General features: G+C 37.4%; 6 protein-coding genes across 8 annotated transcripts; 2 read left to right on the forward strand and 4 right to left on the reverse strand.

Moving 5' to 3' along the window:
* Window positions 1–309: 309 nt before the first annotated feature.
* slc1a3b (solute carrier family 1 member 3b) lies at window positions 310–9,171 on the reverse strand (the record flags this gene model as incomplete). The annotated part of the gene is made up of 9 exons (XM_079805394.1): window positions 310–520; window positions 1,000–1,134; window positions 1,234–1,428; window positions 1,506–1,739; window positions 3,600–3,871; window positions 5,171–5,213; window positions 5,306–5,510; window positions 8,606–8,743; window positions 8,991–9,171. 9 exons carry the CDS (start codon window positions 9,169–9,171, stop codon window positions 310–312), a joined length of 1,614 nt encoding a protein of 537 aa, XP_079661520.1.
* Window positions 9,172–21,266: 12,095 nt separating this feature from the next.
* On the reverse strand, window positions 21,267–46,410 carry rsf1b.1 (remodeling and spacing factor 1b, tandem duplicate 1). The gene is made up of 16 exons (XM_079805390.1): window positions 46,184–46,410; window positions 44,772–44,863; window positions 44,470–44,562; window positions 44,137–44,342; window positions 43,818–43,966; window positions 38,335–41,066; window positions 33,134–33,418; window positions 32,950–33,054; window positions 32,785–32,864; window positions 32,534–32,588; window positions 28,377–28,486; window positions 28,197–28,264; window positions 27,873–28,080; window positions 27,547–27,788; window positions 26,678–26,857; window positions 21,267–24,051 (listed from the first exon to the last, which is right to left on the reverse strand). Exons 1-16 carry the CDS (start codon window positions 46,335–46,337, stop codon window positions 23,480–23,482), a joined length of 5,331 nt encoding a protein of 1,776 aa, XP_079661516.1. The 5' UTR covers window positions 46,338–46,410; the 3' UTR covers window positions 21,267–23,479.
* Window positions 46,411–54,312: 7,902 nt separating this feature from the next.
* Window positions 54,313–57,719, forward strand: ucp3 (uncoupling protein 3). Of its 3 annotated transcripts, none has more exons than XM_079804638.1 (8): window positions 54,313–54,755; window positions 54,915–55,051; window positions 55,159–55,361; window positions 55,706–55,913; window positions 56,017–56,214; window positions 56,783–56,884; window positions 56,961–57,141; window positions 57,243–57,719. In XM_079804638.1, the coding sequence occupies exons 3-8, from the start codon at window positions 55,236–55,238 to the stop codon at window positions 57,355–57,357; spliced, it is 930 nt and encodes a 309-aa protein (XP_079660764.1). In that variant the 5' UTR covers window positions 54,313–54,755; window positions 54,915–55,051; window positions 55,159–55,235; the 3' UTR covers window positions 57,358–57,719. The 3 variants fall into 3 exon arrangements, with proteins under 3 accessions (XP_079660764.1, XP_079660765.1, XP_079660766.1); XM_079804639.1 differs by having other exon boundaries at window positions 54,574–54,770; XM_079804640.1 differs by lacking the exon at window positions 54,915–55,051 and having other exon boundaries at window positions 54,619–54,755.
* A 1,366-nt stretch (window positions 57,720–59,085) lies between these two features.
* Window positions 59,086–63,455, forward strand: ucp2 (uncoupling protein 2). The gene is made up of 8 exons (XM_079804641.1): window positions 59,086–59,248; window positions 59,361–59,495; window positions 60,159–60,390; window positions 60,752–60,965; window positions 61,083–61,277; window positions 62,722–62,823; window positions 62,904–63,084; window positions 63,168–63,455. Exons 3-8 carry the CDS (start codon window positions 60,265–60,267, stop codon window positions 63,280–63,282), a joined length of 933 nt encoding a protein of 310 aa, XP_079660767.1. The 5' UTR covers window positions 59,086–59,248; window positions 59,361–59,495; window positions 60,159–60,264; the 3' UTR covers window positions 63,283–63,455.
* A 48-nt stretch (window positions 63,456–63,503) lies between these two features.
* Window positions 63,504–67,003, reverse strand: dnajb13 (DnaJ heat shock protein family (Hsp40) member B13; the record flags this gene model as incomplete). Its single annotated transcript, XM_079804015.1, has 8 exons — window positions 63,504–63,675; window positions 63,802–63,878; window positions 64,142–64,255; window positions 64,335–64,448; window positions 64,512–64,669; window positions 64,832–64,993; window positions 66,705–66,808; window positions 66,936–67,003. 8 exons carry the CDS (start codon window positions 67,001–67,003, stop codon window positions 63,504–63,506), a joined length of 969 nt encoding a protein of 322 aa, XP_079660141.1.
* A 308-nt stretch (window positions 67,004–67,311) lies between these two features.
* Window positions 67,312–71,303, reverse strand: mrpl48 (mitochondrial ribosomal protein L48). Its single transcript, XM_079804642.1, has 8 exons — window positions 71,164–71,303; window positions 70,950–71,002; window positions 70,672–70,703; window positions 68,417–68,499; window positions 68,166–68,335; window positions 67,877–67,979; window positions 67,659–67,748; window positions 67,312–67,495 (listed from the first exon to the last, which is right to left on the reverse strand). The coding sequence occupies exons 1-8, from the start codon at window positions 71,182–71,184 to the stop codon at window positions 67,418–67,420; spliced, it is 630 nt and encodes a 209-aa protein (XP_079660768.1). The 5' UTR covers window positions 71,185–71,303; the 3' UTR covers window positions 67,312–67,417.
* Between the last annotated feature and the right edge of the window lie 450 nt (window positions 71,304–71,753).

A 71,753-nucleotide genomic window follows, 5' to 3' on the forward strand; every position in this document is an offset into this window, starting at 1 on the left:
GGAAGAACATTTCTACATAACTTTACCTAAATGTTAGCCAAAATTCTGACAACGTTCCCTGTTAGCTGGGATTGTTAGTAATTGTATGAAGTCAAGTGTAGTGTCCAAATATTTTTTGTTTTGCTTAAATAGCATGCTTGTACAATACTTCTTTAAAATAAATGCATTTAGTTTGATATTTTCTAATATAATGCAATTCAATTCTTACATTTGTAAGTGCATCTTAAGTGTTCATATATTTTTGGGGGGCCACTGTACATATCACAAACACACAAAAAAATCCTTGGTTGGGCGTTGAATATGCAGCCTCTACATCTTTGTCTCGCTGTCTGGTGATTTCTCGTTCTCATAGTCGTTCTCCTGAGGGATCATCTGATAAGGTTTCTTCACTTCGTTCTCCTCCAGCACAGAGCTCCCCAATTCCACATCACCGCTCTGAAGCTCATCTTTGGACAGAAACTCTATAATTCCAGCTCCTATAGAATCTCCCAGGACGTTAGTCGTTGTGCGCAGTCGATCCCTGTAAGTGCGACAGAAAAGTGAGTAAACCACGAAATGAGGAATCCATTTATTTATCTGTATATTTCACCCAGAGGCAGTAAAATACCAGCGATACTTGATTAGTTGTCAAAAAAGTTTCCTACTTTCAGCTTAGTTTTCATCCTAGTTTAAAAAGAGTCTCTTTTAGCTGTGTAACTTGTGGGAAAGGGGATCTATCTGGAATGATTAATTTGGCCAACCTAATTACGTTTCTATGTTAAAACCAATTGAATTACGTGAAATGCATGAAAAAAAATGGAGCAAGTCTCGTGGGAACATTTCAAAGTGTGTCACCTGGGTTGATAGTGGAAAAAAAAAGAAGGGAGTCCCAAATATGAGGGAAGATAAAGCACCAAATGCAGTCATTTTATAGCAAAATATTTTGAAATACCTTAATTAATATATTTTTTTGCATTGTTATTCCCTTTTTAAATCACGATTCTTTAAACGGTCACTCACAGAAACCAATCAACTGCGATGATGAGGGTGATGTCATCGGTTGGGAGTCCGACAGAGGTCAGCACAATCACCATTGTGACCAGACCAGCCTGGGGGATTCCGGCCGCCCCGATACTTGCCGCAGTGGCTGTGATGCTGTATCATTAAAGAGAAAATCAATCATATTTAGAAACTTGTGATGCATGTATCAATCCGTTTTTCTTAATGAATTATTTATATTTTAAAATAACCCACCTAATGGTTATGATCTGCCCAAAGTTCATGTCCATGTTGTTAACCTGGGCGATAAAGATGGCTGCCAGGGCTTCATACAGTGCTGTTCCATCCATGTTGATCGTGGCTCCAACGGGCAGCACGAATCGCGTCACGCGTTTGTCGACTTTGTTGTTCTCCTCCAGGCATTTGAAGGTAACCGGAAGAGTGGCAGAGCTGGGGGATGAAAAACGTAAAAGTTAAACGATAGCACAATATTTCTGATTTCAGCAGCTTGACGTTGTCGGTCCTACCTGGAAGAGGTACCGAGAGCCGTGATGAGAGCCTGGAGCAAACCCGTGATGAAGATGAATGGGTTTTTCCGCGTGATGACGAAGTACAAAGTCGGTAGGATGATAATGCCGTGTATCATGAGGCCGATTATCACTGTAATCGTATACATGCCAAGTTGACCGCCCATCTCAGTGATGTCATCCATCTCCACGATTTTTCCAGCAATCAGAAAGAGGATACCAATAGGTGCATACCTGGGAACAGGATATGCCGTTTAAAGACACGGTGCACTCATTTATCTCCATTTCATTCTAAGTTTCGGATTTGTTATTTCTGTTTTATTTTAAACTAAACTAGCAAACTATAATGGTGGAAAGAAAACGGATTAAGGGATCAGGGACAGATCTGCATCCAGAAGCATCACTTATTAATAAGGTTTCCTAAAATGTCAATGAGTTACACATGCAGATAAAAAGGAGGTCATTAAAAAGGGTCAGACAAAATGAGAGCACAGGGCACATTTCTGTCCAGACAAAGAGGAAATTCATCTAATTACAGTAAGGTGAAAGTTATTATGAGGCATTTCTGTGATGAATTATGATGGATGTCTTATTGTAAGTTACTTACATGACAAGCCAGAAAGTTACTCTTGAGGTTGATTTTTGTTAGGCCTCCTATTAAGCTACACTTTCCAATACATTACTACTCCAATAAACAAATGGGTACCAATATATTCTAATAAATATTTATTATGTATTTGAAATTATAATAGTTAATATGGCTCATGCTCACCAAGGCCCATTTTTTAATCAATAAAACTTTAATAAAAATGTGAAATAGTATTACAAGTTTTCTACTTCAAAATTTAATTTATTCCTTTGAAAGCAAAACTGAATTTTCAATATAATTTCTCCAGACTTCAGTGTCACATGATCCTTCAGAAATCATTCTAATATGCTGATTTGCTGCTCAAGAAACATTTCTTATTATGATCAATGTTCAAAGCAGTTGTGCTGCTTAATATTTTTAATATCTTTGATGAATACACTTATTTAAAATAAAAATCTTTTGTAAAAAAATGTTACTGTCACTTTTGATCAATTTAATGTTTTTGCTAAATAAAAGTATTAATTAAAGAAAGAATAATTATCTTTAATCTTAACTTATAATCTTTAACTTATTTTACACTGTTAAAGAGTTGGATTCTCATGCTAAACATGGCCAAAATGTCAAAAAACGAGTTTGACGTATGACGGAGTATTTCTGTTCCAAATATATTTCTTCAGGGTTCGTATAAGTTTCGGAAACGTTTGGCCCTGTATAACGTCATAAAGGGCGGAATTCCTTTTATGGGCACTTCTCTTGGACCAGACTCCCAGCCAGAGCGGGAGCAAGAGCGCGCCCATCAACGAGCTTCGTTCGGAGGGAAAGATAACCATGTTCAGCTTCCCAAATAACCCAGCGTTAAGGAAACAGTGGATGCAGTTTGTTTTTCCAGAGCAACGGAGTTCTGCAAGTGTGTTTGTTTGTTCCCGGTCATAAGTCGAAACCGCAGGCGGTGAGTGGAACTGCATCAAATGTCTGTGTTTCATTGGCAATTGGCGCGTAAGTGCATATAATGACAACAACACGAACATATAGTGAAACAAAAGTTATCCAGGGATAATGCCAAGATGTATTGTGTGTTTGTGTTTGTGTGTGCTCGTGACTCTTTAGCTCCGCCCACTGCACGCCTCCACAAGTTCGGCTGTTTTCGGAAAACGTCGGTACAGCGTATTTGTCTTTTATAAATATAATAAAACTAAAGACTCTTCGGAGATATGAAGGATGCAATACTACTCTATAGGTACTCAAGATTAACATGAGACTGTGTGTGTTATGTACCCTTTAAAGAGATAAAAATGTGATGAAAAAATTAGCATGGCAGAATTCTAAGTTAAATCTAATGTAAAAAAACACTTGATAAAATGTTATACTCCCTCTTGAGGTTTAACTCATATGTTACAAATGAGGAACGAATATTGGAAAACCCGGCCTATTAACAGTTTTTGAATGAGTTTACTTATTAAGCAGTTTTTTTTTTTCCTCAAAAGTTTGTGTCTGGGATAACTCACCACATAATAATAGCAACAAGTCGCATGATGGCTTCGTTGAGGGAGTCGAAGAAGTCTCTGACAGCCTGTCCCTGTTCCTTCATATTCCCAATGATCAAGCCAAAGCACATTGAAAACACCACCAGCCCGAGGGCGTTAACCCCGTTGGTGGAGCCTGGGAGAGGAATCACTTCCTCTTGGGAAATCTCCTGGGTGGCGTTAGTTAGGTTGAATATCGAATCGTTCACGAGCATCTTCACCTTAATGATCCTCTTGCCATATTGGGTCTTGAACTACAGGAGGTAAAAGAGAAGAACTAGTTTTAAAAATCAGCAAGAATCAATCCGATTTAAGAATTTCATATGACAAAATCCTGTGCATATTATTTTGATTTAGGTATTTGAATTGTTAGAAACTTTCCACAGCCATGATTGAGTTTTTTTTTTTAAAGATCTGGTTGACTACAGGGTGTCCCTGTGGAGTGTGACCGGACAGACTGTAAGCCACTGTCAGGCTCTTCAGTGTCATTGTCTGGCAATTTCTGTCCCATTATATCCGACTGTGGCAAAGTCGGTTCAAGCACAGCTATGGGTCGAAATCAAGCCAGACTCTCAAAATGCTAAATGGAAAATGACTATTCCTTACATGCCAAGTTAGCTTGGGCCAGCAGTAAGAAAAATTAAACATGGTCAGACTTGTAAGCAGTATTGGTACGATTATAAATTCAAGGCCTCCCAGATAAAAAACTTTTTGATCCAAGAGTGATAAATTATTACTTTCTGTCCTTTGAGATGTCATCATGCCTCATCAAGTCTAATGATGAATTGATTTCCTGCTGAACAGGGAAACATATTAGAACTTTGCCTCAAACCGTCTCCTGAACATCTTAAACCCCACAATATTATACATCTATAGAGTCTATCTATATGAATATGAGAATTATACATTTTTGGCAATACGCCTAATTGGCAATAAAGTGGTTAATAATTACGAAAAAAACGTATAATAACCCAATAAAAAGCTTTTTATTTTTGGTCCTGTCAGCTATTATACATCACACAATATATTTTTTTCACCCATCAAAAATATGTTTCACATTCGTTGATGAGTAACTTTGATTTTTTTTTTTTTTTTTTTCAAGATTTCAAAATTTAGTTACATTAAAATATTTTATTTCTATTTATATAATTTATATAAATTATTTATAAATATAATTTAGATAATTATTTTTATAAAATATAAAATTGATTTTATATTCTTCCTAGAAACAACATTGTGTGACAGTGTAATCGATATGGAGCAACATTTTTATTGCAGTTATCATATTTTATATTTTTATTTTGATGTTATTGTATATTTATTATATATCTCTTAAGTATTCACTTAAATTAAATTTTAAATGTAATTTGAACACTTATGATTTTTTTTTGTGATAAAGGTAATTTTATGCAAGAAAACATTTTTTGTAAAACTATTGCTCATTTTATAATCATGCAAATAGCTAATATTTCAAAATTGTTTATAATCATTGTATATGTTAAAACAGAAATGAGGAATGTGGACTGATAGGATGAAGGGAAATACATTCTTACCTGTTGAGTGCAGGCTTGAACCAGATTAGGTGGAAACATGTTTCTGCAAAAAGTAATTTAGCATATGTGTTGAATAAAATAATTGGTTAAAATCCATATTTTGGAGTAACTGATTGGCTACACCTGTCCCATTACCTAATGAGGTCCAGGAAAGCATCAGCTGGGCTGACCTTCTCAATCTTCTGCTGTTTGGTGAATTCTTCTCTTGAGCCTTTGCCCGGGTGGATAATCAGAACCATAATGATGCCGATAAACACTGCGATGAAAGTGGTGGTCATATAGTATATGACTGCACGCATGCCCATCTTTCCAGAGGCACGACTGTCCAGTGCTGCCATGCCTAGACAGAATGAATTCGAATTTAACATTTTCTTATATGAAACCAAATAACATTTCAATAAATACATGGTTTCCTGTAGCTACCATCCCTCCTGAAAAAATCAGGTCTAGTACCAAAATTTTGATTTGAAAAAAATCAACCAGAATTTGTACAGACATGTAGAATGGTGGTGGTGAATAATGAAAAATTCATGTTTTAATCTTAATTTAGCTGAATCCACTTTTGCTAGTTTAACAACGGGAAAAATGGTCAGTGCGCCCGGCGCATGGTCTAAAAGGGTTGTCCCTATTCTCTTGAGTAATGGGGTGTTTTGGGCATAATGTGCAATAAACCAACCAGAGTCTCATCTCTCATTCCCTTTAAAAGCCAGTTGCGCTTGCGCTAAGGCGGAGTCGCTATTACATGGCGGAATTTGCAAGCAAAAAAACTGACCACTTCTCCAGAGAGGAATACTTTTATTTTTAATGTTTAATAATGTTTGTGTGCAGCTGCGTCCCTGTGTGTGTAATAAGCAGAGTGTAAGCACGTTGTGGACCTGCCTATATTACTAACAAAAAAAATATTGCGCAGTCGTTTTCAGTTGCCTCAAAATAGCAACGCGCCAACAATGCGCTTGAACACACCTCGTTTTCAGACCAGCACACCCATGGGCGCTCAAATGGGAGCAAATGCATTTGCTATTTAAACAACGTGGCGCTGGACGTAAAAATGATAACTGCGTTGGGCTGAAACTAGCAAAAAACCCGCCTGGTGCCACATTGTGCTGGGTGTATGATAGGGCCCTAAGGATTAATTGAAATCTTTGTAGAAGCCAGTTTACTTAGATCAAAACAACTTGAGCCAAAACAAATTAAGTTTAAAATGTTGTCCTTTCTGCAGTCCTGATCCCCAGACCAGAATGAGAAAGCAGCCATTGTTTAGTCCTCTCATCCTCCTGGGGGCCCAAACTCCAGGGCCTTTTAAGTTTAGCCTCTCAGTTCACAATTTCCTCTGTTCACACTCTGTCTCTCTTGACCATACTTCTCTCACTCTTAAATGGCATTCGCTCATCTCTCTCTGTCTCGGACAGGCCTGGGAAATTCCTCCACCTGCCTGTGTTTCAGCAATCATGCACCCCTCTCTATGTCTCCAGGGCAACAGCAAACAGTCTCCCAATGCACTTGTATCAAACTAAAGAAATGACTCATGTTGTGCAGTTACAAGTGACTAAATAAAACGGCACCCTCTTACACCCAGATGTGGCACAATTACCAAATAAAAGAATACCCTAAATAATAATATTATTCATAATAATTGAATCATTTAATAATAATAATAATAATAATAATAATAATAATAATAATAATAATTGAATGATAATAATAATAATAATAATTATTATTATTATTATTATTATTATTATTATTAGAAGTAGTAGTAGTATTCAAACATTTTATCATTATTATTTCAAATAAATTATCAAATTATTATTATTATTAATTTTTTATTATTATTTAAATTAAAGTACATAAATTATTATTATTATTATTATTATTATTATTATTATTATTATTATTATTATTATATTTATTATATATATTTATTATTATTATATTATTATGTTCGAAACTTGTCATTGCAACCTCTGCCTCAATCTTACTGCCACTTTTAATAGAAGCACAAAGAGGTCACTGTCTACAAACCAAAAAAATAGAGTCCAGCATAATGCCATGTTTCAGCTGTAACATCTCTTCCCATTCCTAAAAGGTGCCAATTTTGATGGTTTGACAAGAGATATACTTAATCATCTGCAACAATAGCAAACTTTTTTCTTGTTATATAAGCTTTCCTCCGGTTTCACAGACAAGGCTTAAGTCTATCCCATAATAAAATGCATGTTTGAGCTGTTTTAACTGAAAGCAACTTGCACTGACTTATCTTAAAATATATCAATGTCATTTTTTTGTCTCCAGGTGCACACCAGTAATGTTTTTTTCTAAGGCACGTTTATAAAAGCTACTTGCATATCCTAATTGAACTAAGGCCTAATCCTGGCTTAACTTAAGCCCTGTTTGTGAAACCAGGCCTTAACATTTTTTCTGTCACTAATTCTCTTACATATACAGTGACTTGAATTCCATGGCCCTTTAACTACTGAGCTGCTTTTTTTCTATGTTGGCATTAATTGGACACTAACTTCCTTCCTTTCCATGCCTCTTTTCATCCCTTTTCTCTTTCACATCCTATAGAATTACTTCAAAAGTCCACCCACTCCCACAATTCCGAATACACATAGTTCTCACATTCTCATTCTATTAATGTACTCGCTTTACTATATCCTCTCTTTCCTGATTTGCCCTTTTCCTTCACCAGGTCTGTCAGTAAAATTCACAGGGCCTGGGACATTTTTATGGGTGGGTCCTATCAGCTCAGACCCAATGAGAAGCTACTGAGGATCATACTTAGGACCGTCCCATTTTTACTTGTATACTGAACTTAAACTTAAAGGGATAGTTCACTCAAATATTAAAATTATCCCCTATGATTTACTCACCCTCAAGCCATCCTATGTGTATATGACATTCTTCTTTCATAATGCTAATCCAAGCATTATAATGGCAGTGAATGGCAGCCCAAAATTTGAATCCCGAAAAGTGCATCCATCCATTATAAAAGTAATCCACACGGCTCCGGGGGGTTAATAAAGGCCTTCTGAGGTGAATTGATGGGTTTGTGTAAGAAAAATATTTAAAACTTTATAAAGTAAAATATCAAGCTGCCGGCAGACCTCCGGAATATTAGATATTTTACTCTATAACATGTGGATATTTTTCTTACACAAATGCATCGATTTTATAATGGATGGATGCACTTTTTGGGCTTCAAATTTTGGGCTGCCATTCACTGCCATTATACTGCTTGGATTAGCCAGGACATTTTTTTATATAACTCTGATTGTATTCGTCTGAAAGAAGAATGTCATATACACGTAGTATGGCTTGAGGGTGAGTAAATCATGGGGTAATTTTCAGTTTATATTGTCGCTGAAACATTTGATTTAAAACCTGTTGCATGTCTGGCTGGAAAAAAAAATCTAAAGAATAAAAAAATCATACCTGTAATCAAACTTGAGATTAGAAGGGGAAGCACTAGCATCTGCAGCATACGCATCAATAGTTCACCAGGAAAGGAGAAATACTTCACTTCCCTGTATGACATCTTATATGGCCTCAGAGCAAATCCCAGCGTGATACCTGAATAAGGAATATAAAAACATTTCAGATGCACAGATCTGTCAAAAAACTATATCTGTCAGTCATCTATTGTCAAAGGTATTCTAAAATTGACAGCAAACTGGTGGCATGGTATGGTGGTTAAAGATCTGAAGTGGTTGTCCTTGTGCAAGAAACTATAACTTCAGGTTAGATGGCTTCTTTAGATGGTTAGAACAAACGTTCATGCTTTGAATGAATGTAATTTCAATAAACCAGGTGCACTGACCAAAGACCACGGCTCCAACGGTGAACAGCACAAAAGCATTTCTTCTCAGAAAGCTCTTCACGTCATCTTTACTGATGTCTTCGACTTTCTTCCTTGCCTTTAGGGAACGCAGTTGAATTCTCTCACGGAACTGCTGCACGCGACTGCGCGACCGTGGCTTCTCCCCAGTGGTTTTGGTCATGCTGGCAGTGTCACTCAACACACTGAGATCAAGCTAGCTGGGCTGAACCGGTGACCCAAAAGAGACCCTACACTAAAAAGAAGAGAGAATGAACTCCAGGAACCAAACTCCAGGACACCCGCTGTTCTAAATCCCAAATCCTCAAGTCAAAATGGGAAAGAATACATTTAAATATATGATATGCACCTCATTTTCATGTAGGCTAAATGAAAACCTTCTATATATATATATATATATATATATATATATATATATATATATATATATATATATATATATATATATATATAATTGCATGTATATACACTGCATTTGTACACTGCGTTACGCAATATTACATTTCAAGTAAATGAAAGGTTTTTTTATCTTAGAGATAAAAAAAATTATTCATAAGACCTCGATCCTTAGTTATCTTATAGCTTGCAGCTGTTCATCAATTCACGGTGAACCACATGAATATCTCTGTGCATTTAAATGACACAGAATATATATGTCAATTTCCATTAAATATATTAGCCAAAGATAACTTATTGTCTAATTATTTTCCAGGCAAATGCTGCTCAGGGCATAAAATCCTCCATAGCTACAAGTAGCTGAGAGGAGAAGAACAGCTGCTTACCTGCTTCCAGTGAGCTCTTGTGCTGAGAGATGCCCTGAGTGAGCCAGTCTGTGCTGGGAATTTAATAACCTTCCACCAGTATGAAGTTCCTGATACTCAGGATCTCAAAAGGGGGAGGAGCCTGCTAACTTCAAATAGGAGATGCTCAAGACACTTTAAAGGGGTGGTGGTACATGATGGAATGGCAGGAGGGGCCGTTGCTTGTTTCTCACATGAAACATACGGAAAGAAAAAAATCTATTTCAAAAGCAAATCAACATCACTCCAATGCTAATTTGAAGCAAATGCTGTCTGCTTTCCAGGCTTACCTTTAAAAGACACATGAGGTGAATGTGTAATTTGGACCAAACACTTCCATAGTTCTAAAACCCAAGTTCTGTTTCTGTGACATTCAACTCTAAGCAATCAAAACTCACATTGTGTTTCACTTTTCATCCTGAGAGAGGATTTCAATGGTTGTGAACGAATACGGTAAATCAGTTAGAAGTGGAAGAATAAACACCGCCCACCGCAGCCCTTGACACTCGGCAGGTCTTTGAGCTATTCAGATGACACTCGTGATGGGACTTCCTGCGGGTGAGAGTTGTTTCACACACTCACCTCTCCCACAGGCCTGACACACAGAACTTCCCTCAGTGTGAACCATTCCCGTCCTGTTGGCTGACGTCACCCTGTGTAATTTACATATTCAGTTATTTAACCCAATTAAAGGTTTTATTAGTCGTGCACACAAAAAGCAGGTGACAAATTATTTTTGATTTTATTTTATTTTCTTATTTTAATTTATTTTATCTCAAATTGCAACAAATATAAAATTGGTCGACAAACATAATCCTTTTGGACCCATTTTATTTTATTATTAACTATATTTTAATATAATTAAAAACTTAAATTTATTCTTATGGTGGCAAAGTATTTTTAGCTGCCATTACTAATAATTTCTTATTATTTAAATTTCAGTGTTGAAAATTAATATTATCGATGAAACCTGAAACATTGTGTTCAGGATTTTTTTATGAATATAGTTAAGAACAGCATTTTTTTAAACTATAATTTTGTCATATTATACATGTTACATTAATTGAATGCATCCTTTTCATGCATAATGCATCCATAAAAGTATTAATTTCTTTCTTTTTTTAATCTTAGCTTTCTTAACGGTTGCAATGTTGAGTATTTTAGCAGAAATCGGAATGTTGTTTCGGCCAATCAGCATCCAGGGGTGCAACTATCCATTTTATAATGGCATTTTTATTTGACCGCTCAATGATCCAGAGGCAAATTAAGGTTTTACATGTTGCGTTCAGAGGAGTGCATGCGAATGATGTTATGATGTAGGTCTCTGTCTTTCTCAGAATGAGTTTGTCCTCTTCATTGGGCTCTTGGAATGTCTCTGCTTTTGTCTGGCCTGTGAGAATAATCATAAACAGTGCTCGCCTTGAATGTGTAATTTGGACCAAACACTTCCAGACTAGTAACCCCCCTCTTCCTGATCACCCTCCCGTTCTCTCTCTCTTCCCAGCAGACAAAAGAGATGAAGCACAAAAGAAGCTTTCAGTCTTTCTGCTTACAGTTCTGAGGGAGAGTATTTGAAGACTCGTAGTTTTTGGGTAAGCAGGGCAGTTGGGTGAGTGCACTGGGTTCTTAGAACTTGTTGAGTCTGAGAGTTTGGATGGAGTAAAATAGAGCCACAGCGTCTAAAGTTCACAGTCCATATGAAACATCTTAACTTGCTCAAAACATCTGATATCACTTGTTTCATGCACATTTCCTCTTGACCATCAGTAGCCTAACTTTAAAGGACAAGACTAAAGGCCCGTTCACACACCAAGGACGACAATTATAAACAATAATGATAAAGATATAGTTCTAAAACTCATTCTAGAGTCCACACACCACCACAACTATAACAATAATGGCACAGAGAAACAATGCCTCATCTAGCGGCTGTTTATGTTAATCATCCGCCATATTGGAACGGTCAAAGCGGGCACGTGAACAATCGAGACTGTTGCTGCATACAGGTAGGTTTTTGAGCTCGTGAGTTATGACTTCAAACCACGAGTCACGACTTTGTAGCGTTCCAGGCAAAGTCACGCCAAACAGCCTGAGCACTATATTGTGGTAGCTAGATGTAAACTAAGCATGGCGGACTGTATGGGGCTTATGCTAATTTACAATCATTTCTATCGCCAAAGCTGCTTACTCCTTGCTTGTTTGAGGGAAACGGAGGAGAAAAACGGCGCATAAGGCAAGAGAAGCTGTTATACCTTTTATTTTACGTTATTTGTATATTCCCACCGCATCCGTTGGGCCTGCCATTGTTGTTTTGCGGGCTATGTGACGTCAGAGCTCGTAACTGGGAGTACATCGATCTAGTATGAGTTCACGGGTGGGAAGTCACGGGTTTGACTGCCGTTCCAGTGCACATTCACGGGTAGACGGTTGGAAAAACACAGGTTACGGGTTGCCTGGAACGCAGCATGTATGTCTGTCTGCAACTGCGCATGGATATCTATATCTGCAATAGACTGCAGCAGATGATTTTGATAAACTTAACACGATACAACAAGCCGAGTACATTAAACGTGACATTAAAATGTTACAATAGTATACAAATCTGTAATATTAAGATAGTAATATTAATTAATAAGTAATAAGTTTAAGTAATATTAAAATACATTAGTGTTGTAGTACTCAAGACCGGACTTAAGACCATTTTTGACGGTCTTGGTCTTGTCTCGGTCTCGACCACAATTGTACTCTTTGTACTATTTGTATTCTCAGACTAAGAGGACCATGGATTTTGTTTCAAGAACGGTCAAGACCACAACTGCTGGGATATTACTAAATTGCCAGTGCATTGCCTTATTTATTTAATAACATCATTAATGGAACTGGATGTAAAACTTACTGCTTCAGATGCAATCAATAACATTTCTAATTTGATTTATTTATTTATTGTGCCGATTCAAAAATTAATTAGGGATTGTGTCAAAAAATGTCACCAAAAATGAATACAAATGCTCACAAAATTCAAAATATAATTGAAAAAAGTTATTGTATGAGATCTGGATTTATAGCATGTGATCACAAGGGCAAGAGAGCTGTTTTCACAAATTTGAGCATGACTGCAAACATGATATTGCTTTAACAAACATTCTATACATTTTTTAAAAACATTATCCAACATTTATGCATTTGTAATTTACCAATTCAGATGCATCTTCTGTATCACCTCTGTAGCGCAAAGATGAATTTTGTTGTTAATGATTTAATTTGATTGGTAACAGCATAGTGTCTTATTCTAATTATATTTATTATAAGTCATTTATTATAAGTCATTTCTCAGGTGGTAATGTGGATCTCTATGAATTTAAGGAGTGCTGGTCTGGTCTTGGTCTTGACTCGGTCTCGTCCTGACTTGGTCTTGTCTTGGTCTCAACAAACATTGGTCTTGGTCTCTGATTAGGTCTTGACTACAACACTACAATACATATAAAAACACAATCTCACCGTGAATGGTTAACCAATTAAATCGGGAAATTAAATCTCAGCGGTTTCACAACCAGAAACTGCACAATGTTGTGGCATAGATGATTACTGTGAGTGACGACACGCTGACCGTTCCAAGATGGCGTGCGCACCGACGTGTCTGTCTGGATTCATTTTTTTCCCAGCTGATGAATGATAAAATTGACAGCCAATCAGAATCAATTCCAAAATCAAAATCAAAACAATGTTATTGTTCTTGGTGTGAATGGGCATTCACAGAACATTTTTTTCAGGAAAAAAAGAGAATTGTTGAAAAATATTAAATGTAAAATATATAGCCTAAAACTATACTTATTAACATTTTAAATTATCAATAGTTTATGTATTTATTTATTTATTTAATAGGCCTAAATACCAACAAAAAATGTTGCACATATGTATGTCACTCCTAAAAATACAGGTTCCAAAAGGTTTGGAGTCTGGAGTTTTCAATTAAGTATAGGCCTATATCAGCTTTGCTTATATTGTTTAGGAGAACTAAAACACAGAAAAATACATTTGCATATTTGGCAGATGCCCTTGGTGACCTTGGTGTTGTAAGTGAGCAAGAAATTGGACAACTATTAACAGTAACAGCTATAAAGTTAATGTGGTTGCATATTCCTGTGTGAGACAATTCAATCTCTTTACTGTCCAGGAGAAACAAAAAAAAAACTTTTCTTTTTGGGTCTTTTTAAATATATATTAAGAAACACCATTTTATTAGATGAAAGACACTTGATATAATCTATGCCAGACGCAAGATAAAAGTATCAGGATGACAGAGGGAAGGGTTTTTTCCAGTGCTGAGCTGGCTGTTGGGTCTCTGTGAGATCAGGGGCTTTTAGAGACCCACTGCGATGAGCAAACTCAGTGAGTCTGTCGGCATCAATGGCTTATCACCCAGCAACCATTCAAGCCATTAGCAGAGATTCTGCTCATTCACCACACATTCAGCAGGTCCGCAGGGATGCCGTTTTGTGCAAAGAGGCTCTTTGGCCTCACAAAACAAAACATCATCTAGAAAAAACACGAGACTGTAAAAATGGAAGCAGGAAGAGAATAATCCATATGTCACTGTGTCTTTATTTATGAGAGTTCTATGCAAATTACTTGCTCAAAGAATTGGCTCTGGTATATGCTATCGGTTTTACACTTCAAGTTAATATTTGGATATACATAGGTCCAAAAAATTATCATTTTGAATTATACTTTTTATCCTTAAAAAAACAACAAACAGATTAAACAGAGATATATTTTAATATTTTTTTTCTATAATGTATTATGTATTTATTTAAATGAAATGTGTATATATATATATATATATATATATATATATATATATATATATATATATATATATATATATATATATATATATATATATATATATATATATATATATATATATATATATATATATATATATATAAGTGTCTTAATATGTATTAAAATGTATTTAATTGAAATAAACAAGACTAAAATTTATAAGACTAAAATAAACTTAAATTATACATATATTAATATTTCACGTTTTAAGAAACTTTATTGTATTTTACAAATGTTATTTTTAAGAATGTTTTACTCATTTTATATAGAAAATGGCTATTTAATTCATTGTATTTTGTTCTAAAAATGTAATGAAATTAGCAACATTTCTTTTTTTGTAGATCCTGCATCTCATTCAAAGAGAGCAAAAGGGAATTTCCACGCCTGTAATTCTTGCACTGGTGAAATTGAGTGGACATTTCCCACTTCACATGACCTAACAATGACCTTGTTACCTTGAGCAATCACACCCCCATAACCATATTCACACTATATTATTCAAGGAAGGAACATTCACAAGCGTATGGGGGAACAGAATCAAAAGAAAACAAAAGACACTTCCGAGTTCACACACTTGGGAGTGGATCATCGGTAGGGAGCAGGCAGTCACAAAAGGGGCTGAAGACGGTAATGGTAGTAATATGGAGCATCGAACTTAATTAAGCTCATAAAGGATCTTAAAGGAATAGCTCAGCCAAAAATGAACTCACCCTCATGTTGTTCCAAATCTGTGAGTTTCTTTCTTCTGTGGAACACAAAAGAAGATATAATGAATGTTGGTGACCAAACAGTTGATGGTAGCCACTGACTTTCGCGGTAGGAAAAAATGTTAACAATGGAAGTCAATGGCTACTGTCAACTGTCGGTTACCAACATTCTTCAAAATATCTTCTTTTGTGTTCAACAGAAGAAACAAACACATACAGGTTTGGAACAACATGAGGGTGAGTAAATGACAAAATGTTCATTTTTGGAGCTATCCGTATCATTGTGCTTAATAAATGATCTCAAAATCATTTTGCAAAACCACTTGTTTATTTCTGTTGTTTAGATTTTGAGTATGCAATAAGTTACATGAAACTTTACATTCATGTACAGCTCAAAGCTGTAATTTTAAGCTTTAACGTGATAAAATAAATGAACTTCTGGATTTATGTTCTAGATGAAACATTGTCTCCAATAGGAAAGACTGAAATTTACATTTAATCGCCATGCCTGAGTATTTCACCAAAAAAAAAGTCTCTTTTGAAGGGGCCAAATGCAGAGGGTTCTCACCCGAGGCATTATATCTGTTCCCTCCCATCACCCTCATGCTCTATTCTCCATCCCTATAACACTCATTCTTCTATACAAACTGGAAAGTTTGAATATGTGAGGACTGTTAACATGTAGAGAGGAGCAGCATTAGTATTCAGCTCAGACAGCATCGGCCAGACTCTGCGGTAATGAGTTCCAAACGAGTAAATCCTCTTTCACAGCAGGTCTCCATGTTAGCAGAACTCATAATAAAAGTTATGTATGCTAACAAAAACACTTCGTCTGATCCAAACAGAGATTCTGAGTGGAAGATGCGAGAAATGCGACAATGTAATAAGTGCTGCCTGTTTCTAATTTCGGTGTTGTCTTGGTGATGCCACTTGCTTAGGAGACAATGTGGGATCAGATGGTTAAAGTTAAGGAGAGACACTGGCGGTTTAGGGGAAAGTCTCCAACTAACAGGAATTCCTGAAGAGAGTTTTGAAGTCAATGCCAGAAACTCAGAAAGAAATAGACATGAACTGATTGAAGAGGAACGCAGCACATTGGCCTGGCTGCAAAATTAAGTTAAGAGAATTAAACTTCTCTCCCATCTTAAACTAGTTTGCTGGTCTTAGCTGATTTAGGCTGGTCTCCCAACTGAAAAGTGTTGATTAAAACTAGAATATAAAAAAAATCATTAGATTTGAACATGAACTGAAAAAAATAATATATATATTTATATATATATATATATATATATATATATATATATATATATATATATATTTCATTTTATGTCAGCTATTTGCCAAGGCAACAGTTCTCAGTTTAGTTTAGTTTAAGTACTAAAATAAAACTAAAAAACAATGGACGTTAAAAAAACTAATACAATTACAAAAACACAAAATTACTAAAATTCATATTTTTTTCTGAAAATATATTGTAAAAAATATGTTGTAAAAATTTAAATATATTAAAATAAATTATAAATATAAATTATTTCTGAAAACCAATAAATAGGAAGCATGGTGAATGACTTTTTTTTGCGAAGTATTATCTGTTTAGCTAATACAATTTCATTTAATTGGCAATAACATACAGTAGGCTACAAATTAACTCATGACGTAACATTTACTCAGGAATAAACTACAGACGAAGTCTAAAATAAATGTCCGTTTCCTTCTATCTTCACAAATTTGACGCCACCATGTGGTCACAATGAGAACAGCCGTGTCAGATTGACAACGGTTCAAATTCCACCTCGTGTTAAAGGGTTACCCTCATGTTGTTCCTGTATGAGTTTCTTTCTTCTGCTGAACACAAAAGAAGCTATTTTGAAGAATGCTGGTAAACAAACAGTTGACATCCATAGTATGAAAAAAAAAAAAAAAAAAATACTACTGGCTACTGTCAACTGTTTGGTTACCAGCATTCTTCCCTCCATCTTCTTTAGTGTTCAATAGAAGAAAGAAACTCATACAGGTTTGGAACCACATAATTTCCCCTCTCTTCCTCTTGGTCTATATTGTTGATATCTGCAAGAAATTGGGAAAAGACATCTAAGAAGAAAATATAACACTTCAACAAAATGGCTAGCTAGGTTTTAAAACCCTTTCCCCCCAAAATATTAATGTCAAAAGTACATCAGCCTGCCACAAGGTCACGTCATTTAGCAACAAATCGAAAAGAGGTTGTTGACATATTTGGCTGAAAAAAAGTAAAAAAAAAAAATCTCAAATGGAACTTATTGGGTTATATTCTACCAACTCTTATATTATATATATATCTTGAAGATTTTGTCCTGAAATTTACATTTATTCACTTGTTTACCGTCTTAGTGACTAAAATTGTCATATGGTGTGACATGAATGTTATTGTGTATTAAATTAAAAAGGGGCATACACTCTAAAAAAAAGTCTCGTAATCATAAGGGAACCTTTTTTAGTGCTATATAGCACCAATTTTGGTGCTTCAGTGGTTCTTCAGAGGTGCTATATAGCACCTTAGTCAAAGAACCGGTGAAGAACCTCTGAAGAACCTCTGAAGAACCGCTGAAGAACCACTGAAGCACCAAAAATGGTGCTATATAGCACTAAAAAAGGTTCCCCTATGATTACGAGCCAAGAACTATTTTTGGTGCCATATAGAACCTTTTTTTTTTTAGAGTGTAATGTGATCATGTAAGTCAATTTATCCTGATTCTTTATCATTACTATATAAAAGTATAGCATTTCTTATGTGCAAATATGTTACATTTTGCATTATTTTACTTTATCAACACTCATAGAAAGGCGTTTACTCGTAATCTTTCAATATACTTCAAATTAATTTGGGAATACCTTGTTATAAAAGTACCAAAATGCTTGTAACCTTTGCTGGCACTATTCCCCATCTGTTACATTGATGATTTTATGATTAATAACCAAAAAGCCTTATTTTTTCCCAAAATTCTGAATGTCACAACAAATGACATGGTGTCCATATGATAAATCACACCCAGCAACGATCTGTATGCAAAAATGTGTATTAGCTGCATATAACCAAACTGACAAGTGAATCATTGTTTCAGTTACAGCGAAATCACAAAATTGTTTAAAACAGTGAGTTCTACTCAAAGTCAAGTCAAGTCAACTTTATTTATATAGCGCTTTTAACAATGCAGATTGTTTCAAAGCAGCTTCACAGTGTGAAGGAAAGAAACAGGAAAATAATGCAACAGAATTTTATTCAGCCGTATAGCTGTTCCGGAGAAAACGGTGATGTCATCAGCTCATTTCACTTATCATACACTGACAATGTGGGCTTTAGACCAGTAATTTAGTTTATATGGTTAATTTAGTTTAATAATTAGATTTATTTAAATAGATATAGAAAAAACTATTTTCCCCAACAGAGCAAGCCAAGCCAAAGGCAACAGTGGCAAGGAAACCAAAATCCCATTAGGTGACCTAATGGAGAAAAATAAACCTTGGGAGAAACCAGGCTCAGACGGGGTGCCAGTTCTCCTCTGGCCAATTAAAAAACAGCGTATGATTATTATTCTGGCAACTTTACAAGTCAGAGGTCATAATAGATCGGACCTGATGGACCTGATTTTTTTTTACAGTGCTCAAACTAGCAAAGAATCGTATGTTTATTAAGATACATTATCCCTTGTACCTCCCCTTTCAGTTTTTTTCTCTTGATATCTGTAAATAGACAAATTCAGTCATGAACATAAGCATTTCAGAAATATGCACTGCAAAAAATAATCAGATTCATAATTTATTGCATTTACTTTTGCAATCAAGAGTGAGTTATTGAGTGAGTCTGCGAGTGTGTGTGCCTGCTAGTGTAAGTGTGTGTATGTTTATCTGTAGAGCTTTCTTTGAGCCGAGTTTTTCAAGTATTATGTGCTTTTCAACAAATCTATTGAAATCTACCTCAAACTGAAAAATAAATAAATAAAGGGAAACATTTGAGTGACAAAATGCTGTAGTTTAACATGGATTCTGCTTGAAAATGGGATAGTAGGGAAGTAGGGATTCACCAAATTGAGTTGGTGTATAGATATTAAATGTGTGAATAATATAGTATCAAAATATGTTAAAAGGACGAAATATTCAATAAACTTAACTATTAGCTATAAAATATGTATCTAAGAGAATTATTTATGTATTTAAATGCAGATCATATAGTGTGACAAAATAATCAAATGGTGTTAGAAGAAAACCCTGTCACACCTTATGTTGTGTCACACCATTTGAGGTTTCATGTACTTAGCATGACATTAAGCAATGTGCTTTTATGCTAACATCCTAAAGCCATGCTAACTAAAATATGACAATATAGTTTTAAAGGTAATATTGACTGAAAAGTAATTTCATTTAGGCATTTTTGTATAAAATGCGTCACACCAAAAGACAGCGCAAAAGGGAACTGAAGTATGAGTGCAGGATATACTTGATTTTTTTGAAAACTCACCTTGTAACTTTCAGTGTCCTTCTGAGGTGTTCTTCCTCCTGAGTCCTGAAAGAAGAAGGAGCCCCACTGCCCAACGTCTATACACAATTGCCCGTTTAAAAAAAGGAATATGGCGTCACACCATATGATATCCATTTTTTGGGACAAAATGTTTTAGTTAAGGGTGGCTTCAAAATATTGCCTAAACTTTTACTCAAGCAGACTCACAATTAGACATCTGGGTTATCAATATATGATTGAATAAACATAAAATTAATTAATTATTTTTTCTTGTTTTTATTCAAAATCAAAATTTGTGAAATGTTCTTGGGACAGTCATGCCATATGAGCTTTTTCTGGTTTGGCTGAAAATTGTGAAAAAATGAAAGATTAAGACCATGAATGCTCTGTATGTTCATATATAACAGCACTTTCTGAACAATTTTACCAAAGGTTTTGACATATTTTTTTATAATTTACTTTGACACATTGGACCAAAAAAAGGCCATGTCATGTAAACCACCCATTGCCAAAATTATTGGGACACCCCTCCAAATAAATTAATTCAGGTGTTCCAATCACTTCCATAGCCACAGGTGTATAAAATCAAGCACCTATGTTCTAAAAACATTTGTGAAAGAATGGGTCACTCTCAGGAGCTCAGCGAATTAAAGCGTGGTACCGTGATAGTCGGCAACTTTCTGCAGTCAATAGCTATAGACCTTCAAACTTCGTGTGCCCTTCAGATTAGCTCAAGAACAGTGCGTATAGAGAGATTCATGAAATGGATTTCCATGGCCATCACACTTCTCTGTCTGTCTAGGTTTGGCAGTTCCCAGGAGAACGGTACTTGCCTGACTGCATTGTGCCAAGTGTAAAGTTTGGTGGAGGGGGGATTATGGTGTGGGGTTATTTTTCAGGGACTGGCCCCTTAGTTCCAGTGAAATTAACTCTTAATGCTTCAGCATACCAAGACATTTTGGACAATTTCATGCTCCCAACTTTGTGGGAACAGTTTAGGGATGGCTCCTTCCTGTTCCAACATGACTGCACACCAATGCACAAAGCAAGGTCCATAAAGACATAAAGGATTTGCGAGTTTGGTGTGGAGGAACTTGACTGAACCCGATAGAACACCTTTGGGATGGATTAGAGCGGAGACTGCGATCCAGGACTTCTCCTCCAACATCAGTGCCTGACCTCACAAATGCGCTTCTAGAAGAATGGTCAAACATTCCCATAAACCCACTCCTTAACCTTGTGGAAAGCCTTAAGAGAAGAGTTGAAGCTGTTATAGCTGCAAAGGGTGGGCCAACTCCATATTAAACCCTACGGATTAAGAATGGGATGTCATTAAAGTTCATGTGCATGTAGAGGCAGGCATCCCAAAACTTGGTAATATAATGTATAAAAGCAGTAGACCGTCATTAAACAGGTTTCATTTCATTTTTATTATGACAAATGTACAAGATAGTAAATCATATGAAAGAAATTACAATACAGTTAACAAAAACATCCAAAAGAAGAACAGACGAACACAAAGGACGTTTCTAAAAGCTAAAACCAGACGGCATCTGTCCATCTGCTGTCAAACTACATCAGCCAAATATCTTCAAACACTGGTGTCGGCATCCCTCGTTACAGAATATCAGATTTTTATGTGGAATACAAATATATACTGTGTCATTATAGGCTGGGCCTCAATTTTAAATCGATGTCTGTACCTTTGATTTTTAAATTACACAGGAAACGAACATACTGTTAATAGACCAAAATGCACTGTGGTCTAGTACCTAATGATGCTCTTAATCTCAGCATGTCTAAAACTATATTTGTAAAAAATCAGGGAAGTTTTATTCTCAAAATCTGATGCCCTAATGCTGCAAGAGCAAATAAACCAGACTAGAAGATATGTGCATGCCAAGCATAAACATTAATGTACAAGACATTTTTACACCGCTTTTGTCTATCAATGCTGACATCAAAACAATTAAACTGTCTGTTGGGCTTTGTATCGAATGCTTTTCCCTCTGAGAACAGATCATTCTTGTAAATGTTTTAGCAATCAGTGGAAATGGGACAGAGACTGAAAACCCTAAAAGAAAGTGAATGAAAATGAGACAGACTTTGGAGTGGTACAAATGTACCTACAAAACAAATTATAAACAGCTGCAATCATAAAAGGACTGCTATGTATACTTTAAATGATTTAAAAATGCTTCTAATATGTTACAGCAAAAACTACAGATATACACACCAGGATTATGCAAGACTATACCATGTTTCTCAGACGTGTTCATACATCTCAGAGGGGCGTCTCACATCACGCTGCTCTCGGAAGGGTCGGAAATAATTTTAATGTCACCGACAGCATGAATTTCTTTAAAAAATAGACGAAACCAGGAGATGATGAATCTCTTCCTGTATGTCTTGTAAGAAAAATGTATTGCTTTGTAATTGATGAAAAACAAAACATTAAATGTCATACATCATCGGTATGTTTAAAAATAAAAGGAAAACATTACAATGATTATATTCATATATTTATATAAAGTACATAAACAGACATAAGCAGGACATGATGGGCTAAGTAGAATCCCTTTGATGGAATATCTGCATTAAAATGAGATGAACAGCACTCAACTTCACGGAGTCCCTCAGAGAAACACATTGGTGCACATCGGTGTGGGTGACAGTCCTCAGCATTTTATCATCCTCGAGTGGAAGATTTGGCATTTGACGCATTGAAAAGCTGCCAGAGTAAATAGTGTTTGACTTCAAATTAAAACATGGTGCTAAAACAGTCCAAAGCAACAGGATTTGATGAGTTGTTATTATGTTGGCATAAGAAAACGAGCAATTTTTCACTATTAGACATTTCTTAGAAACTTCCAGGAATCTTTTGCTCTAATTGTGCGAGCAGCTCTACGACCAAGCGATAATTTCAGGTACAAATTACAATTTCTGTAATAAATAGTATAACAAAACAAAGCTTATAATGACATCACTTAATAAAAACATTTCCCCACCAAATGACACTATGAAACCAATTGGTAGAAATTCAACTTCCACTCCAATTAGATTATAAAAGATGAACGTTTAAAAATGGCCTCTGAGTGGAACCGAACGCTAAAGATATTTAGCGACGTGTGGAATTTCACTGAAATGAGGTTTGTCTCTGGCCCCTCCCCCTTTGCACTGAATCCACCCACTTCCGGTTCTCTGAAATGTGCAACTGACAGCAGTGGAGATCAAAACGCACATAAACTGGACAAATGTCTCTACGTCAGACGTGTGAGCGTGAGCATGGCTGTGTGATTAGTGTAAAAAGAGGTTTTAGAGGTTGTTTCCAGAGAGGGTTGTTTGTTTGAGAGCGATCACTCTTACAGAACAAAAAAAACAATACTTTAGAAGGAATATCTCGGGGAATCTCTTGGAAGGATTGCGTTTTCCTTCCCTTGATACTTCTGCTCGGTAAAATATTTACAGCTATTATTAATGTGCCACCGAGGCCGAGCTGTCCCTGATCTGTTCCGCTGGCACATTTAACAGGGACTGTTGACATGATCCGTGCTGAAAACAGGATGAGGGTAGGGAGAAAAAAAAGGAGAAAAATTTACAAAAAAAAAGAAAAGAAAAAAAAAGTTATAACTGTTCACTGTTGCAGACATAGTCTACGAGGTCTGTGACGCCCAAAAGGTCGTCTTCATCTTCGTCCTGCGCGGGAATCTCCAGGCCATTCGGCGCTATGGATACAGCCGATGGGGCGCTGCCATTTTTAGGCATCACCCCCACCACAGGTCGTGGGATGAGGCCTTCTATACCCTTTATTGGGCTTTGTCCGTTAGTGGGAGGAAGCTCCACCAAGTTGTATTCTAGTGGACTGGGCCCTTTGACAACGGTCTCCTCGGTCTCTTTCTCCGGCGGGCTCTTCTTCACCTCCTTCTCCTTCTCCTCCTCCTCCTCCTCCTCCTTCTCCTCCTCTTCTTCATCTTCGCTGTCGTCAGAGTCGATGCGGTTCACACGCTTCCGGACAGGCCGTTCCTCTTCCTCAGATTCGTCTGAATCGTCGTCGTCTTCATCGTCATCCTCTGATTCCCTCCGACGTTTAAGGGACAAGCGTCTGCGCCGTTTCCTGGATTCTTCCTCGGACGAGTCCGCTCTTATCTTCTTGGGCTTCCTGTTTTCTTCATCAGATTCAGCTGACTGGAAACTAACTGGAGGAGCAAATTAACAGGAGACAGTTAGATTACGACAACAGTACGCCTCAAATCAGTCTGATATATACACTGAACAAAATTATAAATGCAACACTTTTGTTTTTGCCCCCATTTTTCATGAGCTGAACTCAAAGATCTAAGACTTTCTAAGTACACAAAAGGCCTATTTCTCTCAAATATTGTTCACAAATCTGTCTAAATCTGTTAGTGAGCACTTCTCCTTTGCCGAGATATGCCACACCTGTGAGGTGGATGGATTATCAAGATGCTGATTAGACAGCATGATTATTACACAGATGTGCCTTAGGCTGACCACAATAAAAGGCCACTCTAAAATGTGCAGTTTTATCACACAAGTTTTGAGGGAACGTGCAATTGGTATGCTGACTGCAGGAATGTCCACCAGAGCTGTTGCCTGTGAATTGAATGTTCATTTCTCTACCATAAGCCGTCTCCAAAGGTGTTTCAGAGAATTTGGCAGTACATCCAACCGGCCTCACAACCGCAGACCACGTGTAACCACACCAGCCCAGGACCTCCACATCCAGCATCTTCACCTCCAAGATAGTCTGAGACCAGCCACCCGGACAGCTGCTGCAAAAATCGGTTTGCATAACCAAATAATTTCTGCACAAACTGTCAGAAACCATCTAAGGGAAGCTCATCTGCCTGCTTGTTGTCCTCATCGGGGTCTCGACCTGACTGCAGTTCATCGTCGTAACCGACTTGAGTGTGCAAATGCTCACATTCGATGGTGTCTGTCACTTTGGAGAGGTCTTCTCTTCACGGATGAATTCTGGATTTCACTGTACAGGGCAGATGGCAGACAGCGTGTATGGCATCGTGTGGGTGAGCGGTTTGCTGATGTCAACGTTGTGGATCGAGTGGCCCATGGTGGCGGTGGGGTTATAGTATGGGCAGGCGTATGTTATGGACAACAAACAGGTGCATTTTATTGATGGCACAGAGGTTTTGAATGCACAGAGATACCGTGACGAGATCTTGAGGCCCATTGTTGTGCCATTCATCCACGACCATCACCTCATGTTGCAGCATGATAATGCACATTAATGCACATGTTGCAAGGATCTGTACACAATTCCTGGAAGCTTAAAAAAACATCCCAGTTCTTGCATAGCCAGCATACTCACCAGACATGTCACCCATTGAGCATGTTTGGGATGCTCTGGATCGGCGTGTATGACAGCGGCTTCCAGTTCCTGACAATATCCAGCAACTTTGCACAGCCATTGAAGAGGAGTGGACCAACATTCCACAGGCCACAGTCCTGATCAACTCTATGCCAAGGAGATGTGTGAGGAAAATGTGCTATGTGGATGTGGATGGGACCCATGTGGAAATCAGGCAGCCAATCATAGCGCGGTTTTGCGTTTTTATGTGGACTGAGATTTTTTTTTAAACCGTGCTTGTGTGGAAGCGATTGGTTTTTAAAACGGAGGAAAAACTAGGGTTATAAAAATACTCGTGTACGTGTGGACTAGGCCTTAGAGTGGCCATTTTTTTTATGGCCAGACTAAGACACACCTGTGCAATAATCATGCTGTCTAATCAGCATCTTGATATGCCACACCTGTGAGGTGGATGGATTATCTCGGCAAAGGAGAAGTGCTCACTAACACAGATTTAGAGAGATTTGTGAACAATATTTGAGAGAAATAGACCTTTAGTGTACATAGAAAAGTCTTAGATCTTTGAGTTCAGCTCATGAAAAATGGGGGCAAAAACATATATATATATATATATATATATACATATATATATATACACACACACACACACACACACACACACACACACACACACACACACACACACACACACACACACACACACACACACACACACACACACACACACACACACACACACACACACACACACACACACACACACACACACACACACACACACACACACACACACACACACACACACACACACACACACACACACACACACACACACACACACACACACACACACACACACACACACACACACACACACACACACACACACACACACACACACACACACACACACACACATTTTATATGGACATATTTTTCCAAGTATTTTAATTAAATATTTAATACTTTAGTAAAGTTTTTTAATATATTTTTAAATACAATTTATTCCTGTGATGGCAAAGATACATTTTCAGCATCATTACTGCAGTCTTCAGTGTCACATGATTCCACATGCTCAAAACCCTTTTTTTAATACATTTTGAAAACGGTTAATATTTTTGTGGATACTGTGATATATTTACAAGGATTCTTTGATGAATAGAAAGTTCAAAAGAAAAGCATTTATTTTCTTTTGTAACATTATACATGTCTTTGCGGACACTTTTAAACAATTTAATGTCCTTGTTAAATAAACTACGAATATCCTTTTTAAAAATCCCAGACTTTTCAGCAGTATTAAGCACATATTAGTCATCCAGGTTTCTATATATCGGTATCAGCTATTTAAAAGCTTATATCACTCAACCACAAAAAATTCTAGCTATATTATCCAAGATTACAGTGACATTACAGTTATATATAGAGGTCAAAGTTGTAATGATTCAGAATACATAGGTGTAAATGGCACTGACCTTCGCTGTCAGAGCTGGAAAGACGTCTGCGTTTCTTCTTTTTGTCTTTGTTGGTGCTGGCCTGTGAGCCGTCAGAATCTGAACTTTCACAGTAATTCACCTCTTGCTTACGGCTCCGATAGGACCGTCGAAAGCGGACATCGAGATCGCTGTCACTGAATTCACTAGAGCCTTCTGTCACTGCATGCAAACATCCACACACAATGGGAAGTCAAACAAACAGAGAAATATATCAGTGAACAGAGAGTAAACCACAAGTATGGTACAAATTATGGCTTAAAACTCAAATGTTTTAAAATATTTTTCAACAAAAAGTTTTTTTTTTGTCTACCTCATTTTCTCTTTTTCTAGCAATTGAAGCTGCTGTCCGTAACTTTTTTTGGGTTCAATATTTACAAAAAGGACATAATGAGAATGTACAACATGAATCCATATTCCAAACCGTGTTTTTGTCTTACCCTGAATAATTATGGTACACTTCTAATAAGTGTTTTTATTGGGACTATTTCAGACTGGTCTGTTTGGAGCCGCTGCGGAGGAGCACAGTCCCTGCGTGACTCGCTATAGACATAAACAGAGAGAAGTAGCTCCGGCTGCAATATTCTTCCGCAAGACGCATACAGTTCTGTTTATTAACCGCTAGAGCTCAAAAAGTTATGGACTGCAGCTTTAAAAAAGCATACGAAATAAACATTAAATAAAAAAAATAACATTTCGACAATATAAACAAAAGTTGACAGAATACCTAAATTAATAACTCCTATGTTGGCTTGTAGATATTGATCAAATTCTTCATTTCTGATGTTTATTTAACCATTTTTCTTGAGCTTGACCACTGCAGTCAATACTAAAGAAAATAAATGCCTCACCCATCTCTTCCTCTTCCTCATCTTCATCAGTTTCCAGCTCCTCTTCGTCAGAGTATCCTTTGGGTCTGCGTCTCCTGCGTGGCGGCTGTCTTCTGTTTCGACACCGGCTTGCTGCCTTTCTGTTTGAAGGTTTTATACGCGGGCCATCCGCATCAGTCCCAAAGTCACTGTCCTCCAAGGACGGGGCTTCTGCTTCACTCTCTGCCTCGTTATCAGATGCCACAAACTCCTCCTCTTCTGAACTGCTGACCAATCAGAGCAGAGTCAGCGTCATTTCGTCACAAGATTCTGAGATACTTTAAAATTAAAATGCCGTTTAACAGAACCTGTCACTAAGACGGAACTCGTCTTCGCTCTCTTCCTCGTCCACGGTGCTGTCGCTGTCCAGATCGTTGAGACGCCGCCGCTTCTTCTTCTGAGCTGCACTGGGTCTCCGTGGTCGGCCATTCTCCTTCCCTTCCTCCTGTAGAATGGTGGATATGTCCTTCCCTCTGTGGCCTGTGATGTTCGCCATGTCCTTCCCCCGGCCTGCTCCTGTGTAATGAAACATTTGATCAGTCTAAACTTACACGTCTAAGCTCAAATATCAACATGATTAAGCGAGATGTAATGATATGCAGCAGAAGCGCCTGATGAAAATGCTCCCCCACCTCCCCCCTCTGCCTCTTTGATGTCTTCCTCAATTGCCTCTTCGATGGCTTCATCAAACTCATCAAATCTGACAAAAAATTTGCAATAAACAATGAATAAAGAACATGTAAAAACAGCATAAGATTTTTTTAAGATAAAAATTTAAAGATTATGTAAATCTAGCAGACAGATTGACATACCTGTAGCTTATGTATTTCTTTGCCCTGGTTGATCTACGTCCCCAACTTTTGCTCTTCTTAATCTCCTTCTCATTCACCACCTTCTCTTTCTTTTCTTCTTCCACTTCCACCTTCAAAAAAAACATAAAAAAAAAAAAACTTTTACTACAGAGGTACTCCATTCAAACGTTTGGGTCAGTAAGGTTTTTTTTGTTGTAAAGTATGACACATTAAATCGATCAAAAGTGACAGTAAAGACATTTATAATTGTACAAATGATTTCCATTTCAAATAAATGGTGTTCTTTTGACCTTTCTATTCATCAAAAAATCCTAAAAAAAGTTTCCACAAAAAACTTCTTGATTCTGCTTTATCAGCACAGGAATAAATTACACTTTAAAATGTATATCAAAAGAAAACAGGGACCCACTTTATATTAGGTGGCCTTAACTACTATGTACTAACATTTTAATTAATCATTTGATACAATGCACTTATTGTGTACATACATGTTTTTAAATTGTACTTACATTTTTTAAAATACCTGCATGTAATTAAGTCTGTAATTAATTTATGTAGTTACATTTGTAATTACACAGTTGACACTTCCCTTACACCTAACCCTACCCTTAAACTTACCCATACCACCACACCTGTCCCTAACTCTACCCGTATCCCACCTCAATATCAGCAAAGGTGTTTTGCAATATAATTTGAACACAGTAAGTACATTGTACTTATTTTTTGATGTAAGTACATAGTAGTTAAGGCCACCTAATATAAAGTGGGGCCGAAAACAGTTATTTTAAATAGTAATAATATTTCCCAATATTACTGTTTTTGATCAAATAAATGCATTCTTGGTGAGCATAACACTGTGTTATGTTACACTGTGTCTACACTGGACGCAACCGTTGGAGCGTCGCGCCACAACAGCTAGAAGAAAGTGTCCATGGCAAAGCATTTGTCCTTCATGTCAGTGCGTCATAAATAGAACGAGGCATCAGTTTACTGTCAGGGATTTATCGAGTCGCCACATCCAGTGTAGACAACATCACTGATTATAGTGGGTTATATTGTCTTTTGTCACATCGCACCACTCACGTCTGGAGTAGACACGGTGTGACTTCTTTAAAAAAAAAAATTCCAACCCCAAACTTTTAAACGGAAGTGTAAATGAGGATTATGCATGACAATTATAAAAAAAAAAAAAATTAAAAGAAAAGAAAAACTCCAAATATTCTTTCTCCAGAATTCAAATGGCAATTAAGCTTAAAAGGAAAAAACAAACTTCTCATGTGATTAATCATTTTTTAAAGTCTATTCTACAATCTTAAAAATATTAGTTTAGCTTCATGACAGCAGATTATTAGATTACTTTTCACACTATTAAGTACTTTTTGTTCATGCCACATGATCTGGTGTAAAAGCCGGATCCAGTTTTGGGTTCTAAAATCATTATTTCATTCACTTGGTCAATATGGTTCTTCTAGAATATGAAGATTTTTAAATTAAATATCCATATTAAGTATTCACAAATTTCAACAAACACTGCAGGCCAGAGAGTACCTGAAAACCATACTTGAGTTAAAGTACAAATACCTTACAGCAAAAATGACTCCATTATAAGGCTCCGTTATAAGACACCAATTAGAATATGACTTGACTAAAATATTTTAAGGGATAGTTCACCCAGAAATTTAAATTAGCTCATGATTTACTCACCCTCAAGTCATCCTAGGTGTATTTGAAACTCAGACGAACTTTCAGACGAATACAATTGGAGTTTTATTAAAAAATGTCCCAGCTCTTCCAAGCTTTATAAAGGCAGTGAATGGCTGTTTCTGTTTTGAAGTTCATAAAAGTGCATCTATCATCATATAACTGCTCCACACAGCTCCAGGGGTTAATAAAGGCCTTTTCTTTTAGTTTTAAATATGGATATTTTTCTTACACAAACACATTGAATCACTTCAGAAGGCCTTTATTAACCCCCCAGAGACATCTGGATTACTTTTATGATGGATAGATGCACTTTTATGGACTTTTAAACAGCCATTTACTGCCATTATAAAGCTTGGAAGAGCCAGATTTTTTTTTTTATATAACTGATGGTATTCATCTGAAAGAAGAATGTCATATACACCTAGGATGACTTGAGGGTGAGTAAATCATGGGATAATTTTCATTTTTGGGTGAACTATCCCTTTAAGTATTTTACTAGTGCTGAATGTAGGCTCAAAGATGCACTAGTCCTCAACACCTGAGAGACATGCTATTGAAAAACAAGAAACTGTTAATTTGTGAGGAGAGCAATCACGTTTATATCCTAAAATCAAAATCAAATTGCAAGGTTGAACATCTTAAATACCTCTATAAACCTCTTTAAATGTCTACAAACTCTCACGTCTCGGTTAAGCTCAAGTGCTCAAAAAGACTACAAGTAAACTTTAATAGTCAAAGGCAACTTGCACTGGACATGCTGGTTTCAGCCTCAACATCTGCTGCAGTCATGTCCTCATCTATGAAACACCTGCTATATTACAACTACCTGCTAATCAGTGGTGGAAAGAGTACTGAAAAAGCATACTCAAGTAAATGTACTGTTACTTGTCAAAAAATTTAGTGCAAGTAGAGTAAAAGTACCTGTTCTAAATACTACTCAGTAGGAGTAAAGTAAAAAGTAGCCCTTTTAAAAGTACTCAAGAGTAGTGAGTATTATGCTATGAATGTTATTCCACCTTATACCCTGCAAATTAAAATTTAGCTTACTCTTTTATGGATGATTCTCAGTAAGAACAAAAAAACATGAGATCACCAACAGTATTTCAGTATTTCAATATTAATCCAAGTTTAATTTTTGACTGCTAGCACTAAAAATACAGCCATTTGAGAAAGCAACCAATAATCTGGTAAAATTTATGACAACCATTCTGTAGAGGTTTTCTTCCGGTTAATTAAAAAAGGTTGCAAAGCGCTGTAAATGTAACAATTTTACGAGTTCTTTCTTTTCAAGACACAAGTACTGCTTTAATTTCAATGGATGTTTTCTCTGTAAAAAGAATACACTTCAGAAATCAGAATCGAGTAACGTTTACTCACAATTTTCACCACTGATTATTTTGGCTTGCAATTTTAAAAAAATAAACCCGATTTAAATATAAATCTGATGTTTTATGAAAGTTATATACATGGACAAAAAATTTTAATCGCCATGTGAGAACACATTACCTTAATTAAATATTAAATATGCACTTCAATAAGCTGACAGAAAGCAGGTTAATGCGTTTACATGCTAAGCAAAATCGATGTAAGGGACAAAAATCAAGCAGTGACGATTGGTTAATGCCTAATGCACTGAAGCCTGGCAAACGATCAAGCAAAGTAAAGTGTTTCCAGCAGATGGCACCGCGAGCTCGTGCAGCGCTAACAGAATATGTACCATTTGTGCGTGTGTTATAAAATGTATTATTCTGCAGTCAAATTTTAGTCATTGTTTAAGGCAATTTCACGATTTCAGTCATCATACAGTAACCAGCAACAACCCCCTTTCATAAAGCGCGCGTGCCTCTCACTCTAGGCTGGTCGCGCTATCATGGTTGATTTGACAGGAGTGATTATTTGTCTTAGCCAATCACGTTGACAGGGAAAAAAAACAAACAATGTAGTGCATGTACTGATACAGCACTTAAAATGTACTCAAGTAAAAGTACAATGTTTTTAAACTACTTAATAAAGTACAATTCCTGAGAAAAACTACTCAATTACAGTAACGATAGTATTTGTAATTCGTTACTTTACACCCCTGCTGCTAATACACTCGCATTCACGTAAAGTAGCCTTGTCGACAAGTTTGAGTGAGTAAGGGCAAAACACACAAGATATAGTACCTTTAATGCCCTGTAGATGCAGATATCATCTTTCTTTTGTAGCAGAAATAAACTGCTGCAGAAAAAGTTAGGTGCCATGCAAAAATGTAATGAGTAATTGTAATACTCATCCCAAATGTATTGGAGTAAAGAGTACATATACTTTTTCAAAAATGTAGTCGAGTAGAGAGTAAAAGTTGTAAATATCTTTGATACTAAGTAAAACTACAACGTAGCCAAAAAGTTACCTAAGTACAGAAACTAATAACATTTATTCAAATATTTTACACCACTGCTACAGGCACTTACGGATGGTGTGATGATGTTCTCCAAGCTGATGCCAACATACACCAGACGCTCTTTTCTGTGAGGAAAGAACAAAAATGACAATGTTTCAGGCCTCAAAATAATTTCTCATATTGACTGAACATCTGAACTACAGGTAGACATTATGCAGCAGCATAAAAAGTGCAAACTGATAGTGTGGATTAATTCAGGAACTTTTCTGCAACTGCTTCAAACAAATTCACTTGAGCTGGTCTAAATATCTCTTTATTCACCTTCGTTCTGCACGTTCTTTCTTTTTGAGGGCGGCATCCAAATTCAGCAACTGCTCTTCGAGCCTGTCGCAAAGCTGTTTCTGCAAGAGAAATAAAGAGCATCAGCATCTGAATAGCCAGGACTGTTATTTCTGTAAAGAAACTCATGAAATCAAATTAACTCACATGCTGGCAGGGGGGACAGAACCATTCCCCATCTGGAATGATCATGAGCGGAGGCCGCAGACAGGCAGTGTGGTAGCCGCTGTCACAGGAATCACACAGGAGTATCTAGGGAAACAGAAATAAGAGGTTAAAAGCAGCACTTTTGACTGAGTTGAAGATTATATTTTGCAGAACTCTGTCGCACCAGCTCGGGATGATTGGGAAGGCCACAGTGTTTGCAGGGGTCGTCATTGGGTACATCATTATCTGATGAAGAGGTAGAGGAGTCCGAGCTGTTCCGCTCTCGGTTTCGGTTTCTCCTCCTCTTCCTGGTCTTCTCCACCTTGTAGTCTTCATCACTGTCATCCTCCTCCGTCTCCTCTTCCTCACTCTCGCTCTCCTCCTCCTCCTCCTCATCGTCGTCGTCTTCAGAACATTTCTTTTTACGTCTCATTCGAGACCATGGTTGTCGTTTTCGACGTCTCCCAACCTGTTGAAAGATTGTAAATACACTGTAAATGACTTTCATTATCGTTCAAAAGTTTGGGGTCAGTATGATTTTTTTTTAAAGAAAACACTTTCATGCAACAAAGACCATTTAAATTGAGCAAAAGTAAAAGTAAAGACATTTATAATGTTATAAAAGATTTTTATTTCAAATAAATGCTGTTGTTTTGAACTTTCTGTTCATCAATGAATGCATCACAGTTTCCACAAAAATATGAAGCGGTTTATAAAAAAAAAATTAAAAAAAGTTTTCAGCTTTGATAAGAGGAAATGTTTCTGGAACATCAAATCAGCATATTCGAATGATTTCTGAAGGATCATAGTGACACTGAAAACTAGAGAGTAATGATGCTTTGCCATCACAGGAATAAATTACATTTTAAATTATATTCCAATAGAAAACAGTTATTTTAAATTCTAATAATATTTCACAATGTTACCTTTTTACTGTATTTGATCAAATAAATGCAGCTGCCTTTCAAAAACACAAAAACAATCTTAAAGATCCCACTTTTTTAACACAACTTAATAAAAATACATAAAACATTTTCTTATTTGATTAGCCAATAATTACTGTTATGTTGTTGCCAATAAACAATAAATTGCAGATAATAAAATTCTATAGTATTTTAAAAACTAAATATTAAGATATAATTTTAATTGCTACCCAAAAGTGAATTTAGTCAGTCATTGCAACAATGCACACTATGGAAAAATATATATTCATTTAGACGATATTTAGCTGTTATAAAATAATGCGTTTTAAAAGATTAACTTTAAGTGAGGATGACGGCAAAGGTAATCGGAATGTAAAAATAGGTGAAAAATGAGCTGCACAATTACAGTGAGCTCAACAAATATTGGCACCCTTGGTAAATATGAGCAAAACTGACTGAAAATTAGTTTTTGCAATTTTTCCTCTTAGTCTTTCATTCAAAATATTTACAAAATATAAGCTTTAATTGAAGATAATTTATACAAAATATAAATGTGGAATAAATTAAATAAAAATTATTTCTCCAAAATTTGTGCCAAAATTATTGGCACCCCTACAAATTGAAATGAGTAAAAATCTAACTGAAGTATATTCCCATTCATATGGTATATTTGTAAGTGATCAGGAACACTTAAGTGATAAGTCAATCATAAAATGGCTATAAGATAATACTTTAATTTAGTCTGGTCTTACCAGACTCTCGTACATTTAATTTGTACAGAGAGTCTGGCCACTCTCCATTGACAAGCGTTTACTTCCTTGAAGGCGGGTACTCTGTTGAAGTTTAAAACTATTGGATCTGCCCAGAGCCACTCTGGATCTGCCATAACCAATCGCTAACGTTTGATCGTATGTCATGCGCCGTTCGCCTCTGTTTCTCACATGGAAGTCCCTAAAATAACTTTTTGCAGATTGTGCAAGCCACCTCAGTGATAAAACCTAAATGCTTTCGGATTGTGATTTATTCACAGTGGAGGGGAGGGTTTCTGATCGGGAACACGCTGCTCACGTGGTCCGTAACATGATTGTATGCTGTAAATAAAATGTCATATGCTTGGTATGATAAGAATAAATGCTGCCGTAAATAACGGCCCAATTCAAATGTTTATGTGCTTTTCTTCTTTTTCTTATTTTTTGAGCGGTGATTAAATATATTGCTGTTGTAAATACTTGCCAGCATTTAAAGAAATGCAAGTCTAGAAATCCATCCAAATTACAGTGAAGCCGCAACCGCACGGTGCTCTGCAGTGGTCAAAAAGGATATACAGTGAATTTTGAATTGATATATTCTTGAAAACTCAAAGATGTGGATTCGGACAGTAATTCAATTACCACACGACCTTGGTGTTTGTCTAAAACAGTAGGTAATTCGGCCGGGGATTTTTACGCGGGTGGTGGGAGACGGACGGCAATAAAATCACTGACTAGCCCCTGTAAATGATGACAATACCTTCCGACCCCTCCTTCACCACTAACGGAGCGACATCAACACAACATCATGGCTGTAACGATTTGACCAAAAATAAAAACCTCGATTAATTGAACATTTGACCTCGATTACGATTAATGAACGATTATTTAGCTTTTTTTTTTTTTGCCCTCATAAGGTCAAGTAAGTTCACTGATAAGGTTTGTACTGTAAATATTTTCTACTATTAAAGGTGGAATTTTTTTTTCTAATGAAAAAGTGCATTGTGATTTTAAAATACTTGAAGAAAACTTTCAGCAGTTATTGTCTATGGAGCAGATTTCTGTTTGTTGTACATCAGATACAGATAAATTAACACTGTAGGCCTACATTACATTTATTTGAATGCATTAATGAGAGAGTGATTGTGTGTATAAATTACTCTTACTGTCTCTATTCATTATGAAGCTGTGGTTTGTACTTACTTTAAAATGTATTAAAATGTATGCCTATAACGGTTGAGTTTCTAAGCTACTTTAGTGACTTTACTTTAGTCACAGCTTCTGTCTGAGTGTTCGTTTGTCAAAATATATCAGGCATTAGTTCAACATAATACACATCTGATGGTCGAAACTCGCTTTAATGTTCAAACTGGCAGGGCTTAAACCACATGCAAATGACAAAGCTTTGTGAGGATGCAGGTGAAAGAGGTCTGCCTTCAGGGCGCGCGCGTTTTCAGAGACGTGACACGGCTCGGCTCTGTGTCACTGAAAAAAGCTGAGCCCTGACCGGAGAAGTTTTCCGTATTGTTGTTTTTGAATAGTTCACAATCGCTTTAAATGTTGAAACTGGCAAGCCTTTAAACGCATTTACTTGACAAACTTTATGAGCACGAAAGTGAAAGCGGCTTCGGGGCTTGCGTGCGCCGTCTGTGTGTGTCAGCGCGTAGGCTATAAGAACAGCAATTAACTTACCTGTATAAACTGTGTAAAATATGCAGTTACTATAGTGATTCTGGGCATCTATAAACACAGATAACTGCTCTTGCATCTCTCTGTGTGCCTTCAAACTGCACTTGATGTGACTGACGGGCGGAGTCACGTGAAAACCAAAATAACCGACATGGGAAAAATACGTCGGTTAGAGGTTCTGAATGTCGGTTTCGGTTATTTTTCGATTAATCGTACAGCCCTACCACCAACAGAACTCTGCAAAGATTGTTCTTGCTCCGGCTTTAACTTCTGGAAATTCGGCAGTGGTGCCACAACGGAATGAATGGTTTCGCTCACATCTTTCTCCGCCACCATTACTGAACTACAACTCAAACTAGCGCATGACATCAACGTCATCGTTCTCAGCCACTCCCTCTGTTCGCTGATTGGACCGGTAAAAATTTGTTCGGAGAAAACCTAAGATTATACCACAGTCCCAGAGGAGTACAGAAGGAAAATGAAAATTGAGCGGAAGTACATAGGAGGGCGGAGCCAGGCTAACTTTAATTGAGATGGTAACACTCTTTCTGGAAGGGGATGAGTGTCTATACTAGCCCCACATCCACTGAGGAAGTTGGAGAATTGCAGATGCTAGTTGGGTCTTGGGTTCAGAAAAATACAATCTCCAAAATACAAAATCTCCAAAAAGCTTTTGGAAAAGCACCATAGAAAGGTTTGGCATAGACAGAAACATATCCATGTACTACATCGCCACTGTGAAGTATGTTGGTGGATCTTTAATCTTCCAAAGACCCTGGACAACTTGTTAGGATACATCTGGTATCATAAACTCCATTAAATACTAGCAGATATTAAATCAACACGCGACTAGACTTGGCCATGGTTGGATCTTCCAGCATTCAAAGATACAACGCACATCTCAAAATAAACAAATGATTAGTTCACTGACCACAGGATGAAGGTTTAGCCAAGCATGTATCTGGAGAGATTATGCATGAAAACATGGTTACAGATCTCTTGCCATATGTTCATCAACCTTATTACACATTATAGAAGAAGATCCGGAGCGGTTATATTGGTGAAGGGAGGTTGCACAAAGTATTAAAAGAAGGGGTGACAATAATTTTGGAATACATACATTTCGGGGGGTGGGGGGGGGGGTATGTTTGTTTTACGATAAGATTTTTTTTCAAATATTTGTCTTTAAAGGTTAGATGTTTGTAAATAGTTTGAATGAAAGACTAAGGCAAACAAATATTCACAGTCAGTATAGCTCATATTCACCGAGGGTGCCAATATTTGTGGAGACCACTGTAAATATCCAGACTGAAAACACGAAATTAAAGGTCCCGTTTTTCCTGTTTTTTTTAATTAATTGTGTTTACAGTGTGCAATATAACATGTGTTCATGTTTAGCGTGTAAAAAAAAAACGTCTCGAAGATTTCCTTATTATATGAAGTCCCTCCTTCAGAAATACGTAACGAGTTCTGATTGTGCCAGCGGTTCCCATTTTGTGATTATACAGCAGCTTAGCGCACGTTGCCCGGAAAGGTCACGCCTCTTACCATAACGGGGAGATGCATGTGCTCAAAGTACTGCGTCCCTGGCCAAACAAAGGTGATTTAACTCCGGGATGAAAATAACAGCGTCACGGCGACATGGCGACAAACACACTACAAACGCAACCGAACGCAATACTTCCTCTTCTCCACGTGGGAGAGCAACAAGACCACTCCCCCTTTTTTGCGTATTCTTGTGGACGGAGGTTAGTCGACAAACTGTTCTACTGACGTCATTAAAGCAGGATGTACAGGGATGTAGTCCAAACCAGCCATTCGCTGTAGGCTTTGAAAGGGAACTTCTGTTAAATAAAATATCTCGCTTGGCATTGAACTTTGAGCTTTATAATTTTACAGGTATTATTTATGCTCTAACAGCAACATTACACACTAACTAAAGTTTGAAAAATGGGATCACGGAGAACAGGACCTTTAAATAATAAACATACACATACATGTATTGTAATGTTGTAAACACGTACCTTTGGTTTCGTTTGGCCATCTGGCTCAGCTTTCTTCGGTTTCCTCTGTACAGATTCCTCATCCTCTTTTTCTTCGTTGTCATCCTTTTCTTTCTCCGACACTGGAGTCCCCTGCTTCCGTTCCACCCTCCTATCCTGGATCTCCACAGCTTTAGCAGTGGGCCTGCAGATTCTCGGAGATCTCCTCAAGCATCTGCCTTCAGTCGTCTCAGACTCTGAATCTCCCTTGACCTCTTCTTTCTGGAGTTCGGCTTTCCGTCTGTGAGCTGGGATTTTGATCTTCAGACGAATTCCTTCCTGTTGCAAGTTGGTCTTTTCTTCTTGTTCTTCTCCTGTTTTATCCTCATCCTGACTCTCCTGAGACTTTTTTGGTGGCCGTCCTGGTCTTTTACTGCTTTTCACAGCTGCGTCGCTCTTTTCTTGAACATCACCGGAAGCCTCATGTTGTTCAGAAGTTGAGTCTTGCTTAGATTGCTTGCTTGAGGTGGTGCTTTGATTCACAGGAACATCAGTTTCCTTCTTAATTGCTCTTTTAGTCTCACATACCTCTTCAACAGCCGACTTTACTTCATCAGCTTTAGTGATCTCTGAATCAACTTCCATTTGCTTCTCTTTGTTCCTTTCCTCTGAATCTTGTTCCTTTTCATGTTCTCTTTCAGGTTTCCCAAAGCTGTTGGATTCATTGGGTTGTTCTGTAGCTTTAACTTTAACCAATTTTTTCGCTGATGATTCTTCTGAGCTTTTTGCAGCTTCACCCTTTTCATCTTTTGTCGTTTCTGAATTCTCATTTTTATCTGTTTCAGCTGTGTCACATTTTTCCTCATCATCTACTTTCTCTGTGGTTTTTGGCGTACTTGGTTTATTCGTTGAATCAGAAACAGATGATTTTTCAAGACCCTTTGATTCCAACTTGGAGGCAGACTGCTCTTGTGCTTTGTCTTGAGGCCCATCTGTATCTTCAGAAGGTTTAGAGGCAATGGACTGACTTTCTCCATTGGATGAGAGTTTGTCTGCTTCAGACAAATACTGTTTTTCAGGTTTTGAGACAGGGGAAGCGGACTCTTTTTCTGTGGTGGTGTCTGCAGAGCTGTGATGAGTTTTTGTTTTGTCAGCGTTCTGTGGCTTTTCTGTTCCAGATTGAGGTTTGATTACTTCACCAAAAGAGGACTCCCCCATTTTAGATGACTGGAATGGTTCTGTTTCCATCGCCATGGAAGCAGTGGGATCTTGTTTTTCCAGGCCTTTTTTGGAGTTGTCCGAGTATTTGGGAGATTTTTTACTTTCTTCAGTGAGAACTTTCTGTGACTCTTCTTCTACAAGATCTTTTTTTGATTCTTCATTTGGGAGATTCTTTATCGCCTCTTCCTTTGAGAGATCTTTCATTGACTGTTCTTTCTGCAGATCTTTTGGGAGATTTTCTATTGACTCTCCTCTTGCAAGATCTTTTGATGATTCTTTGTTTGGATTTTTCACTGCTAGTTGTTTTGATAGACCTTTCATTACTTCGTTTAAGTGATCTTTCTTTGCTTCTTTTGAGAGATCCTTCGTTGCTTTTTTTTTTGAGAGATCTTTCATTGATTCTTCTTTTGAGAGATCCTTCCTTGCTTCCTTTTCTGAGAGATCATTCATTGATTCTTCTTTTGACAGATCCTTCCTTGCTTCCTTTTCTGAGATACCTTTCACTGATTCTTCTTTTGACAGATCCTTCGTTGCTTCCTTTTCTGAGATACCTTTCATTGATTCTTCTTTTGAGAGATCCTTCCTTGCTTCCTTTTCTGAGAGATCTTGCATTGACTCTTTGTTCGGGAGATCTTTCATTGATTCTTCTTTTGAGAGATCTTTTGTTGACTCTTCAGGCAGTGTTGATGTTTTTGCTTCTGTAGTTTCCATAGATTCACTAGTGGGAGATTTTTTATTTTCAGTTACAGAACCAGGTGTCTTTTCTGACAACTCACTTACTGTTGAGAGCTTTTCGTGAGGTTGAGGAGTTTCAGATTTTGCTTTGTTCTCCTCTGCCATGGCAGCACAAGATATCCCAGGCTTCTCCACTTCCATCTGCTCTTCAGCACACAATCTGTTTTCATTCGTGTCCATCTTATCTTCCGTCTGGTCAGCCTTGGTATCCTTTTTTTTCTCACTGGACTCATCTGAGACACAAGGGAGATTGTCTGAATCTTTCTCTGTCGTTTCTTTTTGAAAACTCTCTGAACCTTTTTGCGTTTCACTCTCAGATGGTTTAAGGTGAGGCACGTGGCCGTTGATCTTTTCTGCACTCAATCTGTTGTCATCGAAACATGTCCGTGATTCTTTCACCGCAGTGACAGGTGCATTTCGTACTCCTGCACTGTTGTTGTCAAAGTCTTCGGTTAATTTCATCTCTCGCTTTTTCAGAGGGATTTTAGCTTGATGGTCATTTTTCAAAGTTCTCTGAGTCTCTTCTAAGGTTTTTCTCTTCACGTCCTCCATCTGCTCTGCAGTCTGTGAAGGTGTTGACAAGTCCTTGAGTTTCTCCTCCTCATCCTGTGGCTCTTCTTTGATAGATCCAACAATAACACCAGTGCCATTAGACGTCTCTGAATGTTTCTGTAGCTCTTCCTTCACATTCAAGCCCTTTTCCGACAAAGCATCTTTGGCCTCTGGATCTTCTTGCTTTGTATTTTCTTTCTCCAAGATGTGTTCCTTATTATCAGATGTAGATAAATCGTCTTGTGACTTCTCATCTCTGATTTCCACTAGAAGCCAAAACACAGAAAAACAATGAAAACTAGTAAAACATTCAGATGTAATTCCATCTGTGTTCAGTCAGTACTAGGGCCTGGACTTGACAACCGCTCCACCGGCCGAGTAGCACCAGGGGTGGTACACCCAAAAAAATGTTTAGTATGTGAATGCTGTTTTACGTGAATATTGTGACACAAGTGAAGCATAAAATGTTGTTCACAAAATAAATAATAGGTTAGCAATTAAATGTTACATCAAACCATGGAAACATCTGGATTCGTGCCGAAATTAAAGAGGTAGATGAGCCCATACATATAACCCATTTGTTGGCTTTGTACACCGTTTTGCAATCTGGTCACCCGTGTAATCCGTTATTAAACTGGACATGGAATCTATTGTTTCTTTTCCCAAATCTTTACTCCCATCTCACCCATTTTCACAGGGGATTAAAAATGTTTCTTCCTTTTGTTCACGTTTAATTACTTTATTAGCATTCTTTACGGTGTAAAGTTAAGAAAAAACAGTAAGGACAGATACCTTTTACTTGCATATCAAATTTTATTTAACACAGTTTGAGCTTGTTAAAATTGATAAGGGACGTCAAGTTTATTTATATAGCACATTTCACATGCAGCGGTAATTTAGTTTCACTTCCTCTGGCAGCACAATATCAAATACAGCCTAAATGTCTTTTCCCTGCGGAAGATAAAATGTGCTCTTCAGACCTTTTACAAGTGTCCGTTGCTTTGGAACATTGGGAGAAGACGAAGTTATTAGACAAGACGGTCTCTGCCCTGATTGTGTCCCACATCCTTCTCAAAGCACAGAGCAGTATAGTATAGTATATGACGGCACATTTATCTTTGTGGGAATAAAACACTTTTTTTTGTAAAATGTTATATTTAATTTTCTTATGTTATTTACGTTACCATTATTTACTGATTGATTTTTATTTCAATGTTTTACAGGCTGTAGTGTGTTGTTTCACTGACAGAAGTGCTAAAATTTGCCCATTGGCCTCTGTCCATCATGGCCTCCAAATCATCCCCCTATCCTGATTGGCTTCATCACTCTGTCTCCTCTCCACCAATCAGCTGTTGTGTGGTGGGCGTTCTGGCGCAATATGGCTGCCGTCACATCATCCAGGTTGATGCTACACATCGGTGGTGGTTGAGGAGATTCCCTCCTTCTATTTGTAAAGCGCTTTGAGCACCCAGAATAGCGCTATATAAATGTAACAAATTATTATTAAATAAACACGTTTGTTACGAAATGGATGCTTGAGCCTCATTTATTATTTTTTTTATATTTCAAAATGTGAGAGAAGGCAATGCCTCCATTGCGCTGTGATTGATATGATTGGTTACAATTGGATATGATTGGTTCATGGTTCAAATCCCGCCTCTTGTTTTCACATGTTCCATGTTTGCAAATCAGTCTGAATAAACAAAATGATGGCATTAATGGGAAGACTAATTAAAAAGTAATTTGTTTTGATATCACTATTTTGTCATGTCAAAACCAAATTTGAAACGCATATATACACTATTGCCAAAAGTTTTGGGATGCCTGCCTTTACGTGTACATGAAATTTAATGACATTCCATTCTTAATCCGTAGGGTTTAATATGGAGTGGGCCCACCCTTTACAGGTATAACAGCTTTTACTCTTCTGGGAAGGCTTTCCACAAGGTTTAGGAGTGTGTTTATGGGAATTTTTGACTGGCCTGCACAGGTCAGGACTCTGTGCAGGCCAGTCAAGTTCCCCCACACCAAACTCGCTCATCCATGTCTTTTTGGACTTTGCTCTGTGCACTGATGCACAGTCATGTTGGAACAGTAAGGGGTTATCCCCAAACTGTTCCCACAAAGTTGGGAGCATGAAATTGTCCCAAATGTCTTGGTATGCTGAAGCATTAAGAGTTCCTTTCACTGGAAAAAGGGGCAATGCCCCACCCCTGAAAAATAACCCCACACCATAATCCCCCCTTCACCAAACTTTACACGCGGCACAATGCAGTCAGGCAAGTACCGTTCTCCTGGCAGCCGCCAAACCCAGACTCATCCATGGGATTGCCAGACAGAGAAGCGCAATTCTTCACTCCAGAGAACCCGTCTCCACTGCTGTAGAGTCCAGTGAAGGCGTGCTTTACACCACTACATCCAACGCTTTGCATTGCACTTGGTGATGTAAGGCTTGGATGCAGCTGCTCGGCCATGGAAACCCATTCCATGAAGCTCTCTACACACTGTTCTTGAGCTAATCTGAAGACCACAGAAAGTTTGGAGGTCTGTAGCTATTGACTCTGCAGAAAGTTGGTGACTTTTGTGTCACTTTGTGGCTGAGTTGCTGTTGTTCCCAATTGCTTCCACTTTTTTATAATACCACTAACAGTTGATTGACTGTGGAATATTTAGTAGTGAGGACATTTCACAAATGGACTTGGAAATGCACAGGTGGCAACCTATCACGGTACCACGCTTGAATTCACTGAGCTCCTGAGAGCGACCCATTCTTTCACAAATGTTTGTAGAAGCAGTCTGCATGCCTAGGTGCTTGATTTTATACATCTGTGGCCTTCGAAGTGATTAGAAAACTGATCATTTGGAAGGAGGTCCCAATACTTTTGGCAATATAGTATACATATTCACTATACAACCTCCAACCACCATGTTTGGTCCCTTACCACCGCGGTAGTCAAAAAAATGACACCGTCACAGCCCTAGTCAATACTTAATATTACTAAACTCTTTTTACATACCTTCAGCTCCCTCTTTCTTCTTGTTCTCCTCATTGTCTGGGTTTGGACTGTTACTAGTCGAGCCTTCCTCCTGATCCTTCTTTACTAGGAGCGCTGGATCAATCTGAGTCTTCAACAGACCAAGGATCTGAGCAAAGTCGTTTCTATTTCTGCAATGGAAAATAATGGATTTTCCCCATGAACTCGTGCAAGTGAATGTTATCTCTTATTGCCGTTTGGCATCAATGTTTTTCTCAATTTAACAGCCATCAAGTACAGGAAGTAAAAAAGAAGAAGATTTGGATTTAATTCCACTGGAAACTGATCACAGAATGCCTACCTTACTATACACTTCCAGGATGACCCATCCAGATCATCCTGTTCTTCCACATAGATCCTCACATTATGGTCTTGGTCTAGCTGAAACCAGTACATGAGGCCATCTTTGTCTTTGCCGATGGGCTGAAGACGCATTTTATCCGGGTCCTCTTCATTGATAGCGGTCTTAAACTTGACATTTTCATCAAACTGGCATTCACACAAGTACTGTTTGAAAAACAAAACATTGTTAGGTTATACTGTGTAAAAACACCATTTACTGTATATGGATGGATGGAAGGTCCCAATGTAACTTAATCCAGTGGTTAGACATTAACAGATTTTCCCATTTTACCTTAAGTATTCCTGTCTTACACTCCACTGTCATCTCCCGATAACCCTTCTTTTCCAGCTCCCATGCCCATGTGGTGTTAAACTCCTGACAGATCTAGAGCAACAGATCAGAGTAATAAAGCCATCAAAAATGAAACACAGATAAGACCAATATTGACGTAACATTGGCAATGGCCTTTTGAGCTCACTATTAAAAAATTGTTTTCCACATATCATATACTATATTTCATCATTCACATCTGTTTGATTGTTAAAAGCAGAATATGCGTCATATTTTGACACTTTTAACACTGATTGACTTACCTTAATGAGATTCTTCTCCCATCTGTCTGCAGACACAGACTTGCCAATTTTCCTCAGCAACTTCACGTGAAGGTCCACAAGGAGTTTGGGTACTAGGGACAAAAAAGTATTTCAATATTTAAGCAAAATGCACAGCACAATTATAATGTACACAGCCATGTTTGAAACATACATGTTTTTGTCATGTTTAGGGCAGTGGTTCTCAAACTACTGCGTGTCTGTCTAATTGGTCTGTAGGTCAGTTTGTGGATCGAAAAAAATTAAATAAAAAACTAAACTAAATAAATTAGACATTACAAAATGACAGAGCACCAGCAATGAATTAACTCTCTGATTAATCAATTGTTACCGTTTTTAATATAGTAGTGTTTCTGTTCATTCAGTAACATAACTGGCAAGTGCTTGGTCCAACTTCTTAGCCAGCAACAGTAGGATCATTAATGTTCATTTTCAAAAATGATCAGTCTGCAAATTATTACTATTGTATTGTACACTATAATATTCATGTATGCACATTAAAATGGAACTTAAAGCAACTGCACAGTGACACACATTACTGGACATTTAATATTGCTGTTGTTCTTATACCTGCCAAAGTTCCCACATGCTTCAATGAATCAATGTATTCATTTAAATACATTTATGAGTGAATTAATCTGTCCGTCTGTACTGTATGTACCATAGCAGCCAAAAAAAACACAACTACATTTATTGTAACCACAATAAAAATAGTAATTTATTTATTATTTAATAACTCCAAATCATATAGGTTTGAACAACATGAGGATGAATAAATGTTAACAGAACTTAATTTCTGGGTTTAATATTACTCAATGCTGTCAACAAAACAACAACAACAAAAAGGGTATTTGTCCAAGGGTACAACTCATGAGTCAACTTCAGACATATCTAATACATTTATAATGCAGCAAAACCATCAATATACGAATAAAAGGGCTTGTCGTCAACTTTCACTCAAGTTTGACGATCAAAATAATCCCAATATTGTCATTTCTCCCTCCCAGCAGCGGGAGCAGGAAGTTTACACATTCTGCGCATGCGCGCTGCTCACATCGCACCAATTCACGCCAAATTATTATTTAACTATGAATAAACATGAATAGTTAATTCCTCGCTACATGTGCGTCGTTACATGCAAATCCAGGTGTTTTCCCAATGCAAAACGTCGCATATAAACGCAAATAGAGCAGCGTTGTGTTTCTGTGTGCTGTGATGAGCAAATAAAGAGGAATAAAACCTCCCGTCCCTCAAAACGCCGAACTAAACAGCAGAAAAGGCGCATTAGAGACGCAAACAGCGAGTAAAACACAGACACTCGCTGCTGGAGTACTAAGCAGCCCGTTTAAACACATGTAAAGCGGCTAAAGAGCAACAATGGAGGAGCGGCTCACCCGCGCTGCTCTCCTGCAGACTGCGCTCCAGCATCGGGAACGACACCTCCGGCAGGTCCAGCAGCGCTCCATACCGCTCCAGAAACGAGCAGATCACGGCGAAGCTCGGGCATAATTCCGTGGAAGAACCGTCCGCTGCCTCCGAGGAGGACATTATTCCGAACCGAGCCGCTGGAGGACCACAACCTCCCCACAATGCACCGCGACTATGGCAGACACATGGCCCAGAAGCCCTTGCGCCAGAGATACTGAACTGATGTAAACAAACCACCAGCAGCAGCAGAGAGACAGAAAGCGGGAGCAATAAAAAGAAACAAAGCCTTCAACCAAAACCTCAAATGGCACAATATTCCAAATAAGAAGCAAAAACGAGACCAAATAAAAAAAAAAAAAACATCTGTGTCACTGCCACACTGTAAGCTGCATTTAGGGACAGTTTCTCTTTGAAAGTGAGAGAGAGAAGAATAGGAAGAAAGAGACAACAGTGAACGCAAGAAAGATTGAGTGAAATCCAGACACTGGTGCCATCTCTCCTGTTACTTGGAAACAAAAAATGTTCTTTAAAATGTTGTAGTGAACAAGTTCACTAACAAAATTAACTCGTATATGAACACATCTCATTATGCATTCATGGGACAGGTGAGTTAATGAAGCGTTAACAATGTCATATGTTATCAGCAGAGGGCGCTGCCAGTTAACTATTACTGCGGTCACACACCCCATTGTCACACACACACACACACACGAATTTGTTTAAATCTTTCATAAATTCACTGAAGGAACAATTTGCACATTTTTAAAGAATTTATTTGAACGATAAACTGAAATTCATTCTGCTTTTGTTTAATAAACAAGGCCTGTAAAAAAACTGTAAAAACAATTGTAATTTTAACTTTAAAATACTACAGTAAACCTTTTACGCTCCCGTATTATACATATTTTACAGTAAAATACTGTTAAATGTACTGTTTTTAGAAGTAAAAAAAACCCCAAACCAAATAGTCTAGTAAAGCTGTAAACTAACACCAAATTTTTTGTGACAGCTCACATTTGATGGTTTTTAATTTTAATAAATTAGTTTCTTCTATTTATCATTTATGTACATAAGGGTTTTATGTTGCATCATATGTGTCACGTCTAGTCCAAGTTTGAAGAAGATAGGTGAAGTAGTTAAAAAAATTTAAGTGCTGTTTATTAAACAAAGGAACTCAGGTAATCCAATAAGAGGAAACACAAACAAAACAGCATGCCATGCAAAAACAATACCAGTTTAAATATACGTTTATTTTATTTTATGTATTTGAAAAAGGACCACGTACAATTTTTAACATAAATGTTTCCATTTCATGCATTGTACCGGATTTAGCCGAAGGCTAATTTTCACATGCAGTCCCCTGGCAGGTCATCATCACTTACATAAATTATAAAATAACAAACAGTTCCTACTTACAATAAAACATACATACACACATCCTATCAGGGCCAATTTAAAAAAAATAATCGAGGAGTCATTTAAACCATGTCAATGTTTACAGAGTTGGGTCGATTTTTTTAAAAAGATTTTAGCTTCAATTTAAAATAACCAATATATGCACACCCTTTTATATTTCCTCATGTAAAGCATTCCAATGAGTAGCAGCTTTCACTGAGAAAGACAATAGTCTAAGCAGAATGATGAAAAGGAACAACACAATCCCTTATGGATGATAATCTAGTAGATAATCTTTAGAAAAATATGTTTCGCTGAGATCCTACAACGATGATAATGGTTTGGCTTTTTATCTTCAAAATCTAAAGTCTGTTTATACTGGGATTTTGAGGGTTTAATCACAGTTTCGCTATAGCTTGACCCCAACATGTCAGAGAGTATGACATATGAGAAAGGATCTTTACTTCTTCAATAGAGAGACATTGTCTAATTTGTCTAAACTTCACCAAATTATATTTAATAGTCCTCACCATTTTCTTTACATGTTTTTTAAAACTAAGATTTGAGTCCAATATTACACTGATGTAATTGAACTCAGTTACTATTTCTATCTTTTCAAAATATCAACATTGGAAGAATGAACATTTGTTTTAGAGAAGAAAATCCCTATTGTTTTGTTCAGGCTAAAACACGATTGCTCCAGACACTGAGTAATCCTTTCCATAGCAGCTTTTAACTTCTAAGCTGCTAACTCTGTTCTCATATGTGTAAAAATAACATTATCATCAGCATACATTTGTACTTGTATCTCTTTACACTCTTGCGGGAGATCATTACAGACAAAATAATAAGGGGCCTAACACTGATCCTTGGGGTACACCCATTAAGATACAGGACTGAACCCCTTTATTTTTTACACATTGTTCTCTATTTGATAAATATGGGGATATCCATGCTAAAGTACCAGATGAAGACTGAAACTTAAGACAGTTTAGAGAGAAGAACTTTGTGATTAACTGTATCAAAGGCTTTACGCAAATCAAAAAATATAGCACCAACTAATCTTCCTCTGTCAAGTCTAGATTTGATTTGTGAATGGAAAGTAGCTGTTTCAGAATAATTTACTCTGAAACCAAACTGTATACACCGTGTCTATTTTAGTACTTAAATACACATGGTGACGAACTCAAATGCAAACAGGTGTGCTCTAATTAGTAACATAATGAATAACCTGACTAATGACATGGAAAAGCTAATGAACTAATGAAAAGCAGGAACAAAGAAAACTGGTAACAAAGAGAAACAAACCAAGCCCATGAAAATTAAAGTAAAACACTAATCATGACAATATGTTGTTAAATGAATATTTATTGCAAGAATTTACATTTTTACTGTATTTTTACAGAATTATTCTGCCAACCACAGCTGGCAGGATTTTTTTTCTTTATGTAAAACCACGGATTTCTGTTACAGTGCAATAAAACTGATCGTTTGGCTTTTACTGGTTTTTAAGTTTGTGTGAATCATCACTTCAAACACATTTTTCAGTTTAGTATTTTATTTTAGAATATCTATGTATATTTATGGTCAGTAAAATTTGAGGCCCTAATTAAGGTAAACAGAAAGTGTCTGTTGTATATTCAGTCCTGGTTTAATTTGTATCAGATTTCCTTACTGTAACTGGGGAATTTTATTAAGTCCACACAGTGCCACACTGATGATTACGTTTAGGGGTGGACCTTCATGCTTATTTTTTTCTAAATATCATACATTTCCATAAGAATCACATTTTATGAATTCATATGTAATCGCTATCTCATAAAATAGTTGTTTTCTCATGAGATCAGGTTGGTAGAACTAGTGTCTTCAGAGTAGAAACACACTGAACTCTTGTGTCTGAATAAGCTAGGGATAATTACATGCATATAATTTGTTTTATTGTGCATAAGAAAAAGCGCCAGCTATTAAAGTGGAGCTATTTATGTGTTGTGTACTGAGGTGGTCTTTTTCCTTTCAATGAAGTTTGGATAATGAGGAGGGCAGAGTGTGTTTAAAAAAGCCTATTGGCTGGAGCCAAAATCCTTCCAGATGCTGTGTGCCATTTAGCAAGAATTACATAAGTTTATGAGCTTGACATGTAGGTTTGTAAGTCATTTAAATAATAAAAGCAGATTTACAGTCTTTTTTGTTTAAACAAGAATTGTGGACTGACACAATTTGCAGGTATTTCATTGGCACATCATAAAGTCTGCTTTAAATCATGCCAGGGCATATTGGGAAAGTTTATGATAGGCAAGCAATCTGAAAATTATACAACAAGCATGTGACATTTTGGTTGCTTTGTACAGATCAGTGTCTGAGAACATTATGGTGTTCTTCTTTGCATATAGCATAGAGGAAAGAACACATGAAACATGCTGCCGTCTATTTCCTGACTAGACCAGTTAATCCAGATCTCCCTCACATTCACAACTCCAGGCAATTCCCCATTTTTCTTCATTCCTCTGACACGTGCAAAATGTTTCTTGCCATCTCACACACCCAATAGGGTAACCCAATAACTTTACAATCAGGCCCCATTAATCTTTGTTAACGTTAGTCAACTGTTCACTGTTATTTCATGTTAGTTCAGGACAATTAAATAATATTAACAGATATAACTTTTGATTTTAATAATATAGTAAACATTAAAATTAACATAATTGCTAGTTCATGTTAACTAATGTTACCTTATTGTTACCCACAGCAGCAGGAGTTTGGATTTAGAGAAATACACATTTGTTTTGTTATCCAAATTAGAACTTTTACATTTGACCTTCCTGATCTGTAACGTACTGCTCTGAGACAGAAGATTGAGAATCCAAAAGCAGCTTTATTGAAAGGGTAACCCACAATCGTAGTCAAGAGTTCAGGCAAGGTCAAAACAGACAGGCAGGCAGGCAGGCAGTCCAAACAAATAAACACAACAAAGCAGGGAACACAGGCAAACAAGTAATCCAAAAACCAACAGACAAGAACCCAGGGAGATCGCTCAGAATTGCAGTTGTAACACTAAACAAGACTTCGCAATGAATGACAGACATGACCAGGCTTATAAAGTGTAAGCTAATAAGGTAATGGGGTGCAGGTGGATGTAATCAGGAAGGAAGTCCAGGTAGTGAGTGATGTGGGAAATGTAGTCCTTAGATGAAAAGACAATGGTCCAGGGTGGAGTGCCTTCTGGTGGTAACCACGGCACTCTCATTGATCGTGTATTTACTGTGAATTTACTGTGACCGTGACATTGATAATTTACTGCCAATATAAATATTTCTGGTATGTTATTTTGAAATATTTCCTTGTATTTCACTCATTAAGAATGATACATATACTGATACATGAAGTGTCTCATGTTTAATTTTACCTGAAAATAAGGTAAAAAAAAAAAAGCAACATGATTTACATTTAATTGCCTCTGCACATTAATCTGGCTGAGGAGATAGTATTTAAGTTTTTTATTTTATTATATTTTCTAATTGCAATAAATGAACACCTGCTTTTACATGCACGTTAACTTTAATGACATCCCATTCTTAATCTGGGTTTAATATGGAGTTGGCCCACCTTTTGCATCTATAACAGCCTCAATTCTTCTGGGAAGGCTTTCCACAAGGTTTAGGAGTGTGTTTATGGGAATTTTTGACCATTCTTCTAGAAGCGCATTTGTGAGGTCAGGCACTGATGTTGGACGAGAAGGCCTGGCTCGCAGTCTCCACTTTAATTCATCCCAAAGGTGTTCTATTGGATTAAGGTCAGGACTCTGTGCAGGCCAGTAAAGCTCCACACCAAGCTCGCTCATCCATGTCTTTATGGACCTTGCTTTGTGCACTGGTGCGCAGTCATGTTGGAACAGGAAGGAGCCATCCCCAAACTGTTCCCACAAAGTTGGAAGCATTAAATTGTCCAAAATGTCTGGGTATGCTGAAGCATTAAGTGTTCCTTTCAGTGGAACTAAGGGCCAAGCCCAACCTCTAAAAAACAACCCCCTATCATAATCCCCCCTCCACCAAACTTTACACTGGGCACAATGCAGTCAGGCAAATACCGTTCTCCTGGCAACCGCCAAACACAGACTCCTCAATCGGATTAACAGACAGAGAAGTGTAATTCGTCACTCCAGAGAACACGCCTCCACTGCTCTAAAGTCCAGTGGGGGCGTGCTTTACGCATTTCACCTGGTGATGTAAGGCTTGGATGCAGCTGCTCGCCATGGAAACCCATTCCTTGAAGGTCTCTACGCACTGTTCTTGAGCTAATCTGAAGGCCACACAAAGGTTTGAGTTCTGTAGCTGTTGACTCTGCAGAAAGTTGGCGACTTCTGCGCACTGTGCGCTTCAGCAGGCACTGACCCCGGTCTGTGAATTTTCGTGGCCTACCACTTTGTGGCCGAGTTGCTGTTGTTCCCGATTGTTTCCACTTTGTTATAATACCACTAACAGTTGATCGTGGAATATTTAGTAGTGAGGACATTTCATGAATGGACTTATTGCACAGGTGGCGGTACCACGCTTGAGATCCATTCTTTCACAAATGTTTGTAGAAGCAGCCTGCATGCCTAGGTGCTTGATTTTATACACCTTTAGCCATGGAGGTGATTGGAACACCTGAATTCAATTATTTGGACGGGTGTCCCAATACTTTTGGCAATATATTGTATGTTTTGATAACACATAATTACTTGTTAAGATTAAAAAGCACGTAAGTGACATCTCAGTTCAACCGAAGTCATCTAAAAGGCATTTTACAGAGGGTCATGCAGAGAAAATTCTAAAATGAATCGTCACTATGGTAGTGTATAAAGAAGAGGGCACAAATGACTAGAGTGCCACTGATTTCCATGTACCCGGCCAACTGACACGGCAATAGCCTGCAGATAATGATGTGGCATGATGGGACAGCCATCTCTAATATCACTCTTAAGAATGACAGGAGGAAAAGAAAACGATCCTTCTGAAGTCAGCAGTGACGTTAATGTGCACCTGCTTATTGGTCAGGATTATAAATGCATCTTTTAGGACCTTCAGGAGGTCAAGAAAATCACTAGCGGTACATGATTCAAATTCCTGTAATGTAAAAAAAGGCCTGAAATTCTCCTGTGTATTAAATCTTATTTTATTATTATGCTGCTTAAAATTGTATGAATTAGTAGAAAAGATCTAGCTTGATGCCACTTGATTTGATATTTTATCTGCCATTCAGACATTTTATGTGTCCAAATACTTTTTGTGGGCCACTGATGAATGACCACATATGGAGTTTTGATGAGTTATTTGCCTTTCCATAGACCGAGTGTGACCTACTGACCTTTGCTTAAATGGAGGGAGGTATATTTATAGATGTGCCTGTTCCTTTCAGAGGAAATATGTAATCATACACAAGGCAAGTCTCAGCGGCAGCTGTCTATGGTAGGCATGAATTGATGTCTGCGTCTGCGTCAGTCGTGGATGTATCTGCTTTCAGTAGTGGGCGGTGTGAGTGTGTCTGGCAGGACACAGGGGTTTGTTTACCTCTTTCAGAAGCTGAGAGATCACAGGGTACATCGAAGAAACTGGTTCTAGCTGGATGCAGACAGCAGAGGTAGATTACAGACCAAACAATGCAGAAAAGGGTGCAAGTGATTCAAGAGTAGACAAAAGCACACATACAAACAAATCTTGAAAATACAGAAGGTAAGAACATAACACGGTTTGGCTGTGATCAAGGTTTACAAAGGTGGAAATCACATGCCTCTATTAGCCAGTGATGCAAACCTATTCTAGGAGCTCATTTGTCACACATTCCTGGTGGGAATGCCGGTAGCAATCATCAGCAGGTTGTTTATTTAAATGGTGCAATAGCTGATGTGGCAGTTCAGACAGAAATATCATAATAACGCAGTACTTTCCTAAGTTGAATGTCCTGATCTCATGTACTCACACAAACATTGTTGAATATTTTGCTTTTATTTTTCTGCTGATCTTGCACCTACTGCAGCTTTAAGATGGCAGGTCAAGAAAGCAAATATTTCTCACCGTTTATTGAAACATGATAATGCCACTGTCACGTAACTGCATTTGTTCAAAGCCAAAGCTAAAAAATGATAATGAACGGGGGAGGGATATATTTTTTTTCATGAAAATTATGAAAAATATGATACACTTTTTTTTTCATTGTAATGTGTAATGTCCTTAAAATGGCTTTAAAATATACTTTATTTTTTGTGCGATCAGGTCTAGACCTGATCCGGATTCATCCGGACTACGAAGGTTCCTGATTTACTGTTAGCAGATGCGCACATACCCTCCCACTCCGAGACATGTACAGATTGGCTGTAAAGAGTGGCGTTGCCCGAACAGCTTATACAACTTAAACAAGTTTGGGGCGGAGCAGCTTCTTGGTACATATTGTTTTCCTCTGGCATGGATGTCAGGCATATTTACGGAAAGGCATTGGTCTGCAAAGAAAAGATGGATGGAAAAAAACATTGTTTTTTAATAAACTGATGCCAACATTACTTGAAACACTGATCCCTTCTATATAAAAAGCAGAACTGAAATTATTCCTAGGTGCTTAAGTCAAGGTGACAAGCCCCTCTCTGATAGGATGAACATATCCCCTCAGGAGCCAATGGGATCACACTGAGATTACAGTGCAACATTCCCCCAAAGATGTTTTGGGAAGTGGGGGAAAGGTGACGGCGCTGGTACAGCAACATATGACTGAGGCCCATGTGTTTATGAACATCTATTTTTGTAAAAATACAATAAATGAACAATAAAATGAATAATTTTAAATGGACATGCACAAGAAACTATTTCCAATATTTTCCCTTTTTTTATTTTAATTTTACTGATAGGTGTGTACCTTTAATTTGGAGAACAGAAAACAGACTACTAGCTAGTAAACAAGTGTTCACATTCTCCCGCCACATAAAGTTAAAATTAGAGTCGTGTGATGAAAGGAATACATGGGACTGGCTGCAACCGGCACATGTGCCTATAAATTCAGCGTTTGACAGACCGGTTCCATCATACTCAGGTGGAAAACACACTTGCTGGATTAACCCCCGGATGGAAATAATTACTTTGCTTTCTATCAGGACTAACAATTTCATATTACCGCAAGGTTGGTGAGCACAATGTATGTTATTATATTTCACACAATGTTGTGCGCTAATTTATATGTTTCTGTGTAGCCAGAGCTGAAGTAATGAGAGATATTAAGTTTACAGCTTTTTCTATAATCACCAATCAACGGTTATTGATCTTAAATATTTCTCTGTAGTGTTGTGCTGCTGGAATGCTGCTTTGGGACATTGAGCCACAATTTTGTATGGCCAAATGTGTTGAAACATTTAAAACAAAAGACAAGAGAGTTATTCTTTTGGAAGAAACTTGATCGTGAATCAGCGGTCCGCTGAGGTAAATTGAAGCCTAAACGTTTATTTTAGAATTCTTCAATCTGAATCAAGATTCATTTGAGATGATGAATCTTAACCACTTTTGGTCTGCTTCTTATTCTCCCTCAGGTGGGGAAACACAAGAAGCTCTATAAAAGAAAGTTAAATTCTCTTGCTGCGGGTTCTCCTGTCAGAAGCACAAAAAAATGGTTGGAATAAAACCTACCGACCTGCCACCAACTGCCACTGTCAAGTTTTTTGGAGCCGGTACGGCAGCATGTTTTGCTGACCTGATCACTTTCCCCCTGGACACAGCAAAAGTGAGACTTCAGGTGAGGACTTAAAAAGCATTGCATAAAGTATATCATTTTTTATACATTAAGGCACAGTGTTGGTCATTATTGTTTCATAGACAAGGACTGAGCCAGGATTAGACCTTAGTTCAATTAGGTAATTTAAACATTTAAGTAGCTTTTTTATTTTCATTACTGGTGTTCATCTTGGCAATGGCACTGCCGTATTATAAGATATTTCAGTGCAAGTTGCTTTCAGTTAAGACAGCTCAAACATGCATTTTAGTCTGGGACTAGACTTGCCTTGTATGTGAAACACGGGGTAAGAATTGCATTTACATTATGTCTGAAACACTCAAATAACAACAAAAATCTTATTTCAGATCCAGGGAGAGTCTATAGCTGCATCAGGATCAGCCGTGGTGAAATATCGTGGAGTATATGGCACCATCACCACTATGGTGCGTACAGAGGGTGCAAGGAGTCTGTACAATGGCCTGGTGGCAGGACTGCAACGACAGATGAGCTTTGCATCTGTTCGTATCGGTCTTTATGACTCAATGAAGCAATTCTACTCCAGAGGATCTGAGAGTGAGTATCAAACTGTTTGTTTAAATAGAGACAGAAATGATTATAGACAGGCTAACACTCTCTTCTTTTTTTTTCTTTTTTTCTCTCGCTCTTTTCTTCTCAGACGCGAGCATTGTGACTCGCCTGCTGGCCGGCTGCACCACTGGGGCCATGGCTGTCACTTTTGCACAGCCCACAGATGTCGTAAAAGTGCGTTTCCAGGCTCAAGTGCGTCAGTCTGATGGATTAAAAAGATACAATGGCACAATGGATGCATATCGGACTATTGCCCGTGACGAGGGAGTTCGGGGGCTATGGAAAGGTATTTTTACTCATCCTCATTTAGTTCCAAACCTGTTTGAATTTCTTTCTCTGGAACAAAGAAGATATTTTGAAGAATGCTTCTGTTGTTTTTGTCCACACAATGTACGTTGGGGTCCAAACCAGTGTTGTTATAGCTAAAAGTCAAATAAAGCTGAAACTGAATAAAATATAAATAATAGATGAAAAACTTACACTGAAATATATTAAAATTACAAAAACTAAAACTGAAATAAAAAATTAATTAAAGCTAAATAAATAAAAAAAAGTTATAAAAATGACCAAAGTACATAACAAAATGACTAAAAAGTTCAAATCAAAATGAAAACTGAAAATAAAAGCTAATTCTAAATATTAATTAATACTAAAATAACAGTACATTGGACCCAACTGACTTTCATTGTATGGATAAAAATACACAGACAAAATACAGTCATCCAGATTTGAAACAACATGAGGGTAAATTATGACAAAAAAAATTCTTTTTCAATGCACTATCCCTTTAAGTTCTGCTTTCACATGCCATTCATTCTAGTGGAGATAAACATGCGTGTGTTTCTCTATTTTAGGCTGCATGCCAAACATCACAAGGAACGCAATTGTGAACTGCGCAGAGCTGGTCACTTACGACATCATCAAGGATCTCATATTACAATACGGCCTCATGACAGGTACGCTACCATATGAATATGCTTTCATTATGGTAACTTTCATGTACTTGTTGTCTAACACGTGTGCCCTGTTTAGATAACCTACCGTGCCACTTTACTGCTGCATTCGGCGCTGGCTTCTGCACCACGATTGTGGCGTCTCCAGTAGACGTGGTAAAGACCCGTTTCATGAACTCATCTACAGGCCAGTACCGCAGTGCACTTAACTGTGCCCTCACTATGCTGACCAAAGAGGGACCAGCAGCTTTTTATAAGGGGTAAGAAAAATCATAATGCTGTAAACCATTATTTATGTAGAACAATCCACACATTCTTATTTTCAGTACCATGAATGTGCCATCTTCATCTTCCCCAATAGCTTCATGCCCTCCTTCCTGCGCCTGGGATCCTGGAACATTGTGATGTTCGTCTCCTACGAGCAAATCAAGAGATGTATGACCAGAATGCATCACTCATGGGAGTCACCTTTCTGAATGGACATTGTCAGTATCTTCTGATATTGATTAAACACAGAGAGAGAGAGAGCAAATACAGAGGGATTCACGGTTAAGTCTTATCACTGAAAAAAAGGCCAAAGGTCAAGCTCATCAAAAATGAAAGATGAGTCACCAAAAATCATGAGATGCATGGCTGATAAAGCAAAATGTGCACATTTTGTCTTAGTTTCAGTGTCCTGGTACACTGACAGAGGTGGTATTAGCATCAGAGTTCACTGTTTATGTATGTGCTTTTAAATTGTCATGAAAACGGGTCCATAGCTCTAATGAATGAATGTATATTTATACTATAAATTGTAAACTGTACATTATTGGAAAATAAAGTTTTTTTTATCATATACCTATTTCCTTTGATAAAAGGTCTAAATTGTTTTAAGTTTCAAAACAGGAACATACAACTCATTTAGATCACATGCCTAAGAGTCATTTAATCAGGTTCAGTCAATGATCAAATCAACAGAGAGCCTGTCACAAATGGCTTCCACGTGACAAAGGATTATAAAGTGTCTTCAAATTGCTTTTCCGAGCTCTCATGCTGACCTATTCTTCGTTAGAACGGAGCTGTGAAGTTCACTTGAGGGAAAGATGAAGTGCATGTACCTAATCAACAATCAAAGACAAATGCAAACCTGTGAATTGTGGGTGACAAAAAAGGAAGACAAGGGTGTGTGACAGAAGAGATACCTGATGCTCACTGAAGACCGCTGTGCATATGTGACCCTTGAATTGACCTGAGATCAGGCCTGATAGTCACACAATAATAAGCAACAGTGTGCAGTTCATAAAGCACGTGTCACTGCAGGATTTAACCCATCTCTCAAGTGAACACAATTATTTTCTTTTGCCTTGAGGTTGGACGTTCTCCAACATAGTTCTGCGATACCTCCATGAAACTTAACCAGCAACTTTGTCTTCGATAATAGTGAGTTCAGTTAAAGTATGTGTAGGCTACTTGAGATGCTTTTGGTTCTTGTATTTCAGGAAAAAAACTCAGCTACGAGGATATTAAGATGAATTCATTGAAACTGACAAAAAATAAAAACAAACATGAACAGCTTTTGCAGCAAATACCAATCTATGTGAAAAAGCAAATCCAGGGGATGCGTCTTGAAAAAAGGGAGAGCTGAAAGTGCTCTTTTATGAATAACATATGTGCAACTACATCACAATGATTCAGAATGACTCAGCGTTTCAGTCAAATGGGGAGTCTGGGGCTAGTTGTCCCACGTTTACTCCAAGGAAGATTTTTTTCAGAATAGATTTGTTTTTGCAAGTCATGTTCATATGTGTAAAACCACATAGGCTACTTGGCATGTTGTCACAGGCTAAGTTAAAAAATTACGAAACACAAAACGATTCATGAAACACCATAATATTAAACCAACATTCGACAAATTTAAACTAGAGAAAATGCACAATTTTATAATAGTCTTTTGACCTGAGCCCTCGTTGTGACAACAAACCCCGGTCTATTTTAAAATAGAGTGACTGCCGTCCGTTATGTTTTTGTAACGTTACTTGTGCGAACGTTTAGCAGCATTTACCTGGTATGTAAAAAAACGTCGTTTTCGTATGGTGATAAACTTATTCAAATAACACATAGGTTTCTAGTTTAAAATGGAAGAAGGCGAACGTTGGAAATCGGTGTTTATCAGTAAAGTCCGCAACAGAGGCGTTAACTTATGCGACGAGTTATGACGCACCACATGTATCACGTGACTTCCTCGCTGGAGTTTAAAAGGGTCGATGCGGCGTTGGAAACAGAGCAGAGCACCTGTGGATTTTTAACTGTTTGCTTTCCAAGTTAGTTATTTTTCCCCCCAGTAAAAACTTTTATTCATAGACACTTTATACATTTTTGTTCACGGTGAGTAGTGTGATCTTACATCCTACGAATAGACTCTCCTCGCTACTAGCGAATGCTTTTTCTTTGTTTATTTGAAGTGATGCTGAACTGTATGTAATTTTCTGTCTTTCAGACTTTGGAGTATGTTTTTGATTTGTACGGGTTCTAAACGTTTCTTTATGGAAAAACACGGTAACAAAATACGAGTTGAAAGTACTTTCAACCAAAGAGATGCTTTTAGAGAATCTTGAAGTTCTCATCCAAACCGGTAAGTTTTCCAAAATTGTTTATTTGTTTTTGTTTTATATTTTATAGTGTTATAGTTGATTTAATATCGTGTAAGCACTATATAATCTCGCACTTTGTGCGTATCCGTACTTCCTTTGTTGCTGAAGTTCCTTTGTGTGGTAGAAAGTCAACAAAGCCGCACACAGATGCAAACAGGATGATGACGTCAGTTTATAGATTAGCATGTCAAAAAGAACATCATGTTCCTAAAAATAAAAAAAAAGAACATGTTCCTGTTTTTGTCTGTTGACTGTCAGAGAGAAATGTCTTAAGCACAGGCTTTGTCCCACTCCAAATGGCTTAAATTTGCATTAATACTTTAAAACTAAATTTAAAAATGTGTCCCAGTAACATCTGATTTGTATAACTCATGTTTTTTATTTTATACTTTAATTTTAAAGATAAGTGATAAATATTTGTAAACCGTTGCTTTGTACAGAGATGGCTTTCTGATAGGCATTGTTGTTGTTTGTTTTGTGTTTGTGCATACATAAAACTTAATAAATATATTCTGGCAACAACAAAAAAAAAAGTGTCCCAACCCAAATGGCTTAAGCTTGCATAATAACCCTTATAAAAACATTACATGCATGCCATAAGCTTAAAGAAGAGTGAATAATCATCATATGTCTTCCTTATCCAGGTTAGGGTGGAGTCCACCTATCTTGTGTTCACTTCATTGATTTTTCAACACATTCCATATCACCTTTTACATTCCCGACTTCCCGTGATTCCGACTTCAACTAAACATGGTTGGATTCAAAGCTGGTGATGTGCCTCCTACAGCCACTGTGAAGTTTATTGGTGCGGGAACTGCAGCCTGCATTGCAGACCTGTTCACGTTTCCACTGGACACAGCAAAAGTTAGACTTCAGGTGAGTCTTTATTGTGTGGCTTTTGAGAACCAGTTTAAATGACAACTTTGCTTGAGTGAAAGCTGAGCCAGAGGTTGAGTCTGGAGACAACAGACACGTGTGACGACTCAACCCAGGTCAACTTGCAGCAACAAATACAAACTAATCTTTCCTTTCAGCTGGATGATTTACAGTCACACCCATACTGACGTCAGCTCTATATTTCTTTTGACTCCCTTTACACTAGCAACGTAAGCAGGTCCAGGCCTTGATGATTGTCCTTGCTGCCCCAGGATCACTGTGGACCCTTTTAACCTGAAGATGCTGCTTCCCTCCCCTGTGATTCTGTAAAGTTTCTCCATCCACCTTTTGTTCTGTACAGATTCAAGGGGAGACCAAAGGTCCTGCGAACACAGGCCATGGTCCGGTGAAATATCGTGGCGTGTTTGGCACGATCAGCACCATGGTGCGTGTCGAGGGGCCGCGCAGTCTCTACAGCGGGTTGGTTGCAGGACTGCAGCGTCAGATGAGCTTTGCCTCTGTACGCATTGGCCTCTACGATTCAGTCAAGCAGTTCTACAACAAAGGCTCAGATCGTAAGTTCACTCCTTGACATGTGCTCTACACTTGTTTGCCGAGATGATCGGAAACTATTTGTTATGCAAGACCTCTCGTATTAACCCCATTTCCAATCTATAATTTTCCTTTATTAGATGTGGGGATTGGCAGTAGGTTGATGGCCGGATGTACGACTGGAGCCATGGCAGTGGCTTTGGCCCAACCCACTGATGTGGTGAAGGTACGGTTTCAGGCCCAGATCAGTGCCGGGGCCAGTAAACGTTACCATGGCACCATGGATGCATATCGGACCATTGCAAAGGAAGAGGGGTTTCGTGGTTTGTGGAAAGGTGAGCTTGGGCCCACTCAAGTCAATGTTGTATTTATTTGTTTTAATCTGTACATTTTAAATGTTATTTATTATAATTTATATATTAAACTGTACTTTTGTTATACTTTGTTTTAATTATTAATAATTCAATTTTATATAAATAAATTAAACTTGACAATGATCTATGCATTAATTTATTATAAATTAAAGTAATTACTTATATTTTTTTATAAACATAAATGTAGTTAAACTTTAATAGTTTACATTTTATTTATAAAATGTATATAAAATAGTTATAATATGAACTATATAATGTGTAACAATGTAGTTAATAAACTAATAATAATAATAATAATCGCATAACTTCTTTTTTTTTTTTTTATAAAAACAAATGTAGTTAATATACTCTTAAGTTTATTCATTACATTTATTTTATAAAAAATTATACTTTTTGAATCTTTACATTTCTAAAAAATGGGTTAGTTCACCCAAAAATGAAAATTCTGTCATTAATTACTTACCCTCATGTCGTTCGACACCCGTAAGACCTCCGTTCATCTTCGGAACACAAAGGAAGATATTTTAGTTGAAATCCGATCGCTCAGAAAGGCCTCCATTGGCACAATGCACGGTACACTCTCAAGACCTGTAAAAGGTACTAAAGACGTCATTACAAAGTCCATCTCACTACAGTGGTTCTACAATAACTTTATAAAGCGACGAGAATAGTTTGTGCGCAAAACCTAAATAACGACTTGTATAGTGATGGCCGATTTCAAAATGATGCATTATGAAGCTTCAAAGCGTTATGAATCAGCGAGTCGAATCATGATTCGGATCGCGTGTCAAACCGCCAAACTGCTGAAATTACGTGACTTTGGCGATTCAAACCGCTGAATCGACTCACTGATTCATAACGCTTCGAAGCTTCATGATGCCTTGTTTTGAAATCGGTCATGATATAAGTCGTTATTTAGGTTTTTTTTGCGCACAAACTATTCTCGTCACTTTATAAAGTTATTGTAGAACCACTGTAGTGAGATGGACTTTGTAACGACGTCTTTAGTACCTTTTATGGGTTTTGAGAGTGTAACGTGCATTGTGCCAATGGAGGCCTTTCTGAGCGATCGGATTTCAACTAAAATATCTTTCATTTGTGTTCCGAAGATGAACGCAGGTCTTACGGGTGTCGAACGACATGAGGGTAAGTAATTAATGACATAATTTTCATTTTTGGGTGAACTAACCCTTTAATGCTTTTATTTACTTTACTACTAATGTCATAAAATAACTTGTAATGTCGTAGTAATTTTATGACATTACAAGTTTATTATATTAAATAAGTAAACTAATAATAATAATTTTCGTTTATGAACTTAAGTGCATAAACTAAAATTTTGTATCATACATTTGTTTACTTATCTCCTCGTTCTAATTTATACTACCCTTCTATCCTCTTAAAGGAACTGGCCCAAACATCACCCGTAATGCCATTGTAAACTGCACTGAGCTGGTGACCTATGACCTCATCAAAGATGCACTCCTAAAATCATCGCTGATGACTGGTAAGATGAGGCTGCAGAAAAAGTATTGCAAACTTAAGTGTCAGACTATGAAAGATATTCATAGCTGCTCCTCTTCACAGATGATCTTCCCTGCCACTTCACATCTGCATTTGGTGCTGGTTTCTGCACTACGGTTATTGCTTCTCCGGTTGATGTTGTGAAGACAAGATACATGAACTCCGCCCAGGGCCAGTACAGCGGCGCCCTCAACTGTGCTGTAGCCATGCTAGCTAAAGAGGGACCAAAGGCTTTTTACAAGGGGTCAGTTTTCTTTATCAGCTATAGCTTTACTGTAATGATTGGAGGATGAATGTAGAATTGACATCTGTTTGTTTTCTTTTAAGATTCATGCCATCGTTTCTGAGGCTGGGCTCTTGGAACGTGGTTATGTTTGTCACCTATGAACAGCTGAAACGGGCCATGATGGCAGCTCGCCATAACTGGGTCACTCCTCTTTAAAAGCAGAGAAAGCAGTTAGTTGAGCTTTGCTGATGTGGTTCTAACCTTCTCTTGACTTTAGATTTTCTGTGTGACTTGTTTACATGTCTATTAAATTTGTTCTTTGGCTTTTTTACATGGTTCTTCTGTCATTCCGAATCTGTGAAATAAAATTAGGTTCTTAAACATTTTTGCATTCAAGTGTTTAATCCTCAGAATCAACATTTTCTAATGACTGGACTTTAAGAAGTCTGGATTAGTTTTGATGAGAGGGCTTGTTTTAGAAGCTGTTTCTTTTCAGGCGAGAGCTTCTCTGGGAAATGTGTAACGAAGCGAATGATCAGGTCGCCTCTCTCGGATGGGCTGTTGGCTAGCGGCATTCCCTCCCCGGTCACAACATTGGTGTACTGAGGGCTGTAGTATAAAGAAATTAAAATGCAACCATCTTAAATATGAAAACTATGTTCAGAAATTCTACTGAGCAACATATAAACATGTGCTGATCAGTGTATGTTAAAAAGAAGGAAATATTTTACTCACTGCACAATGTCATTAATAGGGATGTTGAGAAGCCTGCCATCTAGTGTCTCAACTTCTACTGAGAAACCAGTCAAAGCCTGTAGAGTTACCATACACGTATATATTCAAAGACATGTACAAATTAGTTACATTTATTAAACTTAAATATTGTCAATTCAATTAACAAAGAGAAATTTAAAGTGGAACTATACATTTTTAACATGTTGATCCAATAGAGACCTCATATGTTCAGCAAGAACACTAGATTGAAAGTCTCTCTGGTCCTAATCTATTAGAGCTTGAAAAGATATGAAGTCTATCTAAATGTGCTGGAATGCTATGCTAAAAATATGTTTCTCACCTGCTCAAGAGAAATATTTGCTGTGTAGTACAGATCATCATTTTGGCGTACAAAGCGTGGGTGATGCTTTTGCCGTATGATGAACACAATATCTGCTGGGATGTTGTTTGGTCCCTGAGAAGAAAAAGCATTCTGTGATGACCAAGATCAATTTACAACTACGACAAAACTAAACTGATGTGCTCTGTCATGCCTGGTCTCCCTCTTTTGGAAACTGGATCCGTGTCCCTTCGTTCCATCCTGCTTTTATGGTGAAGGTTAAAATTTTGTCCCTGATGCTGGATGTGTGTCCGTCTTCATTCATGACCTGTATCATCAAACAATTAATTTCTCATTAGTTCATATGATTTTATCTGTCTGCAGAACTTACCCTACGGGATATTTTAATTTTTTTAGTGCATCCATAATAAAGGTCCTCCAAGGCAAGATGAAGGTCTCTCTCTATTGGTGGATCCTGTAGTTTTTCTTTTTGCCCACGCAGGCTCTGAAAAGCTGTGTTGACCTCACTGCCATCACCAGTGAAGAAATCTATGGAGGAAGAGTAAGCAAATGATTACTAACCAGAGCTTGGATTCTTCAAAACACCATGGTATTATGAAAATTGTAAATGTATAACTTGATTGCACCAGATTGTTTCTCATTATAGAAATTGTTTGAGAAATAATAACCCAGTTTAAAAAAAAATAATACCTGCAAAAGGATTATCTCCTCCGAAAAACTGTCGGAATGTTTCATCTGCATTTCCATGGTAGACATATCCTGAAGACCAGGCACCATTCACTCCCAGCTCAGATGGGATTCCTCCTTTTAAACCCTCCTCTCCAAATTTATCATAAGTGGCCTTTTTACGTGCTGCATTGGATGAGAAAGGCCATCACCAACTTGCCAGGAAACAACTAAATGTTTCTTTACACAATACAGTGGCAGGACCATAGTACAGGATAGTACTGTGCAACGTTGCTCATATCATTTAATATTTACATGACACCTTAAAGGGATAGTTCTCCCAAAAATGAAAATTAGCCTATGATTTACTCACCCTCAAGTCATAAGTGTAGTGTACATGACGTTTTTCTTTCCGATGAATACATTCGGAGTTATTTAAAAAAATATCCTGGCTCCTCCAAGTTTTATAATGGCAGTGAATGGCTGTTTCTGTTTTGAAGTCCATAAAAGTGCATCTATCCATCATAAAAGATATCAACACGGCTCCAGGGGGGTTAATAAAGGCCTTCTGAAGCGATGTGTTTGTGAAAGAAAAATATTAAAACTTTACAAACTGTAATCTCGAACTTCTGCTAACTGTCATACACGCGTTCACGAGAGACTGGGGCGCAGACGGAGCATAAGTTCCAGCGAAGAACACGGAAGCACAGAGGATAGAGCAAAACAAAACTTGGTTCTTGCGATACATATTCTCACCGGAGCGCCTTACCTCACGCTGGAACGCCAGTCTCTCGTGAACGCGCGTACGACAGTTAGCAGAAGTTAGAGATTATAGTTTGTAAAGTTTTAAATATTGATATTTTTCTTAAACTTGGATTAGCCAGGACATGTTTTAATATAACTCTGATTGTATTCATCTGAAAGAAGAGTGTCAAATACACCTAGGATGACTTGAGGGTGAGTAAATCATGAGCTAATTTTCATTTTTGGGTGAACTAACACTTATTCAAACTGGTGCTAGGGGGTCTGTGAAAAAGTTCAGAGATTTATTTTAATTTTTATTAAATATGCAAATAAATTAATAAAACCAAATAATTATAATATTTATTTATAAATATATTATATAATGGAAATAATTACATTTACATTTTCTAAAGATTTCTGTAATCATGATATCAATGACAGTTACTTTGTATATTTAATGTTTCTCTCGGTTAGAAAAATGTTTGAAAACCCCTGCCTTAAGGGATAGTTCACCCAAAAATGAAAATTCTGTCATCATTTCTTCTGTTCAACACACAATATATTTTAAAGAATGTTGGTAACCAGACAGTTACAAAAGTAGGGGGGAAATACAATGGGTGCCGACAACTGTATTACCAACATTCTCCAAAATATCTTCTTTTCTTTTCAACAGAAGAGAGAAACTCATACAGGTTTGGAACAACTTGAGGGTAAGTAATGACAAAATTTTCATTTTTGGGTGAACTATGCCTTTAAAAAATACCACCCATCAAAAGCAGATCGCTCGCCCTATAGCAACGTTGGTGCATGGTTCTATTTTGGTTATTTGGGGGGGAACCAAATCTTTACGTTGTATGAACGTTCTTTTTCTTTTATTTTTTTTATTTAACAAACTAACATGGAGTTTTTATTTGATAACAATAAGACCTTATACACAACGTTATTGTTATTTTTAGGTTGAATTCTTATAACTATAAACTAGCCTGCCAGAACTTTTTGGGAACCAAAAACATTTGGGATACAACTTTGCATGTAATTAGCTATTATAGTTGTGGCAAAATAGTTGTAATAAAAAATAACATGATAATAATCATTTTAAAAAAAGTTCTCTAAAAAAAAGTGTGTAGTTCTTTTTCATCAACTCGTAACTCACGGTCGCTCAGCACATCGAACGCCTCCGCGAGAAGTGTGAAGCGCTCGGCGGCGTGTGCGTGGCTGCAGCTGCGCGGATGATGCTTCAGCGCGAGCCGCCGGTACCTGACACCAAAATAAAAAACAATATGCTGCTAGCAAACGAGTCCTCAAAATGAAGGCTAGTTTTATCTGCTTCTAATTGAGTATCTATTTACAAAACTACTTACGAATTAAACAAAACGTAACTTACTCCTTCTTTATGTCAGCATCAGTGGCGTGGCGGTTTATTTCCAAAATAGCGTAATAGTCTCTGCCCATTGCCTAACCGCTTATCTAACCCGATTTTACACTTTAAATATCAAGTATTAAGGTACAAAAGCAAACCGGGATTTCGTCAGTATAGGAAGGAACATTAGTTTACTGTTGTCAATGGAGGCTGCTATGGAAACAGAGAACGGAATTCTGGGCAATGCAGTCTTTCATTAAACAGCAGCTGAATCCTTTAATTACAGAGATTAAAAATATTCTGATACTGTCAACATTACAGCACAGTACATTGAGCATTCAATGTGCATTCAAATCAACGTTTAAAGACAGGTCAAGACAAAAAATGAGTAGATATGGAAAACAATCATGAAATAGTTTATTTATTACAGGGCATACAAGGTAGAAAATGTCTGTCATGGAAGAACACACATTATTTTATATGAAAAAACATTTTTCAATAATACATTAATTATTAATTTTTGCAATAAGGCCCTCAAGCTCAGGTCTTGTTTTGAACCGGGCTTGATGATAATCTTCAGTGTGCTGGAAAAAAAAAAACACACACACACACACACACACACACACAACAAAACAAAACAAATGAAGCCCATAACAGTTGATAGGAGTGTCATAAATGCAGCCAGACAGATAAATAAATAATAAGAGCAGTGTCAATGTCATTGATTATGAAGTGTAATTTTCTTACCTGCTTTACACAGAGTTGCACTCCCTCAGGCTGGTTCTTCAGAAGAACTTCCGCAAGTATGGGAAAAAGTGTTGCCTTCATTTCACTGATCTAAATGCACATCACCAATAAATCAGTTATAGACTACAGGAAACCTATAATAATTACATGCAATAATAAAATTATGTAATTTATTCATACAACCAAACACAAGCTCAAAGCTCCTGCATTCACTCTACCTGTACAACACGCTCATGGGTTTTCAGGACTCCATCTACATACATTTTTGTGCCTTGCTCCTGCATCACCATGACCTCTGTGCTTTTAGTAGGCAGGGCATAGCTTTAAAACACAAATAAGAAAGGACTCTTTTCATCGTTACCTTACAATATTTCATAGAATGTTAAATGATGTGTGGTAATTAAAAACAATATGCTTTTGAGAATATAGTCTTAGTTTGTGTGCATAGGGATTTTAAAACATAACAGTATAATATAATATATTATAAAATATCTCTCTCTATCCCACCATTCATTGACTTTGATGTCCAAGTGACTGCAGAGATTGTGGATGTACTGGGAATAATGTTCCACTAGAGTCATGTCATAACCTGAAACACACACATTAAGCACACCAAACTCTGTGGCTGTCGCTGCTTTGATCTGCTTTGCCTGGATTCTGTCCTTCTTCTTCTTTGGCTGAATGAAAATAATTTAGCATATGCTATTAAATGGCAGTGAAAACATTGTATACTGATGATGTAAAAAACTAGTTTTTACCAATGCTTTTGGAAGAAGATGTCTGTATCTTCCAATACCATGTGTAGGCATTGATCTATACTGTCTGTTAGTCAGCAAAACACCTGTTTAAAAAACAAACAGACACTTGATTACCATCAGCTATGAATTATACTTGAACACACATACACTATATTGCCAAAAGTCAGGGCCGGCCCTAGCATTTTGGGGACCCTAAGCAGATTTCAAAAAGAGACCCTACCATTTAGATAAATGTATCAACATTTAGTGAATAAATGCTTTAAAGGGGTCATAAAGGGGTTAAAGGGGCTTTTTTTAAAAATGTATACTGTTGTCTGAGGTCATGTTTGCGTGGTTTTTACAATAAAAAAAACATCATAATGAATAAGTAATAGGCTATTTTCTGCCCTGGTTTTGAGGCTCTCTCAAGAAACGCTCAGTTTTTATACACACACACGCACACACCCACTGCACGCACGCCCTTCAAATATCAAGTCAAGAGACTGAACATTGCACATCAAGAAAGGAATGTTATTTCACTATTTAAGATAGCCCGTCGGCAGAACGGGCTTATGTTTTGGTAGCCCGTCTGAAAAACACAGCCCCGGTTGTGCTTTGCGAACACTGGCCCATACATGTCCGAGTCTGATCCCGAATCGCAATGAACCAACAACACCACAAATAAAGGTTTGTTCTGTTAGACACGTACACAGAATCCATCGATCTGTAAGAATGCAATACAATCACATATAAAAAACATTTTTCACTCACATTAGTGTGATGCTTCAATCATTCATGTAATCTCATCCTGTCTGCAAATCCAGTCTCGTTTACAAATGAATCCGTGGTTAAATGAAGGAACAGACGTGGAATTTCTTCCCCACGCGAGCTGGATATTCATTAAAAATAAAGTTCATCCATGCATTCATATTATTGGAATCCGAATTAAGTTATGTGGTATGTTTACTGCTTAAAAATTTGATGCGGTTTAGCTCTATGTAGGCCTATGTCATGTTAGTGGCACGAGTCGGTGGGCGGGGCTACAGAATCAGGCGTTATTCTTCTTCTGTTGAGGTGGTGTTTCACCACACAATGATGTCAAGGTGTGGCATATTCTGAAATCGATCGTTTGCTGGGCCTGGTGTCTATAAAAGCTTTTCTTTGACTAACAAGGAAGTTTTCAGCTCTGAAACTTACAGGATATTCTTATATTACCAATTTACCATGACCTTTTATATATCAAAAGCTAAAGGGAAAGTTGATTTCTCAATTCATGACCTCTTTAATAAAGCAAAAACACCTGCCAATGGGTTATTAAAATTACAATAGAGAATAGTATAGTAATAATAATTATAATAATAGAGAATACTGTTCTGAGCTGGCATGTTTTAGTCCAGATTAAAATGCAAATAACTTTATAAGTGTAAAAACACTGAAAATGTAAGTAGGCCTATTTAAATATTTGCAGTTGTTTGATAAACACTAAAGCAAATACAAAAATCTGAATGGCTATTTAAAAATGTAAATAGGCCTACTGGTTGCCTTTTTCTCTCTCGGTTACGACCAGAAACAGAAAGTTGCGCTCGCACAGAGCTGCTTTGTGTACAGGGGTAACCATGGTCACCGCCGTATTCCGCTGTTCCATAAGCCCAACCTCCTGCCAGAGAGTGAACATGCATTTTTATTCGGCCCGTCTGCTGCTTGCACAGATGATTAATGCGAAAACCAGATCGAATTTACACGCAGTATTGTAGAATTGCACTGATAGATGGAAAAGAAGCTAATGTGCATTCTAAAAATCTAAACAATTTGGATATTAAGGTATCTAGAATGATAAACATATTTTGAAGTGCCCAAGATAACAATGTCATGCACGACACTGATACCGTGGCACATCATCTTCAAAGCGTTTATGAATGCCTAATTAAACCAATAAAACATGATGCAGCAATAGCCATTTTAACAAAATCTTCGTTAAAATGTAACTCTCATCTTGTTCACTTATTCCCCTGGGACTGGCGGTTGCCTTACTGCATTGTGCCAAGTGTAAAGTTTGGTGGAGGGGGAATTATGATGTGGGGTTGTTTTTTCAGGGGTTGGGCTTGGCCCCTTCATTTCAGAGAAAGGACCTCCTAATGCTTCAGCATACCAAGACCTTTTGGACAATTCCATGCTCCCAACTTTGTGGGAACAGTTTGGGTATGGTCCCTAAACCTTTGGCAATATAGTGTACATATGAATGAAAATTAAACAGAGAACAAATGTATTGCTCTTACCCAAAGGCATCTGTGTAGTTAACACTTGACTTCTGTGACATTACAGAAAAAAACAATGATCAGTTTTAATAATACACAGACAAACAGACAGACAGACAGACAGACAGACAGATAGACAGATAGATAGATAGATAGATAGATAGATAGATAGATAGATAGATAGATAGATAGATAGATAGATAGATAGATAGATAGATAGATAGATAGATAGATAGATAGATAGATAGATAGATAGATAGATAGATAGATAGATAGATAGATAGATAGGTGACACTTACTGGACCGATGATGCTGCACACAACAGCGCCCGTGTGTTCTGAAGAAGAAAAACCTGATGCAAAAGAATGACACAAACTAATGTCACAAACCAAAAAATTATAATTATTTTGGGATAATCTAAATCATTAATGTTAATGACCTTGGCACGTCAACAACATACTAATAATACAGTGACAAACCGACAATTAAGACGTCATACTCTAAATACTACACCTTATTCAGTAAATAGTTCATTGTTTCACGTTGATATATGAATCCAATAGTAACGTTTAAAAAATAAGCGGCCAAACCCCGTAAATATCACCCCGATAAGCGCATGTACTGAGCGCGATCTTCTTCACGGATTCCAGCAGGGTGAATTCACGCTCGTTCGGCACATTACTGCCACCAGCTGGAGCAAAGGCGTCACACTAGTTTGGAAATTGATGCAGGTTTTGTCATGTCAAATGGAGTTAAAATCAGTATGATTCACTTCCTTTAGCATTCAGAAGTTATCATTAGGCTTAGAAAAACATTATGAAATATTCATTTAAAAATAAAAAATATATTAATTTGAAAGAGAGCATTTACAAAACGGTTCTAATATCAAATGGTTCTACACTATCTATGTGAAATAGTCATAAATAACCACTGGCACTGAAAGCAAGCATTAGTGTAATATATACCCATTTAAATATCATTGTATAATGTATTAAAATGGCCAGCAACCGAATCATTTAATCCTGAAAAAGTCTCCCTACTCCCCTGTTCACAGTTCAAGGGTTAACGGAATGCAATGATGCAGCGAGCAAATGACGCTAGGA

The sequence above is a fragment of the Gobio gobio genome, assembly GCF_949357685.1.
Source record: "Gobio gobio genome assembly, chromosome: 22".
NCBI lineage: Eukaryota > Metazoa > Chordata > Actinopteri > Cypriniformes > Gobionidae > Gobio > Gobio gobio.

Bases quoted from the DNA above. Each gene is read 5' to 3' on its own strand.
- ucp2 (XM_079804641.1), top strand. From the start codon at position 60,265: ATGGTTGGATTCAAAGCTGGTGATGTGCCTCCTACAGCCACTGTGAAG. The intron at 60,966-61,082 runs GTAAGTTCACTC...TTCCTTTATTAG, and splicing joins CTACAACAAAGGCTCAGATC to ATGTGGGGATTGGCAGTAGG. The intron at 62,824-62,903 runs GTAAGATGAGGC...TCCTCTTCACAG, and splicing joins AAAATCATCGCTGATGACTG to ATGATCTTCCCTGCCACTTC.
- mrpl48 (XM_079804642.1), bottom strand. From the start codon at position 71,184: ATGAACTATTTACTGAATAAG. The intron at 67,980-68,165 runs GTGGGATAGAGA...TGTGTTTTAAAG, and splicing joins GACATCAAAGTCAATGAATG to CTATGCCCTGCCTACTAAAA. The intron at 67,496-67,658 runs GTAAGAAAATTA...TTTTTTTTCCAG, and splicing joins TGCAACTCTGTGTAAAGCAG to CACACTGAAGATTATCATCA.
- rsf1b.1 (XM_079805390.1), bottom strand. From the start codon at position 46,337: ATGTCCTCCTCGGAGGCAGCGGACGGTTCTTCCACGGAATTATGCCCG. The intron at 33,419-38,334 runs GTACGTGTTTAC...ATCTTTCAACAG, and splicing joins ATGGCCAAACGAAACCAAAG to GTTGGGAGACGTCGAAAACG. The intron at 28,081-28,196 runs GTGGGGGAGCAT...TTCATTACACAG, and splicing joins CAAAGAGGCAGAGGGGGGAG to GAGCAGGCCGGGGGAAGGAC.
- ucp3 (XM_079804638.1), top strand. From the start codon at position 55,236: ATGGTTGGAATAAAACCTACCGACCTGCCACCAACTGCCACTGTCAAG. The intron at 55,914-56,016 runs GTGAGTATCAAA...TTTTCTTCTCAG, and splicing joins CTACTCCAGAGGATCTGAGA to ACGCGAGCATTGTGACTCGC. The intron at 56,215-56,782 runs GTATTTTTACTC...TCTCTATTTTAG, and splicing joins AGTTCGGGGGCTATGGAAAG to GCTGCATGCCAAACATCACA.